The 72089-nt window shown below is 35.1% G+C and overlaps 7 protein-coding genes and 1 non-coding gene across 8 annotated transcripts in view; 5 read left to right on the forward strand and 3 right to left on the reverse strand.

Moving 5' to 3' along the window:
* The first annotated feature begins 8161 nt into the window (after positions 1–8161).
* On the forward strand, positions 8162–8268 carry LOC141682316 (small nucleolar RNA R71). The gene has a single exon (XR_012559717.1). It is a non-coding gene; the product is annotated as a small nucleolar RNA R71 (small nucleolar RNA).
* Positions 8269–24540: 16272 nt separating this feature from the next.
* On the reverse strand, positions 24541–25603 carry LOC141678595 (uncharacterized). Its single transcript, XM_074484935.1, has one exon. The coding sequence runs from the start codon at positions 25314–25316 to the stop codon at positions 24765–24767; it is 552 nt and encodes a 183-aa protein (XP_074341036.1). The 5' UTR covers positions 25317–25603; the 3' UTR covers positions 24541–24764.
* A 1323-nt stretch (positions 25604–26926) lies between these two features.
* LOC141676819 (WD-40 repeat-containing protein MSI4-like) lies at positions 26927–34187 on the reverse strand. The gene is made up of 15 exons (XM_074482540.1): positions 33806–34187; positions 32595–32658; positions 32359–32445; positions 32193–32255; positions 31945–32010; positions 31585–31659; positions 31191–31266; positions 30760–30919; positions 30398–30479; positions 29296–29369; positions 28741–28837; positions 28538–28612; positions 28271–28344; positions 27438–27537; positions 26927–27353 (listed from the first exon to the last, which is right to left on the reverse strand). The coding sequence occupies exons 1-15, from the start codon at positions 34054–34056 to the stop codon at positions 27243–27245; spliced, it is 1455 nt and encodes a 484-aa protein (XP_074338641.1). The 5' UTR covers positions 34057–34187; the 3' UTR covers positions 26927–27242.
* A 548-nt stretch (positions 34188–34735) lies between these two features.
* LOC141676820 (uncharacterized) lies at positions 34736–42541 on the reverse strand. The gene is made up of 4 exons (XM_074482541.1): positions 42410–42541; positions 42167–42267; positions 35108–35186; positions 34736–35031 (listed from the first exon to the last, which is right to left on the reverse strand). Exons 1-4 carry the CDS (start codon positions 42410–42412, stop codon positions 34984–34986), a joined length of 231 nt encoding a protein of 76 aa, XP_074338642.1. The 5' UTR covers positions 42413–42541; the 3' UTR covers positions 34736–34983.
* A 1085-nt stretch (positions 42542–43626) lies between these two features.
* Positions 43627–45426, forward strand: LOC141678089 (uncharacterized). The gene is made up of 3 exons (XM_074484318.1): positions 43627–44102; positions 44316–44545; positions 44816–45426. Exons 1-3 carry the CDS (start codon positions 43778–43780, stop codon positions 45092–45094), a joined length of 834 nt encoding a protein of 277 aa, XP_074340419.1. The 5' UTR covers positions 43627–43777; the 3' UTR covers positions 45095–45426.
* Positions 45427–50686: 5260 nt separating this feature from the next.
* Positions 50687–52118, forward strand: LOC141678090 (uncharacterized). Its single transcript, XM_074484319.1, has 3 exons — positions 50687–51085; positions 51302–51531; positions 51649–52118. The coding sequence occupies exons 1-3, from the start codon at positions 50761–50763 to the stop codon at positions 51925–51927; spliced, it is 834 nt and encodes a 277-aa protein (XP_074340420.1). The 5' UTR covers positions 50687–50760; the 3' UTR covers positions 51928–52118.
* A 6078-nt stretch (positions 52119–58196) lies between these two features.
* Positions 58197–64832, forward strand: LOC141678215 (translation machinery-associated protein 22). Its single transcript, XM_074484483.1, has 7 exons — positions 58197–58438; positions 58549–58620; positions 61164–61219; positions 62399–62480; positions 62572–62639; positions 62716–62799; positions 64531–64832. Exons 1-7 carry the CDS (start codon positions 58291–58293, stop codon positions 64585–64587), a joined length of 567 nt encoding a protein of 188 aa, XP_074340584.1. The 5' UTR covers positions 58197–58290; the 3' UTR covers positions 64588–64832.
* A 6958-nt stretch (positions 64833–71790) lies between these two features.
* LOC141678604 (cytokinin dehydrogenase 3-like) overlaps positions 71791–72089 on the forward strand; it is a 2556-nt gene continuing 2257 nt past the window's right edge. The window contains exon 1 of the mRNA XM_074484949.1: positions 71791–72089. This exon is cut by the window's right edge and continues 372 nt beyond it. Within this exon, the coding sequence (XP_074341050.1) occupies positions 71828–72089 (262 nt within the window). The 5' untranslated portion in view covers positions 71791–71827.

Below are 72089 nucleotides of genomic sequence, written 5' to 3' on the forward strand. Positions count from 1 at the left end.
AATCGATTTAATTTTTTGATGTTTCAGGAAGATAGACAATGGGTGATTTTTTTTGCTGGTGATATATTCTTCATTTTTGAATCTACTCAATAGAATGGGTAAGTTTTGTTTACATAATTATACAATTTACAATTTCAATTTTATGCACTCTAAGTGTTTGATATTTTATTTGACAATTTGTGCGGTTTCAATTTATCTTATTTAACAATGTGTTTAATATTTATTCTATGATACATGTATGATAATGATGGGAAAGTGTTATTGATATATGATTTCTAACTTCAAAACTGAAATATTTTATTTTCTATCTTATGACATTTCTAGCCTTATGTTCAACCAAATATTATTGTTATTTGTTTATTTAAAACTTTACCTGATATGTTTTGAATAATGTTGTCTGATAAATTTATATTTAGCCAAATACATATTCAAACAAATTACAAATTTGCAAAAATTACATATTTATATAATTTTTTAATATAATTTATTTAACATTTTACTAAACATATTGATTTTTTACTAAATTTCATGGCATGACATACTAACGCAGAAAAAAACAACATATATTATACTCCCTCAGTCCATTCCAATTGTTTACATTTCTGAGGAAGTGTCCGGCACGCATTTTAAGTTGCATAAAAAGTATAGTTATGTAACTTATTTTTACAATTTTCTTTTTCTGAATAAAAGTTGAATGTTTTAATTTTTATTCAGAAAAACAAAATTGTAAAAAAAATTGCAGAACTATACTTTATATGTACATTAAAATGCGTGTCAGACACTCTCTAAAAATTGTAAACAATTAAAAGGGATGGAGGGAGTATAAAATATGAGATGTCGCCGGGAGGCGATATCGAGTAAGATTGTCGGATACAATTATATAGAGTAAAATTCATGTGAAACAAATTACAAATTCGAGAAAATCATAATTTGAGTGAATGTTAACTATCATTTTATTTATAATATTATTAAACACCTCAGGCTTTGTGTATTGCGGAGTGCAGCTAATTTTTCGACTACAAGTACTGTGAAGAAGGTGAATTTTTCAGCAAACAACTAACAAATTTTTTATCTTATGACATTTCCAGCCTTTATGTGCAACCAAATATTATTGTTATTTGCTTATCTTAAACTGTACCTGATATATTTTGAATAATGATTTCTTCATACCATAATTCATCTGTTTTAATATTTCACAGTTCAATAACCTCCCATTTGCATTTTAGAAAAATTTAGAAAATAAAATGATCAACAATTTAGGATTTAGTGCTCAAAATCTTTGAGCTTCCAAGGAGTAGACATAATTCAACCTATAAGACTTAGTGAAATACAATTGTCTCTTGCATGCAAATCAACTCAATAAGACTTAACATCACTACACACGACATCACTACACTAGCATCAATATCACAAATCAATCGGAAAAATTATCTAAGGGATCATGTTATTATGCAAATGCATGAAACTATATGAACAAACTATCATAAAAAATTAATAATATAAAATAAAAAAACTACTACATGGCAAATATGCAACTATATGAACTAACTAGAAATATGCAACTATATGAACTAACTAGAATGAATATGCAAACTACATGCGACTCACACAAACACATAAATCCTTAACTACTACCCCCAAACTTAAAATATTCACTGTCCTCAGCGAAGGTAATAGCAAGGAATCAGGTATACCTAATCTGAACCAGGATAATAACCCTCAAGGGGTGGAGTGTTTGGAGTGTCTGGAGGCGGATACACCGAGTCCTCACCGAATACTGGCCATGGATGTCAACGCCTGTGGCTCTGAAAGCAGTCTCCAACGCCTAGGTGAGGTCATGTGCAAACCTGCTATGGATGTCATGCATCGCATCCATCCTCCTAGCTAGACGCTTATACCGCGTCGTACTCAAACTAGCACTGCCATGTGCTTCCTCCTGCTGTTACTGCTACTGCGAAGAACCAGCCTCCTCTCCCAACTGAGCTCTCCATGCTGCTCGACGAGCCTGCGAAGTCCCTCCAGCATAATTCTGATCCGCTGGCCTCCCACATGGCAGATGGTCATAAGAATATCCAAGCCCCTTAGGATCGGGCTTCCCACCATACCACTCTGTCATGCTCAACAGTGTCGAACTGTCAATCGGAGCACTCGGGAGCTGCTCATACGCGGGCCAACGAACACCAACCGCCACGCACAACTTCGTCACTATGGACGCATAGTGTATCTAACCCGTAGTACTCCCTCGCAAGAATCTCAGAATACCCTGATGGATCACCATCCTAAGATCCACATAATCCCCCTGCAGAATACCCCACAACAACCATGCACGCTCCACAGTAATCTCATGCACATGAGAAGATGGCATGATGTTAGCACAAATAAAAGAATTCCATGCACGTGCAAACCTGTTCATGCACGAAGCAGGAAAAGTGGTATACTCATTTGTGCCCTTCTTGAACTTCCAATGAGTCTCAGGCACGCACAGGGTAGCAACAATCAAATCCAAATTAAACTCCTCCGGAGTCTTCTCGTTCCAGTTCTCCTGCTCCTCCTTCCTCTCGGGCTGCTCAATCACCCTTCGAATCGCCTCAGCACTGTAATCCACCGTCATCCCCCTTACCACAGTAAAACCATTCTTCTCCACTTTAGCATTAGCATAAAACTCATGCACCACACTCATGAGCACAACAACGGGTGTTTCACAGAAAACAACCCAGCCCATCTACAAGATCATCTTCAACAACTTACCATCTTTCCCCGATGACAGAAAACCACGCTCCTTGTCTATAGCCTTCGAAAGTAGCCTCACATACTCCGTCTCATCCTCGAGAGTTGAAAACCTAGGCCTCACACCACCCGCACTCGAAGAATCGGTGGTGCTGCTGCTTACTTGAGTTTGCTGTCTTTTTGGTGCCATTGAGATCGAAAGAGATTGAGAGAATGAAGGTTTATAAGTGAGATTGTGTGTTTGAGAGTTTGAGAAGTGATGGAAAAGTTTGTGTATAAGTGTGTGTATATATAGGAGATCGGGAGAGAATTAGTTTTGGAAAAGGAGTGGGAATTGATTATGGGAATAATAGGAATAATGGGTTTGATTTGGAGAGGGAAATTTGGGATGTGAAAGAGTAAAAATCGGGCGGGAATTGATTTTCTATTAAAAACCCCGATTTTTTCTTCAAAGACCGACTTAAATTTTTTTCTGAATCAGGGACCCGGCACGGGCACGCCCAGCTTCTGGAGTTTCTGCGCGGGCGCGCCTAGTTTCTGGACAAACAGCGCGGCCGCCCCGCTTCTCAGCGCGGGCGCGCCGTGCTACTGAAGTTGGTCCTGATTTTTATTGTTTTTCTAATTTTTTTATGTTTTCTCTTTTCTTTTTGCTTCCTCTACCTACTAATGTACAACATACTTGGGTTGCCTCCCAAGAAGCGCATGGTTTACGTCGTTAGCTTGACGTAGAATCTCGAGATCATGTTGACAATAAAACGGCACTAACCACCTCACAGGTTGTCATATCTCCATAGTAGTGCTTCAATCTCTGACCATTTACCTTGAATGCTTGGCTTAGATCATTCTCAAAAATCTCCATGGCTCCATGCGGAAACACAGTTTTGATTATGAAAGGCCCGGACCATCTCGACTTCAATTTTCCAGGAAAAAGACGGAGACGAGAGTTAAATAACAGAACTTGTTGTCCCGACACAAATGACTTGAGCACTAGGCCCCTATCATGCCACCTCTTGACTTTCTCCTAATACAATTTGTTGTTTTCATACGCTTAAAGCCGAAATTCACCGAGTTCATTCAATTGAAGCATTCTCTTCTTACCAGCTGCATCCAAATCAAGGTTCAACTTCTTCAAAGCCCAATACGCTTTATGCTTGAGCTCCACAGGCAAATGACACCCCTTACCATAAACCAACTGAAACAGCGACATTCCCAACGGAGTCTTGTATGCTGTTCTATATGCCCAAACAACTTCATTTAGCTTCAAAGACCAATCCTTCCTTGATGGACACACAACTTTCTCTAGAATACGCTTGATCTCTCTGTTAAATACCTTTGCTTGACAATTAGTCTGAGGATGGTAAGTTGTTGCAAGGCGATGATTCACATTATACCTCTGCATTATGGCAGTGAACTTACGATTGCAGGAATGCGATCCCTCGTCACTTATTATGACTCTTGGAGTCCCAAATCGTGTGAATATCTGCTTGTGCAGAAAATTAAGGACTACTTTTGCATCATTTGTTGGCAAAGCCTTGATTTCCACCCATTTCGACATATAATCGACCGCCAACAAGATATACTGATTATTGCAAGCTGAGACAAACGGCCCCATGAAGTCGATTCCCCAAACATCGAAGACTTCAACCTCGAAAAGCACATTAAGAGGCATCTCACCCCTCTTGGACATATTACCCACACGCTGGCATCGATCACACATCAAAACAAAGTGATGTGCATACTTAAACAATGTAGGCCAGAAGAATCCCACTTGATGGACACGAGTTGCTGTCTTCTCTCCACCATAGTGGCCTCCATAAATAGTTGAATGACAATCTCGCAAGATTCCCCCCGTTTCGCTGTACGGAATACATCTCCTGATGATTTGATCAGCTCCTTGCCTAAACAAATATGGTTCATCCCACATATACCACTTCACCTTATGAAGAAACTTCTTCCTTTGAGCGTAAGACAAGTCTGGAGGCATAACATTACTCACAAGGTAGTTCACAATATCTGCAAACCACGGTTCTTCCTCTTGCACTCCAAACAACTGCTCATCGGGAAAAGACTCATTTATCAATATTTTATCCTGTGAAGTTGCACTTGGATCTTCCAAACGCGAGAGATGATCAGCGACTTGATTCTCAGCACCTTTTCTGTCCTTGATCTCTAATTCCAACTCCTGAGGCAAAAGTCCTTCTTCAAGACAAGATATCGAATTACAGCATGATCAGTGAAAACTGTCACCTTCGTCCCAAGCAGATAAGATCGAAACTTCTCAAAACCGTAGACAATAGCCAAAAGTTCTTTCTCAGTAGTAGTATAATTCAGTTGAGCACCATTTAGGGTCTTACTAGCATAGTAGACCACATGAAATATGTTGTTCCTTCTCTACCCAAGAACTGCTCCAACTGCATAGTCATTTGCATCGCACACCATCTCAAAAGGTTCATTCCAATCAGGTGCAGTTATGACAAGTGCCGTTATTAAACTCTTCTTCAAGAACTCAAAAGCAGCTAGGAACTCGTCATCAAACTTGAACGGGACATCCTTCTCCAGAAGATTGCACAAAGTTTTAGAAATTTTTGAGAAGTCCTTGATGAACCGCCTGTAGAAGCCCGCATGGCCAAGAAAACTGCGAACTCCCTTAACAGAAATTGGTGGAGGAAGATTTTCAATGACCTCTACCTTAACTTTGTCCACCTCAAGACCCTTACTAGAGACCTTGTGACCAAGAATAACGCCCTGACTCACCATGAAGTGACATTTCTCCCAGTTGAGAACCAAATTGGTCTCAACACATCTTTTAAGAATGTCGCCAAGATTCTGTAAGCACTCATCAAAAGAATCGCCAAACACAGAGAAGTCGTCCATAAACACCTCCATATTCTGACCAATCATGTCAGAGAAGATAGCCATCATACATCTCTGAAAGGTGGCAGGTGCCCCACATAAACCAAAAGAAACCCTTCTAAAGGAAAAGGTACCAAATGGACAAGTGAAAGTAGTCTTCTCCTGATCTTCCGGAGCAATGCAAATTTGATTAAATCCCGAATAGCCATCTAGAAGACAGTAGTACTCATACCCAGCCAATCTGTCAAACATCTGATCAATAAACGGCAGAGGGAAGTGATCTTTTCTAGTGGCCTTATTCAGCTTCCTGTAATCCATGCAAACTCTCCACCCCGTGACTGTTCGAGTAGGAATGAGCTCATTCTTCTCATTAGCAACAACGGTGATACCTCCTTTCTTTGGTACACACTAAACTGGACTCACCCAAGAACTGTCAGAAATGGGATAGCTGATCCCTGCATCCAACCACTTAAGAATTTCCTTCTTCACAACTTCTTTCATGATAGGATTTAGCCTCCTTTGTTGCTCAACAATTGGCTTGTTACCTTCCTCTAGCAGAATTTTATGCATGCAATAAAAATGGTTGATTCCCTTAATATTCGCTATCGTCCACCCAATTGCCGATTTGAACTCACTCAGAATTCTTAAGAGTTTTTCCTCATCACTACCTGAAAGGTCAGATGCAATAATAACAGGTAAAGTAGATGCATCACCTAAAAAAGCATACCTTAAGTGTTCAGGCAATGGTTTAAGCTCGAGTGTAGGAGCTTCCTCAATAGATGGCTTGAGGCGCTTAGGAGATTTATTCAGCTCCTCCATTCCAAGAGATTTAAAAAGCATATCTATCTTCCTCTTCCAGGGAGAATCATTCAGATATTGCAATTGCTCATCACCTTCATCATCTTCGCTATCAAAATTCCCCATTAAGTCCTTTTCTAAGGCATCAGACCTTAGCAATTGATCAAGTTCTGAGGAAACCACAGAATCGACCAACTCCACCTTTAAGCACTCCTCATTTTCCGGCGGAAACTTCATAGCATTGAACACATTAAAAGTTACCTCCTGATCCAGCACTCGCATGGTGAGCTCACCCTTCTGCACATCAATCAAGGTTCGGCCAGTAGCTAAGAAAGGTCTTCCCAAGATTATGAGATTCTTCTTATCCTCCTCGAAATCAAGAATTACAAAATTAGCATGAAAGATGAGTTTATCCACCTTGACCAAAGCATCCTCAACAATGCCTCGCAGATATGTAATAGAACGATCAGCCAACTGCAAAGTCATATAAGTAGGTTTTGGATCAGGTAAGTCCAACTTCTTGAATATTGACAAAGGCATCAGATTGATGCTAGCTCCCAAGTCACATAAACATTTGTCAAAGGACACTTTTCCAGTGGTGCAAGGAATAGTGAAGCTTCCAGGATCTTTAAGTTTCGGAGGCAACTTCTGTTGCAGCACATCACTGCATTCCTTCGTGAGAGCGACTGTCTCTAAATCATCGAGCTTCACCTTCCGAAAGAGTATACCTTTCATGAACTTCGCATAACTAGGCATCTTTTCAAGAGTTTCAGCGAAATGTATGTTGATGTGAAGTTTCTTGAACACCTCCAGAAACTTCTCAAACTGCTTATTCAGCTTTTTCTTCTGCAACCTCTTAGGAAAGGGAGGTGGAGGATAGATCTGTTTCTCCCCTGTATTACCCTCAGGAGGAGTGTGTTCAACAGTAGTCTTCCTTGGTTCCACTTCTGCTTCCTTTTGCACATCTTCTTCAGCTACAGCTTCTTCATCCGAAACTTGAGAGTGTTCGGGATTTGCAACCTTCACGGACCTCAATATAATTGCCTTTACCTGCTCTTTAGCTTCCTTCTTTCCTGGTACTTCAGTGTCACTAGGAAGTGTACCAGGTTGATGATTCAGCAAAGCATTTGCAATTTGTCCAATTTGATTTTCCAAGGTCTTGATAGAAATCGCTTGGCTCTTGCATATGAGCCCCAACTCTTCCGATTCAGATTTTTCATTAGACTGTTACAGCTGGAGTTGTTGCCTTGGTGTATATTGCGGTTGTTGAAAACCAGGGGGATTGTAATGCTTGGCTGGATACTGCTGATAAGGGTGCAGAACCACATTCTGAGTGTTGCTCTAGCTAAAGTTAGGATGATTGCGGTTGTTAGGATGATAGGTGGCTGGTACAGGTTGCTGCGACCTCTGAAAGTTGCTCACGAACTGAGCTGATTCACTAGAAATGGCACACTGATCAGTCTCATGGGCACCAGCACAAAGCTCACAAACACTAGTGATTTGATTAACTCTATAATTAGCCAAAGAATCCACCTTCATCGTCAAAGCCTTAAGTTGAGCAGTTATAGCAGTAGCTGCGTCCAGCTCCAGAATTCCTGCTACCTTACCATAAAATAGTCGCTGAGTAGGATTCTGGTATTCATTAGCAGCCATCAATTTAATTAATTCATAAGCTTCATCGTAGCTTTTAGCCCACAAGGCTCCTCCTGATGCTGCATCAAGCATGGATCTAGAAGTAGCACCCAAACCATTGTAGAAACAGTTAATGATCATTCAGTCAGGAATCCCATGATGAGGACACTTCCTAAGCATCTCCTTATATCGATCCCAAGCCTCACATAAAGATTCTCCAGATTGTTGAGCAAATTGAGTAAGTGCGTTTCTGATTGCAGCACTCTTCGCCATAGGAAAGAATTTAGTTAGAAACTTTTGAGCTAGATCCTCCCATTTGGTGATAGACCCTAGTGGTAGAGAATGTAACCAGCACTTAGCTTTATCCCGCAGAGAGAATGGGAAAAGCCTCAACTTAATAGCATCTTCAGAAACTCCATTGAACTTGAAAGTGTTGCAGATCTCGATGAAATCTCTGATGTGCATGTTGGGGTCTTCTGTCGGAGAATCCCCAAACTGAACTGAGTTCTGTATCATTTGAATCATGCTCGACTTGATCTCAAAGGTATTAGCCGCGACGACTGGTCGAACAATGCTAGACTGAATATCATTGATCTTTGGTTGAGAGTAGTCCATCAAAGCCTTTGGATTCGCTTCTAGTTCTCCCATTGAAACAAGAGCTTCTTCTTATTTCTCAACTAAGATCTCTTCTTCAACTTTCTCTTCGACTATAACTTCTTCCTCAGCTAGATCTAGTGTTCTCTTACGAGACCGAGAACGCGTATGCATACACGCTCGCGTAGATTACCTGAAACACGACAAGGAATTAATTAAGTAACAATGTCCGAGTCACTGAACTTTAACGACCAATGATGACAAACACATAAACTAAAAATTAACACCACAGTCCCCGGCAGCGGCGCCAAAAACTTGTTAGGACGTTAACACGCTCTAATAATACACGCAAGTATACACGATCGCAAGTAATATAGAATAGATTCTAGTTCGTTCCCACATGGACTGGTTTAGGTTAACTTCAATCAATGTATCTATGCAACACAAGTATGGTTATTATCCAATGCTAAGACGAATAACAAATTGAGATTTTTTATACTACACATAACTAAGAGATTATACTAAGAACATAAACTAAGAGATTAAAGAGAGTTGAATAATATATGACACAGACATGGGATTCTAACTTCATTAAATACTTCATTCAATAGCCTTTTTGTTCTTAACCTTAGCATGTAATGGTGATGACACTAATCAGATAACACGAAACTGATAAATGCCAACTTTCGTTGTACGAATACCATACTACCAGACATCCACAAAAGAGATATAAGCTGAATAGACACCAATTATATTGAGACCCTATATGTCTATAGAATTTGACAACATAACGGTTTAATGCACAAGTTATCTATCGTGATTACATAGGGAAAGTAAGATGGTTAAAATTACCTACGAATCATGCATATCACATACATGAACCTATGCTAGCATGGCAAGTTCTAAACCCTTAAATTCACTTTCGCTTCATTAAAGATTAACACACTATCTTATAAGTTCACGACGCTCACATGACGAATAAGCACAACCAAAACTAGGCTATCATACAATCACCACACACTAAGACATCGAAACAAATTAACTAAAGAAATCCATAAATAAATCCGTTAGAACCCCAGGATAATGACTAGCCCATGATCGGACTTGTTAGGAAAATATGTGCATTAGTTTGATGATATGTTTAACAAAACACTTAAGTAGAAGTCTAGTGTTTGTAGCCTCAACGGATAAGACCATTTTGGCTATCCGTTGATGGTGTAGCTTTACTTAGAAATAAGTCTAGTGTTGTAGCACATTTCAGTCTCTGAATTTAAGATATTATTCTTAGAGGTTGAGGGAAATTATAAGTCATGTTGACTACTAGAGGATATGCAGATAGGAAGGCCAATTGTAAATATTTCATGCCTTGTAAATTTGTATAAATGAAGTGGTGTCAACGGATAACTTAAAGACCTTCAACGGATGAGAAACAAAGCTTCAACGGATGTCTCTAAAGCTTCAACGGATAACATCCTTCAACGGATGAGTGCATCAACGGATAGAGCTTCAACTGCTAACACATCAACGGATAAAGCCATCAACGGATGAAGGCTTCAACGGATGTTCTGTTAAATAGCAGTTGATAAGTGGTAGTTGTAACTGCAGACAGAGGCACATGGGTGAACAGAGACAACTGAGATGTGGCAGCCTAATTTCAGGAACATCAGAAAAAGCAGCCGTTCTACTCTAGTACAAAGAAGCAATAGTCTACAAAGTACTGAAGTGATATGGAGAAGAAACAAGTGGAGAACTTATTTTATTATTGTATTTTATCTTTGTCTTCACTTGTAAACTTGGTGATATATAAACCAAGTAGCAGCTAGTAATTAGATAAGAATTTTTTCCAGAGCTGTTTAGAAAAATCTTGAGAGAAAAATTATCTAGTTTGTACTAGGATGCAGCTGTGATCAAATTCTTAGATCACAGAATTTCTGAAATACCATCTCTGGTGGAACAACAATCCACCAGAAAAGTTTTTAAGGTCTGTTGTGTTCTTTTCATTAGTGTTTGAATATATATCTGTCTGTATTAGCTTAAAGCAATTCACACACTTGTTTATCTTGAACACTTAGCCTTTAAAACTACTCAAAACTTGAAAAAGTTTTGAGATTTACATTCAACCCCCCTTCTGTAAATCTCATTGTTAGTCCACTAGGAATAACAATTGGTATCTGAGCAAGCTCTTGACAAACAAAGAGTTTAAAGATCTTGGAAACTAACAAAGATGAGTAAGAAGGATATTGGAGTAAAAATCCCAGTTCTTGACAAAGACAGTTATCACCACTGGAAGGTGAAAATGCACCTTCATCAACTCTCCCAAGATGAAGGTTATGTAAACTGTATTGAGAATGGTCCTCACATTCCCCACAAAGTAGCCACAGTTGCTACGGCCACAATTGCTGTTGGTCAATCCATTCCAAAACCTAGAGCAGAATGGACAATGGAAGACACAGAAGAAGTCCACAAGGATAAGAAGGCTATGAACATATTGTTTAATGGTCTTGACAAGGATATGTTTGATAATGTGATAAATTGCTCAACTGCCAAAGAGGTTTGGGACACAGTTCAGCTGCTGTGTGAAGGTACAGAACAAGTAAAAGAGAACAAGATGCAGCTTCTCATTCAACAGTATGAATATTTTCATTTTGAAGAAAATGAATCTTTAAATGACACATTCAACAGATTCCAAAAGCTGTTGAATGGACTGAAGCTGTATGGTAGAGTGTACCAGGTGAAGGATTCAAATCTTAAATTCTTAAGATCCTTGCCAAAGGAATGGAAACCCATGACTGTCTCCTTGAGAAACTCTCAGGATTATAAGGACTTCACTCTTGAAAGATTATATGGAATCTTGAAGACTTATGAACTAGAGCTGGAACAGGATGAGGTATTGGAGAAGGGGAGAAAGAAAGGAGGTTCAGTTGCATTGGTAGCTGAAAATGAGAGAGAATGCAGACAAGAAACTGAGAGATCTACATCAAACTCCAAAGATGGTATAAGAAATCTGGAATCAAGCAAGGGTAAAGAGCAAGTTGCTGAGAATGAAGACAACTCCAGTCAAGATGACTCTGATAGTATTGATGAGCATCTTGCATTTCTGTCCAGGAGATTTGCAAAGATGAAATTTAGGAAAAACACTAGAGCCACTAAACCTCATAAGAACATGGTGGACAAATCTAAGTTCAAGTGTTACAATTGTGGTACAAGTGGACACTTTGCAAGTGAGTGCAGAAAGCCAACTTCTGAAAAGAAAAAATTTGACCAAGTAGATTACAAAAAGAAATATTTTGATCTGCTCAAGCAAAAGGAGAGGGCTTTCATAACTCAAGAAAAAGACTGGGCAGCTGATGGAGAAGAAGAGGATGAAGATGTGGAATATGTCAACTTGACTCTCATGGCTGATTCTGAGGAGAATGAAGTTAGTTCATCAAGCAACCAGGTAATTACTACTGATGTAACACAGCTTACTAAAGAAGAGTGCAATGATGCTTTTAATGATATGTCTACTGAATTGTATCATTTGCGTGTGTCTCTTAAATCTCTTGCTAAAGAAAATAGTAGGATTAAAGAGAACAATCTGTTTTTAAGTAATAGAAATGCTGTGTTAGAAGATAAGTTGATTGACCTAAAGAAAACTAAGCTGCATTGTATATCTGTTGAAAATGAACTAGCTGAATCTATTAAGAAAGTAGAAATACTTTCTAGTCAATTAGAGAGAGAGCAAGAGGTGATTAAAGCCTGGAAGACATCTAGGGATGTTAGTGCTCAAATTGCCAAGGTTCAAGGAATTGAATCATTCTATGAGACTGCCTAGGATAAAAACAAAAAGAAACTGGAATTAATTGATGGGCTGTCAACGGATGTGGAATCAATGGATGATGAAAGTTATCCGTTGAAGGAAGAAAAGGAGCATCCGTTGAAGGATCCTCAATTAAAACAGGCAGATGTTTCTAAAAGTGAAAATCTAAAGAAACTCAACAAAAAGTTTGGTTCAACTTCCAAGAACTTTGTCAAAGAAGAAGCAAGCACATCCAAAGATGTCAGTAAGGAGAATATAGGGCACATGACCTTAGAACAGTTAAAGAATAGGCTCAAAGTGGTTGAGGATAAAAAGGAAACTAAAAGGAAATCTAATAGAAATGGGAAGGTAGGGGTTAACAAACATAACAATTACACACCTGACAAGTATGCTCCTAGAAAAGTCTGTGTGCATTGTAGTAGTGTTAATCATCTATCTGCTAATTGCAAGTCTATTAAGAAAACTCCCATGCCTGTACCCTCTTCCATGCCTAACATGTATGTATCACCTCTACATGCTATGCCTACTATGTCTCAACAGAATCCTTATGCACATTTTGCAAACATGCCATATTTTAACAATCCTTATCTTACTGCATTTAGTATGCCTCAAATGCCATACAATATGCCTATGTGGAATAACATGTTCGCACAATCCATGCCTTATCATATTCCAAATGTGCCAAATGATTCTGTGACTAACCCTACACCTCAACCAACTACATCTAAGACCAAGGTTGACTCAAAGTTACCTAAGTCTAAAGATGCAGGAGGAATGAAGTCTAGGAGAAAGGCTAACAAGAATGGACCCAAGGAAACTTGGGTACCAAAATAAACTTGATTGATTTGGTGGTGTGCAGGGAAAAAGAAGAAATCTATGATACTTGGACAGTGGCTGTTCAAGACACATGACAGGAGATTTCACCCTGCTCACAGAGTTTAAGGAGAGAGCTGGCCCTAGAATAACCTTTGGAGATGACAGCAAAGGGTTTACTATGTGATATGGCTTGATTTCAACAAGGAATGTCATCATTGATGAAGTTGCATTAGTTGATGGTCTCAAGCATAACTTACTGAGCATCAGTCAACTATGTGATAGAGGGAATACAGTTTCCTTCAATTCTGAAGCCTGTGTTGTCACCAGTAAGAAAGACAACAAAGTGGTTCTAACTGGAGTTAGAAAAGGAAATGTGTACTTAGCTGACTTCAACTCTACAGATGCAGAATCTATTACTTGTCTCTTCAGCAAGGCAAGTCCAGTTGAAAGTTGGCTATGGCACAAGAAGCTATCCCATTTGAATTTCAAGACAATGAATGATCTAGTCAAAAAGGACTTAGTAAGAGGAATTCCTCTTGTTGAATTCTCAAGGGATGGTCTGTGTGATGCTTGTCAGAAAGGCAAACAAAGGAAAACATCATTCAAAAAGAAGCTTGAAACAATAATTGATGAACCATTACAGCTACTACATATGGATTTGTTTGGACCAGTCAATGTATTGTCAATTGCAAGAAAAAGATATTGCTTAGTGATTGTAGATGATTTCTCAAAGTTTTCATGGGTCTATTTTCTTGGATCAAAGGATGAAGCAAGTGAAATCATTATCAATCACATCAGGCAAATCAATAATCATCCTGACTTGAAGGTTAGGAATATCAGGAGTGACAATGGAACTGAGTTCAAGAATTTATCAATGAGGCTGTTCTGTGAAGAAAATGGAATCATGCATGAGTTCTCAGCCCCAAGAACACCTCAGCAAAATGGGGTAGTTGAAAGAAAGAACAGATCTTTAATTGAGGCTGCCAGAACAATGCTTGAAGAATCAAAGTTACCAACATATTTCTGGGCTGAAGCTGTTAATTGTGCCTGTTTCACTCAGAATATTTCTTTGATCAATCAAGCTAAAGGCATGACTCCTTATCAGTTGTTCAAGAGAAGAAAACCAACTCTAAACTTTCTTCATGTCTTTGGATGTAAATGTTTTATACTGAGGAATCAATCTGACCATAAAGGGAAGTTTGATGCAAAGGCTGATGAAGGGATATTTGTTGGTTATTCAGCTGGAAAATCTTATAGGGTCTACAATCTAAGAACCAACATTGTTATGGAATCTGTGCATGTTGTGTTTGATGATAAAAAGATTGATGGACTAACAGATGAGGGACATCATGAGAGACTCAAATTTGACAACATTGAGATATATTGTGATGATAGTGAAGAGGAGACTGATGGAGATGACACTTCAAAAAGGGATTCAAAATATGCCCTTGGATAATGCACAAAATACTGCATCCGTTGAAAGTCAGAATTCTGCATCCGTTGATAGTGGCAATGCAGTATCCGTTGAAAGACATAGTGCATCATCCGTTGAAGTACTAAATGAAGCATCCGTTGATCATAGTTTATCAACGGATAATCGAATTACATCATCAGTTGATAGAACTCCAAGTTCCCTGCAAAGGACCAACAACTCAGGGGGAGTTTTAACTAATCAACACTATGTCTCACATCATGACAATACTGAGACCACCTCATCTAGAGCATATCTTCCATCTCAAAGGAAATGGACCAAGAATCATCCCTTTGAACTGATCATTGGTGATGTATCATCTAAAGTGCAAACAAGAAGAGCTACTCAAGATGAATGTCTATATAGTAGTTTTCTATCTCAGGAGGAACCTAAGAAAGTGGAAGAAGCCTTATTGGATCCAGATTGGATATTAGCTATGCAGGAAGAGCTGAACCAATTTGAGAGAAACCAAGTTTGGAAGCTGGTACCCAAACCAAAGAACAAGAGTCCTATTGACACAAAGTGGGTATTCAGAAACAAGATGGATGAAAATGGCATTATCATAAGGAATAAAGCCAGATTGGTTGCTAAAGGCTATTCTCAGCAAGAGGGAATAGATTTTGATGAGACATATGCTCCTGTTGCAAGACTTGAAGCCATCAGAATTTTTCTAGCCTATGCAGCCCATGCCAATTTCAAAGTCTATCAAATGGATGTCAAGAGTGCATTTCTAAATGGGAAATTAGAGGAAGAAGTCTATGTAAGTCAACCTCCAGGATTTGAAGATCCAAATTTTCCAGACTATGTGTATTATCTGTTGAAAGCACTCTATGGACTGAAGCAAGCACCTAGAGCCTGGTATGAAACCTTATCAAAATTTCTTTTGGAGAATCACTTCACTAGAGGTACTGTTGATAAAACTCTCTTCTTTAGGGATGTTAATGGCTCTAGTATACTTGTTCAAATTTATGTAGATGACATAATATTTGGTTCTAAAGATAATAAACTTTGTAAAAAGTTTGCTAAGCTAATGCAAAGTAATTATGAAATGAGCCTTATGGGAGAACTAACCTATTTTCTTGGTTTACAAGTTAAACAAGTTAGTGATGGAATTTTCATTAGTCAAACTAAATATATTCATAATCTTTTAAAGAAGTTTGACTTAATGGAATGTTCATCTGCAAAAACTCCCATGGCCACTGCCACCAAACTTGAATTAAATAAGACTGAAAGGTCTGTGGACATTACAAGTTATAGAGGCATGGTTGGTTCACTTTTATATTTAACTGCTAGCAGACCAGATATAATGTTTGCTACATGTCTGTGTGCTAGATTTCAAGCTGATCCTAGGGAGTCTCACTTAATTGCTATCAAAAGGATTTTCAGATATCTCAAGGGTACACCAAATTTAGGTAATTGGTATCCTAGAGAATCTGGCTTTGATCTAATTGGTTATTCAGATGCAGACTATGCAGGTTGCAAAATAGACAGGAAAAGTACAACAGGCTCCTGCCAATTCCTGGGAAACAAGCTTGTATCATGGTTTAGCAAAAAGCAAAATTCAGTCTCTACTTCAACAGCTGAGGCTGAATACATTGCTGCTGGAAGTTGCTGCTCTCAAGTGTTATGGATGAGGAATCAACTCCTTGACTATGGACTTCATGTTGATAGAATTCCTATCTTTTGTGACAACACAAGTGCCATAGCCATAACAGAGAATCCTGTACAACACTCAAGAACCAAGCACATTGATATCAAGTACCACTTCATTAGGGAGCATGTCATGAATGGTACAGTGGAACTACATTTTGTTCCAAGTGAACAACAAATTGCAGACATATTTACCAAGCCACTTGATGAATCAACATTCATAAGATTAGTAAGTGAGCTAGGTATGCTTAATTACTCTTAAAATTCATGTCCTTATTGCAATTTGAATTGAAGCCTGAAAGGTATTAGCTACTAGAACAAATTTGATTTTTAACACAGATTATTCCATCAACGGATATTTCCTATCCGTTGAAAGTCAAAATTGTTCTGTCAACGGATGTTCATTATCCGTTGAAAGACATATACTTTTCTGGAATTTTTATCCGTCAACGGATAAAGCTGAAGTGATCTTCAACGGATGATAGTTTACCTTATCCGTTGAAATGTCACATCAGTCGATTCAGGTGTTTCACAGCCGTTGATTCTATTTTCTTAACCGTTGATACTCATACATACAGCTGTATGTATTTGTTTTAAAGGTAGTTATTAGAATACTTACATTTTATTCTTAAACGGCTGAAATTTACTTACATATATTTATTGTTTAATCTTTTATTTATGCTTTTTAATTTGAGAAAGTATACAAACCCTTCTGATTTTTCATTTTTACTTTACGCTTTCTTGAAATTTCAAAGCTTTTACCATTTTCTCTCTGCAAAACCTTCAAGTTATTCTCTGCGATTTCTACTCACAACAATGACACAAGTAGTAAAGATTATGTCTCAATCTGGGTTCATCTATGAGAAGAACAATTTCATAGCTTTGGTAGAAAAGAATGAAGCCCACTCAGATTATCACAAAATGATGGACTTCATCAAAAACTGTAAACTTAGTTATGCAATGCTGGAAGCCCCAACGATTTACTGTGAAGTAGTTGAGGAGATTTGGACAACTGCTGAGTTCAACTCCATAGATATGACTATCTCCTTCACTCTCAAAGGTAAAAATCACTGTGTTAACTGTGATGATTTACAAGCATGTTTTAAATTACCTGAGAACAATGCCATGACACCACACACTGATAATGATGTATCCAGCATGTTAGATTCCATAGGTTATTCTCTTAACTCTGCTAGTTTAGGGAGTATTAAAAGAAAAGGCCTTAGGAAAGAATGGAGTTTTCTTGGAGATGCCTTTATCAAGGTTTTCTCTGGGAAGATTAGTAATTTTGATGCCATAACTTCATCTCTTGTTAATATGCTCTATATGCTTGTTTCTGATAGGTATTTTAATTTTAGCAACTATGTAATGCTAGAATTGGGTACTAGATTAGGTAACAAAGCTAATAGACCCAATAACATCTATTATGCTAGATTCTTTATGTTATTGGCTAACCATGTTGCTGAAGGTTTGGTCATAACAAATGAGAATAATAAACTCAAGTGCTGGGCACAAGAGAAAAGAGTTCTTGCAGATTTAGTGAGAATGGATCTCAACAGCAGTGTGCCATTGGTGTATCTACCAATCATGAATGCACCTCAGGTAAGTGAGGTAACTGCTTCTACAACTCCTACTTCTTCCAACCCCTCTATTTCTTTATCTTCTAGTGTGGCCATGGAATCTGTGACAATGCCCCAACAGATTCCTACCAAGGTCACCAAAACTAAACTTTCAAAATCAAAGACAAAGAAAACCACCTCTGTTGTTTCTCAAAAGACAATAGTTGCAACACCTACCATTAACCCTGAGGGGAGTGAACAGGGTGTGAGTGGTGAGGGGAGGGGTGAACATCAAAGAAACCCCCAGGATAAGGAAGGAGAGATAAGTGCTTCCCAAGCTAGCCAAGCCACAGTTTCTCAAAAAGCTGTGGTGGTTGAAAAGGTATCTAGCACATCCCTAGTTGCATCCTCCCAAAAGGATGTAACTATTGAAAATAGTTCCCAACCAGGAACACAGAACAAACGAGGGAGGGACACTGAAGCCAAACACTCACCAACAAAAGCTTTTATTAGAAGAAAGAGGGCTAGAACCCAATCTTCACACAGGGTGCACACACTGCACAGATACATCCATCTGTATCTATGCCTTCTCAAACTCAGTTTGATGTGGCTCCAGCAAATGTGGAGTCACAGCCCCATTCTCTCACAATAAATACACATCAATTACCACACACTTCATCACCATCTCTGGATGTGGATATGTTATTCCCATCAATTCCTGATTCTCCCTCTTTACAACTCAGGGAGGAGCCCCACTCAAATACAGGTTATCATCATCTTTTAGATGATTTGTTGGATCACCCGCAAATTCTTTCAGATGTAATTGAAGGATCTGTGTCACCTAATCTCAAATCAATCCACACAGATTCAACAGCTATATCACTTTCAATTTCTACTTCTTTTCCTTCTTCAACGGATATCACTCATCCGTTGACAAGTGGTTGTTCTTCAACGGATAAGCTTAACAGCAGTTATCCGTTGATACTATCAGTTTCACCTTCAACGGATACTCCATATCCGTTGATAGTCTCTACACACTCAACTGAAACAGTTCCAAGTGTAGAAGACATGATTACTGTACAATCACTTCTAGGAATGAGGGAAGGGAGTGATAATTTGAGTGAGATGCTGGGTTGCTCCCAGGCAAAAGGAGAGATTGAGAGCTCAAATATGCATGCTATTTCTTCCAGCATGGCAAAAGTAAGTGAGAGGAGTACCACCTTAGTAGGTGAAGGTGAGGGAGTGAGTTGTGTGAGCCAGGGGGAGCCCCTGATGCAAGAAAATAGAGAAAATGAGAGAAAGGCAGGTACAGCAGATATAAGGGTGGAACCGGCCATTGCAAGTGAGTCAATGATTGTGGATGATGCTGAAAAGGAAAGACAATTTCAGCAACATTACAAAGCTGTAATTGATAACATTTCCTTGGATGCTGACCCTTTTACTCATCCTGTGCCAGCCTATCAATTGTTGGCTGCTCAGGGCAATGAGGAGGCAGAAAATACACTACATCTAGTACATACAACAGAATCTCTTCAAAGAGATAAAGCTGCTATTAACAAGATGCCTTCTACAGCTGGTGAGTCATCTGAGGAATTTGGAGTAAATTCTGATGATGATGACTCTGTTTCTTCTGATGGAAGCATGAACTTAGGGGGAGATGAAGGCCCTAGTTCAATTCCAAATCTACCTGAATGGGCCTTGACAAAGGAGTCTACACCAGGGCAATTCAATGTCTCCTTAGTCAAACAAATCAGTACTATTCAACAGGCCATTCAGAAAACTTCTCATGCTGGTACCAAGGCTATCCTTACAGCTCACCTGGACTCACTGCATCTCATGAAGTTGCAGCAAGTAAGACAGAATCTGAGTGTGGATGAACTCAGAAAGGATATTGCTGACTTGAAATCCTACAATTCTGAAAAATTGGATTCAGTCATGCCCTATGGTACAATGCAGGACTTTGTGTTGAGATTGAAAAAGGAATCAGATACTGAAAAGAGACTGGCCAAGTTGGAAGACAGAGTTCAAGGTATTGAAGATTCTGTGGCCACCATTCTTCACAATCAACAATCTCAAACAAGTCTACTTATGCAGCTGGCAAAAGCACAGGGCTTGACCCCTCTCCTTGATGATAACAAAAAGGGGGAGAGTAAAAAGGAAGGGGAAGGAGAGCCATCTACAAAAATCCAAATATCTAAAGTGCTAGTTCCTGCCATCACTACTTCTCCAATCATTCAAATCAAAGGAAAGCCTGATGGAATTGATTTAATCCAGCTGGCAGCAGCTGAAATTCAAGTGAAAGAGCAAAGGAGGAGAATTGTTGAAAGGGTGCAACAGTTGTTTGGCTCTACACAAGATAAATCAATATCTGTGAAACATAGCACAAAGGTTGAACCAATCAATATGGAGCACAAGCCAGAAAGGAGAAATAAGGTTGGAGAGACTTCTTTCAAGAATTTAAAACCTATGGTTCTCAAGCCCAACACTAGATCCAGCAAGGACTCCACAAAGAACCCCCTAGACTTTGCTCAGATGAAAGAAGTGGACTTTCCTCTTCCAAAGCCTGATGAAGACAAAGTTCTGGGTGCTAGCATCATAAAGAAGAAGGAGACCAAGGACAAAGCTGAGAGAATGAACATGGCCTTTATCTATAAAGAGGGAAAGAGTATCTGTGTGATGCAAGGACATCCCAAATTTCCAAAGGCCAAGAGGGAAGAAACCAAAAGGTTGAAGAAAGAAGCTAAAAAACTCAAGGCTGACAAAAGAGAACAAGCAAAGCTTGAACAACAGCTAAAGTCAAGTCAAGTTGAAGAAAAGAAAGGAATTGAAGTCAGGGGTAAAGACAAGATTGCTAACTTAGATGAGGTTCTTGGGAGTATATTTGGTGAGAGTATGGAGGAAAGAGAGGAATGGCAGAAGGGAAACAAAAGAAAGGCCAAGGCACATAGAAGGAGTGAAGATAACACTGAAGAAACTAAATCAATATCTAAACCACTACCTTCCATACCTGAACCCTTTGTTGCTGATCCCACTATAAACATCCATGGTGAACCAATCATTCCAAAAGAGGAACCTATTGATTGGGACACCATCAAATTGCCTACCTTTTTAACCACTCTTCCACTACCAAAGAAACAGAAAAGAAAATCCAAATCTACACCTCCCCTAACCTCTAAGAAATTCACTCAAAAACAAAAACCTAACCCTAAGCCACCCATTTCTAAAGATTATTATGTTCACATCTGTGACATAAAAGAAATTTCAGACATTGATCTCTATCTGGATGAGCTGGAGGATGTAAGGGGAATAGCTGCCTACAGACAGCTACCAGAGAGATTGGTGTTCAGATACAAAGGAGCTGGGGAAAGAACATGGCCTCTCTACATGATTCTGAATGAAGGCTACTCTACCTTGATCAGAGTCTTTTCAGCCATACAAAAGGATTCTGGCTTTACCAGGACTGCCAAGACTGAAATTCTCAACAAGATTGCCAACATAAGGAAAACTTGGAGGGAGCCCAATGCTTTGCCCAGAACCTTACTCATTCAAGAAAGGGGAACTACAATTCACAAATCACCTCATTGGTTGATGGAATTTAGAGATGATAAAGCAGTCAGAAGATTTTTCAGACTTGAAGACCAACTTAAGATTGCCAGTAATGAAACTCTCAAGGAAATGCAATCTAAGTTGGATATCAGTGATGAAGATGAAGCTGAATTCTTCAGACAACTCCAACTCCAAATTGAGGAAAATGACAAAGGGCTAGGAAAGAAAACCAGGGAACAAAGAAGAAAAAGATGATTTGCTCAGGCTAGAGGAGCACCCTTGGAAATACTGTAAATCTTCAATTACCTCCTAGTACATACACTTTTGCAGCACTTTTAAATTTCTACTTAGTTTCATTTCATATATTTGTTAAGTGTTTTGTTATCATCAAGTTAACCCTGAATTTATGCCTACAATTCTTATAGACATAAATAGGGGGAGATTGTTAGGAAAATATGTGCATTAGTTTGATGATATGTTTAACAAAACACTTAAGTAGAAGTCTAGTGTTTGTAGCCTCAACGGATAAGACCATTTTGGCTATCCGTTGATGGTGTAGCTTTACTTAGAAATAAGTCTAGTGTTGTAGCACATTTCAGTCTCTGAATTTAAGATATTATTCTTAGAGGTTGAGGGAAATTATAAGTCATGTTGACTACTAGAGGATATGCAGATAGGAAGGCCAATTGTAAATATTTCATGCCTTGTAAATTTGTATAAATGAAGTGGTGTCAACGGATAACTTAAAGACCTTCAACGGATGAGAAGCAAAGCTTCAACGGATGTCTCTAAAGCTTCAACGGATAACATCCTTCAACGGATGAGTGCATCAACGGATAGAGCTTCAACTGCTAACACATCAACGGATAAAGCCATCAACGGATGAAGGCTTCAACGGATGTTCTGTTAAATAGCAGTTGATAAGTGGTAGTTGTAACTGCAGACAGAGGCACATGGGTGAACAGAGACAACTGAGATGTGGCAGCCTAATTTCAGGAACATCAGAAAAAGCAGCCGTTCTACTCTAGTACAAAGAAGCAATAGTCTACAAAGTACTAGAGTGATATGGAGAAGAAACAAGTGGAGAACTTATTTTATTATTGTATTTTATCTTTGTCTTCACTTGTAAACTTGGTGATATATAAACCAAGTAGCAGCTAGTAATTAGATAAGAATTTTTTCCAGAGCTGTTTAGAAAAATCTTGAGAGAAAAATTATCTAGTTTGTACTAGGATGCAGCTGTGATCAAATTCTTAGATCACAGAATTTCTGAAATACCATCTCTGGTGGAACAACAATCCACCAGAAAAGTTTTTAAGGTCTGTTGTGTTCTTTTCATCAGTGTTTGAATATATATCTGTCTGTATTAGCTTAAAGCAATTCACACACTTATTTATCTTGAACACTTAGCCTTTAAAACTGCTCAAAACTTGAAAAAGTTTTGAGATTTACATTCAACCCCCCTTCTGTAAATCTCATTGTTAGTCCACTAGGAATAACAGGACTCATCATCAACGTGGGTTCCGATGAAAGCATGGTATAATAAACGTAGTCTTAATACTTAATAAAATCAAGTACGAAACAAGAATAAAGATTCACGAATAAGAAACCTAGCATCCAAAGTTACAACTCAAAACAAAGAGCACAAGAATAAACTAGATCCTCTTCGCCTTGGTTGATTTGTGATCTACGGTCTTCTTACGCCTTCTCCTTAAGCTCTGGTACGTCTTATTATAAAAAACGAGCATAAGTTGTGTTTATATAGCAGCCCACGCAAAGTAGAAGTCTTCTGGATCAAAATTCCATGAGAAACGGGATTTTCTGAATTCGACCTGGCGCGGGCGCGCGCCTGCATCTCTGGACTTCTAGCGCGGTCGCGCGCCGTCTCTCTGGAAAAAATGCTGACTTCTTCTTTTCTTGTTGATTTGAGCTGGTCTTTTCACGAGCTTTTATTCTAGACACCATCCTAACACCATAATAGCACTTAAAACCATGCTAATTCACCTGGCTACCTGGTAAATGCCTGAAATGCAAAAACACTACAAAAACACGTTAAAAACACTAACAACTTGAGTGCAAAACATCAATCCAAAACTTTACGGAGCGTAATAAAGTGTCATAAATGTCACTCAACATACCCTCCCAAACATCGTACTCACATGATATTCGTTATTAAAGATAACAGTATGACTAACTGGACCCGACAATATGTTATCCATCCTGAAACAATAAACATACAATTCTGTCATTAGATACTTCGACTACACATCCAATCACGTATAAAACCGGAAAATATAACAAAATATAACAAACAATTATGCTTAAATAAGCAAACTTTTGTGACATTTCTACATTGCATAACTTTAAACCATTGCTGCTTAATCTGAGTTGACCACAAATAATTGGGGCAATCAACCATTACTACATTACAAATTGTCCGATTATAAACAAGGATTACAACTCAAAGAACTTTCACGTTCAATCACATAAATATGATTCATATATGAATCTAATTCAACTAAATATACATAATTTTAATTCGAAAGTGAAGGCATACATATTAAAAATGTATGTATGATTAACCAACTATCAACAAATCGAATACAAACAATCTCATGACGTATGTAATCGAACAAAGATTCGATTAAATACACAACGAAACGCCATTTGAACAATTTGCATCAAGAACCCTAACCTTAACCTTACAACCTCAAAAAACGCAGAACATTGATTATAATACGAACCTTAATGCAGTTGGAGTAGAGAAACCGAAATGGAAGTGATGAACAACAAGAATCAGTCCTAAATTGCCCTATAATCGCCTTCAAATCTCCCCAGGTTGAACTTTGCTTTTGATTTGTAAGAATAGTTGTTAAACGAGTCGCCTAACCCGTTTAATCCGTTCTCTAAATCATTCGTGCTTTTTTTTCCGCTAAAACAAATTGAGGGTAAAAAGATAATTACTCTTTCTGCAGATATTTTACGCGAAACGATTGAAACTTTTTTCCTTTTCACGAACATTAAGCGCAAATATTTTATTTTGTTTTCAGGAAGTCATGTATTCGTTAGATATTCCTAACACATAATGTCCTAAAGTCAATATATCCCGCTCGTTAACATAATCATATGACAAAAAGACGGTAACATAATCATATGACAAGAAGATAAGTTTGTACACAAAATATTTCGGATAAAATTACCATTATGACTACTAATCCGATATATTTAGCCCGATAATAATACTCCTCATTCGATATCATTACTTAAATAAACTTATCTATCTATTTTCTTCTTCTTTTACACATGGGATAAAACAACATTAATCTGGCCCCACAAAATCTTCACCCAAAAACCTTGCCCACATGTCATCATCAAAATCAAACCCACAATCTCCACCCTCCATTTGTCCACACCCCACATCACCACTCAACTTCTCACGCGCCACCTCCTCTTCACCCCACGCGCCACCCTCTTCCACCACTCCACACCTCCAAACATCAAAACTCAAACACCCCAAGTCAACACTCGCCATGACCGACGAGTCCGACTCAGAAAACGAGGACCCACATGACTCATCACTGTTACTATTTATAGTAATGTACGCCGCTGACGCCTGAAATATCTCCGGCGAGCTGTACGGTGTGCATGAGAACTTCACTTTGGATGCTGGTGAAGATACAAACTCGGTGTCTAATAGTTTTGAAAGCTCAATGGCTGTCTCATCATCCGTGTTTAACCATGCCAACATATCTCCTTCGTCTTCTTCTTGACTCGCCGGAGTTCTCGGCCGTTTTCCGGGGAAGTGTTGCTCTTCTTCGGTAAGCTCAGAAAATGAAAACCCACGTTTGTTTCTTGCTGTTTGCTCCATCATTTCAAACAAAATGAGAGAGATTGTTATAGAAAGAGAGTAGTGCAGAGATGGGAGAGATAGGTGGGAGAGATTACAGGGAGAGAGAGAGAGAGAGAGAGTCAGAGCAGAGAGGGAGGGAGGGAGAGAAAGATGGGAGAGAGGGAGAGAGGGAGAGAGAGATGGGAAAGATTGTTTATAGAGAGACGAGGAGAGAGTGCAGAGCACGGAGTACGGAATAATGGGTACTAGAAAGGACTGGAGAGTAGCCGTGTGTGTGTGTTGTTATGTGTGCTGCAGCTACCCCTATTTCATTTTTTGTGTGTGTTTTAGTGTGTGAAATGGACTTCTATTTATACAAAAAAATAAATATCTTGTAAAAGGGAATGAGAGGAGGTTTGATTCTTTGGATGTATTCAAGTAGGAAAATATATAATTATCTAAAAAAAGAGTAGGAAAATCTATATTTTTGTAATTGTGTTTTAGAAAAATCAGAATTAAAATGTTTCATTTAGGCAAATGATGAAAATATACGCGCATTCAGAAGTGAGTAATTTATCGTATTTGGAAGATTTTGAGTGCGGAAATGGGATATATGTAAATTTTTATTTTTCTAAATTGAATAAAACAATTGGCGTAGATACTAATTAACCGGGGAAAACTTGTAATTTATCATATTCGGAAGATTTGAGGGCAGAATAATGAAATAAAGGTGAATTTCATATTTTTCCTTATTGAAAATATATTTATGAAGTATAGTGGATTTATCCAAAAGATTTGAAGAGCAAAATATGTAATTTTGTTGAAAGATAAAAATTGACACGTGTAATGTTGAAGAAGAAAAATGATAAAAAAAAATATGGAAGATGAACAAAATCATCAAATATTATACTAAACTTTTGATAAATTGAAATATCTATTTCGAATAAAAGTACGCATGCTTCCGAATTTGACAAATAAATAAATTTTCCCGAAAATCAGGAGGTTTCATTTTGAACCATATTATGTGCAGCTGTGCAGGATTTAAAGGCGGTGGGATGGGAAAAAATAAGTGGTGGATTAATTTGTTTGGCATAGAATAGTAAAAAGAGTACAACCATTTATTACATTTACCATTAAACTTGCTTATTTCTAGAAAAGGATAGAGAAAAGTACTTGTGATTCCAGTAAAAGATAATATCACCAGTTCTTTATTTCTTGAAACATAAGAAAAGGTATAGATATAATTCAAAAGGTATCTTTGCTGACACTGTCATACTTGTCCTTATCCTCATCAGTAAATTGAGTTGTGTGATAACTATTCAAAATTAAAAGCATTGTATACTTGTGGCTCAAGTTCAAACAATTTGATTTTCAATTATAGATTTGATTATAATTTGATTAGATCAACATATATCCTACAAAATATATGTAGTTAACAATTATGGAGTGAATTTTATGTGACAACTACTAGAAAGTAGAAAACTCTTTTATCTCAGGACACTAGCTCTCCTCTCCTGCTGCTCAATAAGTTGATGATAAGATTAATGAAACTTTCACATATTTAACAATTCAAGATCATTTGCAATAATCAACTGCAAAATATCAATTACTAGCCAACTCAGGCCTCCAAACTCATCATTAGTAGGAGAGGATGATAACAAATTTAACTTTCTTGAGATATCAAGTATCTACCCTTTTGTTTCTCTGTTCTTCATTGTATCAATAAAAAGTGATAATTTGAGAAACGCCTTGTAAGAACCAGAACGATGGGAAAGGGGTCTCCCGAGGGTTCTTTCTGACGCAGGAATACAACGTAGCTAGTCATTCTAACAAGCAGTTGCCCTGTATCTTGACAACACAAAATAAATAACTATTCACTACACTCTAGTTCAAATTCTCCCCAGATAACAATGACCAATTAATTCATTCCTACATCTCCAAAAGCTAATGCAATCATAGTGCCTAAAGCTAAGTTTTAAAGGACTTAGAGGTACACTCCACCACGTGAGCTTTGTACTGCTCAAGCTCCGCCAGAACCTCCTCCTCTGGTCTGTATATCAGATCACTCATGCGCCATATCTGCGCTCATGCACATAAGAACACAAAATTACAACATACTGTAGAATAAGAGCGTCAATGCATTAGTGTGTTATTATTATATACCTGCAGTGTACCGCCTCCATTAGAGGTCTCAACATCGTCAGATACACTGACAACAGTCCATGGGTCTGATGCATTCCAATGGAAGTCAACAACTTTATCCCTAGATAAAACAAGCAGTTACATGAGCTCAACAGAAAATAAAAGAATCCTGCAAAGGGTTGTAACCCTCGCAACAAACTTGGTTCAGCAACTAATTTCTGAAAAACAAACATTATGTCAAGTATGAATAGTAAAGCCACAAGCTTCAGCAAAATATTCTGAATGGCAAAAACCTTATATTCTGAATGGCAAAAACCTTATATTGATTAAGGTACATATTTAAAGTAGCATAAACCTAACTGTGCACAATGAGAACTTGCATCTAACAAAAATGATAGCAACCTCAATTTCTACAATTCCTATAAATAAATTAAATTCCCTGCACTGAAAGTTTGATACAAGTTTGATACAGGGGGATACATATGTATGTGTGCCTACAAAGTTTTACATGAAGCAGGGAATATGATAATTGAAATCCACTTTAGTATAGCTAAGAAGTAGGTCATAATTAATCAGTGTCCCTTATCTATGGTTTCCAAGTTCAGGGAGCAAATATACTAGATGCCCATAATAGTATATTACCATATATTCAGAAGATAAAACATAATACATTATATATGTAGAATAGAATATAAATAAGATGACATCGATATTGAAATAGAAAAGAAGAAATTAATTTGATAAGAATACATAAGGTAACATCTTACACTGTAACAGACAAAAGAATAATTATACAATTGAAACGTCACAAACATGGGAACAAATATTTAAGGACAATTAGAGACATATCATACCTGTGTCCTGCATGTTTAAAGAACAACCCCGGAGGACAATTAGGAGATCTGGTCCTTCGTTCCTTTTTCCCAATCTAATGGCAAGAGAAGATGAATCACAAATAAATCAATATACTCTGTAAAATCTTTAATGGTGAGCGGTGAAACTTTAAAGAAGGTGCTTAAGAAATAGGTGAGAGAATGATAAATGCTCCACAAAATTTTAGTTAAATATCAAGCAACTGAACTCTCGCATGAAATAGTCTATCATCATAGAATTTTTCTTACCATCTCATAATCCCAGATGTTCAGGGATCCATCCTCTGCAGAGCTTCCAAAGACAGATGACTTGTCTGGGCACCACTGAACATTAATCAAGCATGTTCAGTCAACTTATTATCTATTTTAGTTAATTTTCATTAAAACAATATTTTTAACTATAGCTGATAAAATGCGGATAAAAATATGGTCAGAATCAATAACTTCACCACCTGAACACAGAGAACAGCTGCTTTATGGTCTTCAAATTTATGAACAGGAGAACCTAAATTTCGGCGGTCAAACATGCAAACAGAATGATCTGCAGACCTGAAATAATTCACCAAACACTTAATCTTGCATGAACATGTGCAAGTGACAGTGGCGATGACTAGCAGGAAAAAACATATACTCCCTCCGTCCCAACCAATTCTTTACGTTTGGTTTGGGCACGGAGGTTAAGAAATATGTATAAAGTAGTGAAAAAGGGAAAGAAATGTGGATGAAGTGGTGGGACCCATTGATTTTTAATGTATAAAAGGGAGATAGTGGAGTAAAAGTAGTGTGAAAAGGGAGAAAAAGTGAGAAAGTGGTGGGACCCATTGACTATTTTTGGTAAGTTTTGAAATGTAAAGAATTGGATGAGACATTCCAAAAAAGAAAATGTAAAGAAATGGTTGGGACGGAGGGAGTAACACAGATCACTGCCATAAGCCTATAAAAGCATACATTAATTTCAAAAGAGAAACCAATAGGGAACAGAATAACTAGGAAAGACGAGATTATACCCAGTCAATAAAAGGTTTATATCAAGAGGATTCCAATCAACACAGTGAACATCAGCATTGTGGGCCTTTTCAACCTAATCACCAAAAGCAGAGCAGTACCACTAAAATAAGGAAACAGTAACCAAAAAAACTGCAAGTGCATACAACGTAGTGTATTTTTCCCAAAAGTCATGTATTTATAACTTGGGCAGGACGAAGTATTTTTCCTATTATAGATTAGTGTGCCTTTGCTTTCTTAATGCATTTAAAGAAATTGTGTAGAAGCTGATAAGACTTCAAACTTAAGTTGCTAACAGGCCACTCCAAATTAAGGAGTATACTGAACTCAAGTGCAAACTAGTTAAACTTGATTGACAAAGAGATTGGGAATCAAGAGAAAGAAACCAACTATAGTCAGAACAAATTAAATATTGGGTGTACTGTTCAAAAGTGAAACTACGTTCACAGTAATTAACCACTCTAGTGAAATGAAATGCATGCTGCACAGACAAAGCTCAAGCTTCATCTCACTATAAAACAGAAGGCCAATTAAACAAAAAAATCCAAGGAAACCATGTCAACAAATAAATACTAAGAAGAAATATGAACACCAATATTTTTGCTAAATGATTTAGTAAATTCCAGTCACGTACAAGTAACGTTAGCAACATAATACAATAAGTTTTGAGCAACATAAATTTTTTTATTATAATATTGTTCATATTTTAAAACTTCTAGAGTGATTTCTGCTTATATTTACAAATTTCAAGCATGCTGAAAAGTTTAGAGTGTAGAAACTAATAGGAAGCATCGACTTGTACTCAAACAGTCATCATTCAAAGAAGTTAATGTCACAACTTTGTAGAACTACAAGGAAATTTAAGGTACATCTTATATGTTTTTCACAAGAGTGGCTGTTTATACTTCTCGGAACCCAACAAACAATACAGTGTCATTAAGGGGGTTTCATGTTAATTGCTTTAGACCACCATTCATAACAAGATACAAACCAAAGAAAAACCAAAGATGAAATCATTTCCAGCTCAAGTGCTGATTTATAACTCATACTCTTCCAGTTCGTTGAATTATAACAAACTACAATAAAGTTAATCACATTACAGACCTTGATGACAGGGTCGGAACCAGTTCGTGCATCCCATAATATCAGGCAAGAATCATCTCCGACGCTGCAAAATTCCTGTGCACTTCATCATTGATGAGATAATGTCAGAAACATGAGTTACTTAAATTATAAAATATGCTTGCAGCAAATTAATTAATGTGCAGATAGAATCTATAGGGATACACTCATATATTTTGTTCCTACGAAATGGTTGGAAAAATTTTAAATGCTACCAAGTCCCAGAAATCATGTTAAAGTTTAGAAACACTTTCCCAAAAGACATTCATTAACTTCTAGATAACATTTATTTGAAGACGAGTTCACTGTATGCTTCGAATGATAATCAAGTATAAGCAAGATACCTAGATGGGCAAAATTGCACATCTTCAACAGTATCCTCGTGACCTTTGAATATCCCACGAGGTGCGATAGAAGGGTTTTCAGCAGTTTTAATAATCGACCCACCAGAAGCTGCAGCTATATGATCTTGCAAACTCCACAAAATTACATTTTTGTCTTTTCCTGCCATGAGATAACATCTATTAGGGTGCAAGAAACAATGCAACCTGATCTCATCAGTGAATAGTGAACAATGACTAGGCAATTTTTAAGCAAGGGGACTTTGTTTTAGAGGTGGAATCTCACCCTAGAGATAAAAAGAAACTTAGCATTCATACACAGCTTGTTAAACATGGCATGAAAATGATGAAGATTGAGAAAAATTGTTGGTATTTGGTAGTTACACAAAATTTAAGCTGCGATGTTTTTAAATGATAAAACAATAACTTCTAACCTCCAGAGAGCACATATGGCTCAGTTGGGGACATCGCAAGGGCATACTCTGCATTATCCTCGTGCCCCGTCAGTATCTACAAAAATACACAGCAAAAGAATTACATATCTGTGCACCCAGGAGAGTTTTAAGTTAACAATAGCTTTACATACGGTACCAAGAATGCCTGAAATAATTTTATAGAATACAAAGAAGCAGTGATCAACCAGGTTAGCCTAAACACTGTACAGTCTACTGAGATATGGGAGATTAACCTATATTTTCATTAATTACACAAGGCATTGACAACACAATTCATACTAGCATGGCATATAATATATTAAGTGACACCACACATGATAAGTGTGAATAATAAGACGAGATTAGATATCCAGTTTGGCTAAAGGGAACGTACCAGATCTGGGCGAGATTCAGCAGCTCCAAAAACCGCATGGCGGTTCGGTTGAGCCTCAATATCCCATATGAGGACCTGATTCAATCACCATAAAAAGAGTACATTGAAAATGTACGAAAGAAATGTTACTTTCTTAACTATATAGGAAGAAAATGAGAATGGAACAAACCATCGTTTATATAATTATAAGGGTTATACAAAGGGAAATTTACTCTCTCATTGACAAATATAACTTTCACTACCCTTTGTGAGATTACAGTATATAGGGATCATAAAGATGGTAAACCTTGAATGCAATAATACAATCTGGTTCCTCATAGACACGTCTACTTGATTTTTTCGATAAATTCGAGTAGTTACCTCAGGACAGTCGGTATGTGTTGCTACAATGCTATTGTACTGGGGAAACTCCCTAATTCTGTTCACCTGCAACATAGTTTTAGTAATTAAGGAAAAAATAAAAATCAACTGCTTACCACAGGCACAATTCCTCCAATGGAACAAAATACAGATATAAACATAAGAAATGGAAATTTGACAAGACCACAGGCACACTCCCATACAAATATAAGATACATCTCCTTAAAAGAACATTTGTTGATACATACCTCTCCAGGATGTATTATAGTTTTGTACTTCTTCACAAACGGTGATCGCGATTCCTCGTTGAACTGAAAGATTCAAGTAAATAGGTAGAAGACACAAGAAGGTATGGAGAGAAACAAAATATATGGCAGTGGTAAAGAAAAGGTACAAAAAGCATTAAAGTATTACATGCGCAATGTGGTCCCCTGCTGCAACCCTTTTTTTAACTACATCACAATTTGCAATAACCAAAGTATTTGGTACACTTCCATCAGTCTACAAAACAACAGATAATAAGCAAGTAAAGAGCATGAACATATTACGATATGCAACAAAGAGTTCATACAAAAGATGAGAGGCATTGTGGATCGACATCCTTACATTTCACTTATAAATGAATCACCAGAGGCATGATGAAAATTTACCTGTTCAGAAAGGTATAGACGTTGGCGATTCTTATGATTTCCTTCCTCAAGAAGAGGACCCCACCTACACACAAGCATAAAAGACAAGTACAATTTATGATTCTTACTCTAAAATTTAAACTACCTCCAGCAAAACTTTCAAGAAGACTCAAGTTATTTATCAAATTAGAGACAATAAAAAGCTTAATAAGCTCTGCGTGAATAAATATCCCATCTTTCACTTCTATAAATTTCTTGCAACAGAAATAGAAATAAAGCTAGTAGGATTTTAGGCTTAAATAAGTTAGAACCCGTCCCTGTATCCCCACATACATAGATGAAAAAATTGAATAGATACTCCACTTAAAAAACAAAATAATTAAATACATGAATCTGAAAGCTAATATTTCAGCACAAATAAATTTCCTTATCAGCACCCTTTCACCCCCAAAATGAATCAAAAGCCGCAAAAAACAACTATTTAACAAAATAGCCATCACAAATATCAAATAAAATACGCCACTTAAAAAAACATACAAGATTCAAACTAAATAAAAAAATATATATCTTAAACACAAAAATGAAAAACTCAATTTGACATACCCTAACCACACTCCTGCCTGAAAACAAACCTACAAAGCGAATAATTGAGCATAAAGACGTGCTTAATTACATAACTACATTACCATATTTTTTTAACCTAAAAATTCCAGCTCACTGAATTCTAAGACTCATTCCCAAAAAAAACAAAGAAACACAATCATAAGCCCTAGATAAACAAATACATGAAAAGGAGATGGGTACACAGCCATAAACCCTAAAAACACACATTATGCATATACAATATACATACATCTCAACATAATTAGACAATTATAAACCCTGGATACAACATAATATACACACATGTATAAAGGGGGAGAGAGAGAGAGAAGGGGAGAGGGGAGATTGTAGAGAGAGGGAAAGAGGGAGAGAGAGAGAGAGAGGGAGAGGGGGAGGGAGAGAGAGGGAAAGAGGGGGAGGGAGGGGGAGAGAGGGGGAGGGAGAGAGAGAAAGAGGGGAAAGAGAGACCGGAGGGAGAGAGAGGGAGAGAGAGAGAGAGAGAGAGAGGGGAAAGGAGAGGGAGGATAGAGGGGAGAGAGAGAGAAGGGGGAGAGACTGGAGAGAGAGAGAGGGAAAGGAGGAGGGAGGGAGGGAGAGGGGGAGAGGGAGAGGGAGAGAGAGATGAATACCGGCAAGAAAGAGAAGGCCAGAGGAGATTGTGATTAGCAAACCAGTCATAAAGAACAGGAACAAGACTCTTCCATTGAGTGTACTTCTCATCTACACCACCACCTACTACTTTCTTCTCTACAGAACCTCTCATTTTCACAACTGAACTACTTTTAACAGAGGGCAAAGGTGTCTCTCTCTCCTCCTTGATTTTCGAGCCCTTTGGTCTCCCTCTCTTCTTCGGCTGCTGCTGTGTTGGTGTTGTCTCCATTGAAGCTCTTTCTCAGCTAAACCCTCCTCCTCTCTCTCTCTCTCGTTCTCTCTCTGTTTCTCTCACACAGAGGACCTGCCCAGACAGTCTCTCGGTAACTTTTAATTGCAACCTCGCTACGTTACAACTTACAACAACGGTTGGTCTTATTTTCAATTTCATTTCGGTTGATTTTAATTACAATTAAATTTTTTGAAACTTTATAAATATTTTTTTTAGTTATATTTTTTTTCAAAATTTTAATTTATACATTCGGTAGTTCATTTTGAAAAACAATATTGACATATTAAAAATAATAGAGTTTGAATTACTTTTTCAAAGAAATTAATAATATATGGTGGCAGAATATAATTACAGCTCTTATACGTTCCTTTAACAATTCCTTTTTTGTATTTTTTTTTATAGAAAATTTAAATTTAAAATTCATATGGAGAACAAGGAACATAAGATTACTTCTATAAATCTTAACATTACGGTGGAAGCTAAAAAACAAAAGCAATAACGAGTTCGGTGTAGTTAAAATCATTATAGTATTTCATAAATTAAACTGATGAAAAAAAGTTTACATTAAAACCCTTTTTTTGTACTTCAAACTATTTATAAAATTTGATAAAAAGAACTTGTATTTAACAATATATGTCACCCAACTTTCGATTAAATTACCTTAAAAAAGGCAACATATGAAATATTGATTAATGGATTATCAGGACTGTGATAGAGCATATAAAAAGTTTGAAATAATAAGAGCAGTCTAAGAAATTCGTTCTCTTGTTCGAGGTAAAACATTTCAATCACTTGCTGAAGCTGCTACTTTCAAACAAAGTTCTTAACAGCGAAAGAAGCTACATCACTTGAGCAAAACTCTTTCATATAAACGCCTGTCTTAAAGATTAGGGGAAGTAAAATGCGCATGGTCAAGTGCACAAGTTAAACATAAACACCTGAAGCAAGAAGCAAGAACAATGATCCAAAACCCTGCACGAATTGTCAATGAAAGTTAATATCACCGAATCGACATCCAACATAACAAATGAAGTTTGTGACATCGTACCAGGAATACTGATGCTACTGCTCCTGTTGTGAGCTCCTTGGCTAGACTGCGGTTTCTCTTAGAAGATGTAGCTTCATATCTGCAACAGATACATAATAATTGTGGAAGTTATGACTGTTTTGTAAATAGAAGTTTCATTTGAGGGTAGTTTAGTCTTTTCTATCTTTTACATTCAGTTGGTTTTAGCGGGAAAATCAGTTAGAACTTTTTTGTATATATATCTTCAGCTCATTGTTTTTAGTTTGGGGTTTTACAGACTTTTGGCTTGTTTAGTACAATAGAGTTTCTGAAATGAATGAAAAGTTGGTTACAGAAGTTTCATTCTCACATGGTATCAGAGCAGGTTCTATGCTCCATCTTCATTTTCTCGTATTCTCCATTTCCGCCATTGAACTCGTTTTTTTTCTGGTTTGAAGCTTCTTCTTCATCTTCTTCTTGTTGTTGTTTCTGATTCATTTTAAGATTGTTGTTTACTTCTTGATTTTCAATTGTTATTGTAAAATCGTAATTGAATCTGCATCAATATCAGATTCTACGGTTGTTTTGTTATCTGTTTTGTTTGATTACAACTCTACTTCTTTCAAGCATTTCATCAAACACTTATGGCTCAAAGTCAATCCACATCTTCTCTAAACATAACAAATGTTTCCAACTCTGCAATTAGCTATAATGATCCATATTTCTTATCTTCGAATGATAATTCGAATTCACAGCTAGGTCATATTGTGTTTTCTGGTAATAACTATGTGAATTGGAGTCGTAGTGTTGTTCTGGCTTTAGGAGCTAAGAACAAATTAGGATTTACTGATGGAACTCTGTTACGGCCTGCTGATGATTCTGAAGAGTTACAGAAATGGATTCGTAATGACTATATGGTCACAGGATGGATATTAAACTCTATTGATAAAACAATTGCTGAGAGTTTCATTTTCACTCCTTCTGCAAGAGATTTATGGCTTGAGATCAAAGAACGTTATGGACACTCTAATGCTCCACAGTTATATGATTTTCATAAAACCTTGATGTCTACTTGTCAAAATGATGACTCAATAGTGGAATATTATAACAAGTTGAAGAAGGTTTGGGATCAGTTACAAGTTCTGGAACCAATTCCTGATTGTTCATGTGGAGCTTTACTCAAATGTTCTTGTGGTTTCTTGAAGAAGATCATTGAAGCTGATCAGTTGAAGAAGTTAATTCAGTTTGTTGCAGGTTTGAATAAGACTTATGATCAGGCTAAGATCAATATTCTTAGCATGGATCCTCTTCCAACTGTTAATCGAGTATATCATATGCTTCAGCAAATAGAGAGACAGAATTCTATTGTGAATGCTCAGCCAATAGAGATGAGTGCTTTGCTAACAGTCAAGAATTCTGTTAATGCAGTTGCTTCAAGATTTCCTCAGAATCCAAGAAGAGAAGTTAGAGACTTCAGGAAACCTAAACCTGACAGGTTTTGTGATTTTTGTAAACAGAAAGGGCACTTGAAGGATCAATGTTTTAAATTGGTAGGATATCCTGAATGGTACAAAGGCAAGACTGGTTCTAATTTTGTTTCTGGTAGAGGTCCTCCTGCTAAGTTTGCAGCTCATGTTCAAGAGTCTCCTTTGGATCCTCAGTTGCAGGATGCTTCTTTTCCAATTGAAGACAACAATGTGGTTCTATACAGAGAATTCTTGAAGTTTATGCAGTCTGCTTCTAATCCTTCTCATGGTCCTTCTGATTCTACAACCAGTTTTGCAGGTACATTGTCTGTTTTCAATGCGTCTTGCTCTTCATCATTGCCTTTTGATAAGCATGTTTGGATTGTTGATACTGGTGCCAGTGATCATATGGCAATTTCCTTAGAGATTTTTTCCAGTACTCAACAGTTGTCACAGCCTCTTAACATTGCTTTGCCAGATGGTAGTCTCAAACAGGTGTTTACTACTGGAACAGTGGTTCTTAATTTTGAGATTATTCTTTCAAATGTCTTTTATATCCCAGAATTTAAACATAATTTGCTTTCTGTTGCAAGACTTTTGGATCAAAATAGTTTGATTGCAAATTTTCATTCCTCTTCCTGTTCTTTTCATGATTCTACAACAAATATAATCAAGGCTGTTGGTATAAAGCATGAGGGATTATATAAATTTCTATCTAATAAGATTTCTCAACCACATTTTGCTTCTTCAGCCTGTTCAGTTCTTGATAATACATCAAGTGGTTCTTCTATCAAATCTGATAAGTCTCTTTCTATTCTTCATGCTAGACTTGGTCATATGCCTCTTTCTAAGTTCAAACATTTATCTGGTTTTACTAATACTTCACTTCCTGCTATTGATTGTGAGGCCTGTATGATGGCTAAGCATCACAAACTTCCTTTTTCTGATTCAACTTCTTTGGCATCTGCTTGTTTTGATTTACTTCACATTGATTTGTGGGGTCCTTATAAGACACCTTCCTTATCTGGTGCTTCTTATTTCCTTACTATTCTGGATGATCATTCCAGATTTACCTGGACGTCCATGATTCATTCTAAGACACAGGTTCCTCACATCATTTCAGCTTTTTTATCATATGTTTTAAAACAATTTCAAGTCTCTGTTAAAACAATCAGAAGTGATAATGGGACAGAGATTGTTCAAGAATTTTGTACTAGTCTTTTTTCCTCTCTTGGAATTATTCATCAGAGATCTGTTGCTGGTAACCCTCAGCAAAATGGCCGTGTGGAAAGGAAACACAGGCATTTGCTTGATACTGCTAGGGCCATCAGAATTCATGCCAATTTACCTATCAAGTTTTGGGGTGATTGCATTTTAGCTTCTACACATCTGATTAATCTCATGCCTTCTTCTGTGCTTCACTGGAAGGTTCCTTATAAGATTTTAATGAAAACTGAGCCAGATTATTCAAGATTAAGGATACTTGGTTGTTTGTGTTATGCTGCTTGCAAGACTTCTGACAAATTTGGTGCTAGGGCTTTAAAGTGTGTTTTTCTGGGATATCCATATGCTCACAAGGCTTACAAACTATTTGATTTGGATAATCAGAAGGTGGTTTACAGCAGGGATGTCAGCTTTAAGGAACATATATTTCCTTATAAACATTCCGTTTCTTCCTTGCCTGATGCAGATACAGGTTCCACTCCTATGTCTTTTGAAACTTCAGATTTTACTGATAGTTTTACTCCAATAGCTGATTCTGATACATCTTCTGTTCCTAGTATTGATTTGCTTTCTTCTTCTGAAAATCATGACAATCATGTCATTGGTTCTTTACCTGATCATGTTTCTTCTATCAATACTGATTCTTCTGAACATACCTTGATGCTTCCTGTTAGAAGGTCCACAAGAACTTCTATCATTCCTAAAAGGTTTGATGAGTTTATTGTTACACCTTCTGTAAAATTTTCTACTTCTGCTCACAATGTTTCTCAAGCATTTTCTGTATTCACTGATTCTCAATTGACTACTTTTAGTACTGCTTATCTCACCACTTTAGATAAGGTTCTTTCAATTCATGAGCCTAGTTGTTATTCTCAAGCTAAGAATGATCCAAACTGGGTTCTTGCTAGGGAATCTGAGATTAAGGCTTTAGAACAAAATCAGACTTGGGATTTGGTCCCTCTGCCAAAATACAAATCAGCTATAGGATGCAAATGGGTTTATAAGGCCAAGTTTAATCCTGATGGTACCTTAAACAAGTGTAAAGCTAGATTGGTAGCTAGAGGGGATAAACAAATTAAAGGAAAAGATTTTAAATATACTTTTAGTCCAGTTGCCAGGTTTACTACTGTCAGAGTTCTCATTGCCTTGGCTGCTGCAAATGACTGGCCTTTACATCAATTGGACATAAATAATGCCTTCTTACATGGTTATGTCGAAGAAGAGATCTATATGCAACCTCCTCCTGGTTATATAGTAGCTCCTGGCTTGGTTTGTCGGTTAAGAAGATCCTTATATGGCTTGAGACAAGCAGCCAGACAGTGGAATGTGGAATTGAGTAAGCATTTAATTGATCTGGGTTTTATTCAATCCAAGCAGGATTATTCCTTGTTTGTTAAATCTGATTCAAATGGTCAATTCACTGCTGTGGTTGCTTATGTGGATGATTTGCTTCTCACTGGTAATCTTTTATCCAATATTCAGTTGGTCAAGACTTCCTTGCATAGTGCTTTTACAATTAAAGATCTTGGTTCTTTATCTTACTTCCTGGGTATTGAGGTATCTAGAACAAGTTCTGGTATCTTGTTGAATCAAAGGAAATATATTTTGGATTTACTTAAGGATACTGAAATGGAAGGATGCAAAGTGGTTTCTACTCCTTTTCCAACTGGATTACATCTTAGCGTCAAGGATGGGCCTTTATTACCAGATCCTGAGAATTATAGAAGGATTGTTGGGAAGTTGTTGTATTTGAACATGTCTCGACCTGATATCTCATATGCTGTCCAACAACTAAGTCAATTCTTAAACTCTCCTGCTACTTCTCATTTCCAGGCTGCTATGCATGTTCTTCAGTATCTGAAAGGTACTATTAACATGGGTTTGTTTTATTCTTCACAGAATAATTTTCTGCTTCAAGGTTATTGTGATGCAGATTGGGGATCTTGTACTTTTTCTGCAAAGTCCTTATCTGGTTATGCTATGTTTCTTGGTAATTCTCTGATTTCATGGAAAACTAAAAAGCAGAAAACCACTTCCAAAAGTACCTGTGAGGCTGAATATCGTAGCATGAGTTATGCTACTAGTGAGTTGATTTGGTTACATGGTTTGCTGGAAGATCTTGGTGTTCATATACCCTTACCTGTCCAGTTGTTTTGTGACAATACTGCTGCACAATACATTGCTGAGAATCAAGTGTTTCAGGAACGCACAAAGCATCTCAGGGTTGACTGTCATTTCATTCGGGATTACATTGAAGCTAAATTTCTTGTTCTGTTTCATGTTCAATCTTCTCTGCAACTTGCAGATCTTCTTACTAAGTCTCTTGGTGCTGCTCAGCTCAGATTTATGGTTTCCAAGCTTGGTCTTGTCTGTCATCATCCAAGTCCGGCTTGAGGGGAGGCTGTGGAAGTTATGACTGTTTTGTAAATAGAAGTTTCATTTGAGGGTAGTTTAGTCTTTTCTATCTTTTACATTCAGTTGGTTTTAGCGGGAAAATCAGTTAGAACTTTTTTGTATATATATCTTCAGCTCATTGTTTTTAGTTTGGGGTTTTACGGACTTTTGGCTTGTTTAGTACAATAGAGTTTCTGAAATGAATGAAAAGTTGGTTACAGAAGTTTCATTCTCACATGTATGATTAATAGGTATATTAAGTGATACTAGGATAGTTTATTTCTCCTATACTTGCAGTTCCACACTTCGTCCTTGGGTAAATTCACAATTTATAAAGACAGCAATATTTCTTGGGTTAGTAAATGTTATAAGAACTAGAGATACTCATGACTCCATAACAAATGAAAGATAACACATGAACTTTACAGGAATAGTGACAACTAAAGATTCGGCAAAGCAATTATTGCTCTTTGAGTCTTCGGTAGTGGACTGCTGGTTAGAGTAAAAGAGCAAATACCCTTGCTTGACACAATGCACTCTCAAGTGAAGTACTACATGATACCACTAGAATAGTCACAATATGGATCAGGCAGGTCAATGAAATGCACAAATTTTGTTCTCTTCCTTGTTAGAATAGAGAGCTATGGAACTATAAAACTATAAAACTGGAAACTATAAAACGTGTAGTAAGCATGCTCTTTTGAGATACTTTATGAAAAAAATAGACAGCTTAGACGTTCATGCAAAACTGCAAGCAGGTAATGATATAGTTATTTTTGAAAGACCCTGATATTGGTTTGCACCATTTGAGTGCATAACTTCTCATTCACTATAGGAATCTTATGGGACCAAAAAAAAACACAACATAGATTGCCAGGGACTGTTTTTATAACATATGGTTTTTGGGTCGTTTGGGGTTTTATAAAAAAAATCCTACGTGCCCCGGAACTATAAAACGTGTAGTAAGCATACTCTTCTGAGAGCATGATTGTGTACTTTATTTACAAAAAATAGACAGCTTCATGTTCATGCAAAACTGCAAGCAGGTGATGAGATAGTTATTTACAAAGATGCAGCTATACAAGTATAAACCCGAGCCCGCGTTCTTTGGGTAGGGACCAAAATTAAAAATGATTGATTTAAAAGAACCTGATATTGGTTTGTTCATTGTTGCACCATCTGAGTGCATAACTTCTCATTCACAATAGAAATTTTATTGGACCCAAAAAACAGTATAGATTGCCAGGGACTGTTTTTATAACATATGGTTTCTGGGCTGTTTGGGGTTTAAAAAAAATTCCAACGTACCTCGGAAACTTTTCACAGTACATAGTAATTACCAAAGTATCACTGACCCATACCACGGAAACTTTCCACAGTACGGGATAATTACCGAAATGCCCCTAAAGTACTACTGTTGGATACATTAGAGATTCATTGTAAACACAAGGGAAACACAGACCTCTTTATTTTTTGTAAATATCCAATAATCTTCTTCTTGCTCGGCCATCTTTCATTTTCATTTCTCTTTTTGTCTCTCTTTTATCTCAAGATTTTCTTAGGGGCTGTAGACAGTGTTTCTTTAAAATCCTCTGCAGACCCCTTTTTATTATATTATGAGGCATTGATAAATGAATTTGTCATACTAAGTTTATTTGATTTATCACGTAATTATTGTTAATATATACATACGCTTATCATTTCTCCGGTAACTCACCTAATAAATTAATCACAAAAAAAATTTCATAATCTCTCACTAAGCTATCAATACTAGCAAGTATTTACACAATTCTCATAAGCTAATATAATAAAACTCGATCTCCTCCTAAACACATCACAGTACCAAACATGAAATTTTAAAACCACACACATAAATGTAAACTATTAGCTTCGCCATTTCGTAACCGTAAATCAAACCTAGGATTGCACAACTATTAAGTAAAAAAACAAGTTTAATTAGAAAATACTAAGAATCAATGAAATGTATTGTTATTTCGATCTCGACGAGAGGACTTACATGAAGAAAGAAGCGGTAACAATCAAACCGATGGCGAGCATAAAAACAGCTAAGGTCGGGTACCAAACCACTGGCACTGGACTTGAGATTGGCTTCAAAGACTGAAAAAACACACAGATCACACACAATTCGAATAGATTAGACACTAATTACACAATTAGAACCACAAAATTAAAGCAATTATAACATAAATTCACATATATTAAGAGCCCTAAAACATTATATACATATATAAACACGCACCATTTTAGATCGGGGAAATAGTAAGGAGTTTTTGCTGCGAGTTGAATGCTTTAATCAAAGTCTCCTCTGCAACAACTTTTTGAAAGATGTTACAAAATGGGTTTCGGGCCTGTTGGGTTATTTAGATTTGTGGGCTGAAAGTCCATTAGTGAAGTAGATGTTTAGAAGCCCAAATTTACAAATTTTTTTCCCCTAATTTATTTTCTTAAGAAACATGTTGATAAAAAACTTCAAATCCTGAAGAGTCTTATATATAAATGTAGGTAAAGTTTTAGACAAAATCTTCAAATTTTATAAATTTTTACAAATTTCAAAAAAAATAAATATATATATATAAGAGGAAAGTTCTATGGAGACCACTTTTTCATATGAGACCTTAGAGACCACATATGTTCAGTAATCAAAACAGTTTAAAATATATTATTTTATGAAGTATGTTTTACAAGTATCACTAATTCATTAAAATTGTTGAAGATCATTTAAGTTTAATAGGTAAAATTTGTATGTTCTGCAAGCTAAACAAATGTTCTGCAAACTTAACATGTTTTACAGAATAAAATATTTTTGTAATGTTTTACATGTGGTACTTATATGATATTCAAGATTTTGAATAAAATAAGGATATTTGTAAAACATGATTCGCAAAATAATATGTTTTGCAATGTTTTTGTGCAATATTTTGCTTACAGAAAATAAGTGATCCCAAGGTATCCAAAAATAAGTGGTCTCCATAGAATTTAACTCATATATATAAATACTATAAAATTCATAAAATTCACAATTTTATATATATGATTAAATTTCATCAATTTTGAATAAAATAATACTTTAAAGTATTAAAAAATCTAACTTTTATCAAATAAAATTTGAAAAGTATAATAAAAATATTAATCGAATATCCCAAAACTTAAAGAAACTTTTTAAATATGAATGTCCAAAACTTAAAGAAAGTTTTTAAATATTACCACTAGATTTTAAGAAAAAATTATAAATTAAAATTGAAACCATTAAAAAATTTATAATCTAAAATTAATATTGACTAAATCCGATCTAATATACCAAAGAAAACAGTAGATATCCAAAAATTGTACCAAAATAGTTAGATAATACTACTTAATAGTAGATAATAGTTATAAAATGACACATGTAGGTGAAATTTAATTAGTGGAAGAAAATGTATGCAAACATATTATCATCAGAAAAGTTATCTCGTTTATAATAGCGGGGCCAGCAAAACAAAATAAAGCAGCAGCACCACATTCTTCTTCTTTTCCCTGCTTGTGTGCAGTGTGCATATGTAATTTGCACTCTCACTATTCGATTCGGTCTTATAATATATATATATACACTAATTTGTGAACTACATTAATGGCCGGCCGAGAGAAAAAATATATGGAGCCATGGAATGATTTGAGTGATAAAGTAGTGATGGTGACTGGCGCTTCCTCTGGACTTGGTCGAGAGTGTTGTCTCGACTTAGCTAAAACTGGCTGCAAAATTATTGCTGCTGCTCGTAGAATCGATAGACTCGTGTCACTCTGCAATGAAATCAATGGACAACTTTCCGATGTTCAAGCTGTGGCTATTGAACTTGATGTGAGTGCTAATAGTAGTGCTATTGAAGTGTCGGTTAAAAAGGCATGGGACGCGTTTGGAAGGATTGATGCTTTGATCAACAATGCTGGTGTTAGAGGTGCTACCATGCTAGTACTCATTCATTCCATTTGTTTTAATATATACTTTTTCTCTCTTGTTTCATCTTTGATTCATTTCTAGTACAGAAGATAATTGCGTTCTTGTTTAGTTATTGTTTATCATGTTTTTCAATGATCCTCTGAGATTCTTGCAACATAAAATTAAGATCCAATTACATTTTTTTGTACTAAGTGTCATTTCGGACCTTTAGGCACTATACACAGTCCATTGGCTTTGACAGAGGAAGAATGGGATGATACACATACTACAAACGTGAAGGGAGCCTGGCTGGTGTCCAAGCATGTCTGCATCCTCATGCGCGACTCAAACCAGGGGGGATCAGTCATCAATATATCGTCTATTGCTGGTCTTAATTGCGGACAACTACCTGGAAGTCTTGCCTATTCTTCTTCAAAGACGGCCCTTAACGCTATCACAAAGGTACAGTTTAGGAGATTTCAAGCGATTTATAAAGATCTAAGTTAAGTGTTTATCTTGGTTAACAGTGTTCTATATGCATTCTTAGTCTTTCGAAACCCTTTAAACATACGCTTAAAAAATAGTCTCCATATTGTCTGGAATCTTTTTCTTTTGTTATAAGTTACTTCCGGTTTTGTGTAAAGCTATACCTTGTATGAAGATTGATTACTGAATTACATTTAGCATGTTTGCAAGTTTTCTTCTGTTACTTATTCATCGTAATGTGGACAGGTATTCGCTCTTGAACTTGGGATTTATAATATCAGAGTAAACTCAATTAATCCAGGAATCTTCGAATCTGAGATCACCCATAATTTGATGAAGAAAGACTGGCTCAACAATGTGACTCTAAGAACAGTTCCTTTGAAAAAAATGAACATGTCAGATCCAGCACTGACATCGCTGATACGGTTCTTAGTACATGATTCGTCTGACTACGTATCCGGTAATAATTTTATTGTTGATGCAGGGGCTACATTGCCAGGTGTTCCCTTATTTTCGTCCCTATGAATTAAGCGTTGCAGAGTCAGGCTTCACGAGGATGGAATTCTAATAAAGTCTGCAGGACGGTTAAGAGTACTAGTTATATTCATTTTCGTTTAAGTTATTATTAATGTTGTCAAAAATAATGGAGCGTGGAATTTTAGAAGCGAATTCTATGAAATTTATAGTTTCATCTGGTACTGGAATTTGTGGTTCTGACTTCAGTGGATGCCTTTGCATCACATAATAATACACATCAGAGGAATAATCCCTGTTTTTTTTATGAGAATCGCAAAAAGTCGTATCTAGCATGCGCAAACTGCAAAGTTTATAGTCATAATTTAAGACACACTTTTATACTGGAGTTTTGTGAATATGATCAGGATAGAATTTTCTGCATGTTTATTGTGATGAAGTATGAGGTGAATCTATTTAGTTTCGAGTTCAAATTTCAATCTCAATCTTAAGATAATGTTAGGAACCCCGTTTCCCGTCACTGTGTATATAAACTTTAAAAAAATAATCAGACAAAATACTAAAAATAATTAAGATAGATGAACATCAAGATTTATACGTGGAAGATTCGCATTAAGAGGATATCAAAAGCATCTAACTAGTTCAAAAGCTGCAATTGCCTTGGCAAGAGGTGCATCTAAATCCTTATTCCTTAAGCTGAAATGTGAGAAGCAGTGACCTGAAGTTAGGCAACAGTATTGATACTGATACATGTAACTCTACTTGAGTAGATAACACTGAGAATCTGTCTGGGAATCTCCCAAAAGATGCAACCTCCTAATGTCAATCATACCATCATCTAGAAAAGTGGAACGTAACCAAGCACCGGTGTCCTAATTGGTTTAGAATGTGGTTTTAAGAGGTTACCATCCCAATGTCACAAGTTCGAATCTATCAGAAGGGACACGAAAGTAAGTGTATTGTCATGCTTCGTGGGTTAGTTGAGGTGGAAGATACGGAAGTAAGTAGATTGTCATACTCAGTGGAAGTAATACTCAGTGGAAGTAAGTAGATTGTCATACTCAGTACGTACTAGTGTGCTAGCAGTTCTCCGAATTAGTTGAGATGTAGAAAGTTGACCCAGACACCAATTAACAAAAAAAATTGGAACGTACCAGTACACATGTAACTGGTTTTTTATATGTTAAAGATGATTCTTAGGTTTAAATATTAGAAAAGTTCAAATAATTTTCGTTTAGAACATGATCCAAGAATTTTTTTTAAGTAAAATTTGGTTAGTTAAAAATACTTCATAGCTGACTTTGGTCATGAGACATGTAAATCATGGAGTATATGATTTACTTAAAACTTAAAAATAGTTCATAAATTTTACTTGGTTGAAATATAAATATTAACTAGCGTAAAAGCCTCGCACGGGCCTGTATCTATATCGAAATATTATCTCGAACGAATTTATTTTTATAAAAAAATTAATTTTTAAATACAGGAAATGATTATTTTAACTCTATTTTATATTCATACATCAATTATGTAATAATGAATGACATATTTTATAAATTTAATTACATTTCATAAAAATTTAAATAAATAAATATGCAATGAAAATGAGATGACATAAAGGTCATCACTGTATTCTCTTATTTTTTTTCCTTTTCGAACATATAGATAACTTAAGTGGCGAAAACTATTTTTGTCGTAAAGTTCGAGCTCTTAAAGAATTGAGTTATTAACGAGCTCGGCTCGAACTGTTCTTCAAAAGCTCGATTCATTTACAACTCTAGTTACCGTCATTCCAAGCCTAGAAAATATTTAAAAAAAGTGTTAGAATTTTGAATAAATTTGGAGTTTAAAGCTTTAAAACTGCACTCTCACACATGTATTATTTCATTTGTTTCTAATATATATACTTTTTCTCTCTTGTTTCATCAGTGAAACAACGAAGGTTTTCCAACTAACTTCATTATTACCTAGGCATTCATTGAAGCAGTGACATGATCACAACAAGTGTATTTAACATTATCAGAATAATACATAATTATTAGCAGCCGACTGACTTTTAATTTCATCGGTCAAGTGGCTAACTCCCAACAGGCCAATTGAATTTGGCTCATCCATTTGACAACATGGTTTGCTTACTTACTATCAGCATTAAGATAAATCATTAATAAAGAACCTATGAACTAGAAAGCAAGAACATAAAGAAAATTAATTATAAACTTCTTGTTATATTGTCAGGCTATTTCATGACTAATAATATTGCAAAGTCTTTTGTAGTCACTAACTCAAACAATGGTGCCACAAACTTCATCAGGCTTTCATGCAGGGCAACTCTGTATCATGTCTTATGTTCCAGTATTACGTAATCTCTTATGATATGCATAAGATATTCTGAAACTTCTAGGTGAATATACCTTGTTTGAAACAAATAAATACTTGAATCATAAAAAAGGTCCAGCTTATGCCTCAAATGTCTCAATCCGTATTGTCTTTGTCTTTAATATCAAGCTTCATGATATTTTGAGTGAGCTCTTCCAACGGATAATTATGATGAACTGCAAACCAAGAAACACGATAATATTATCATTTTTCAGCTTTAAAGAATGTCCAAAATAAAGCCTTAGCCCAATTAGTTTATCACCTTCTGGCACATTGAATTTCCAATCACGAGTACAAATTAGACTCTCCACAATATTGTGTGCCAAACAACTGTGATATTGATCCAAGATCCTTCCTCCAATACTAAAAGCGGACTCCGACGCGACGGTTGAAATCGAAATTGTCAACACGTCTCGAGCCATAAGTGTCAGGCTAGGGAATCTGAACTGATTTATACTCCAATAATCCAGGAAATCAATTTCAAGGGCTCTATTTAAGCGTTTCTCTTCCAAACACCTATCCAATTCATTTTTTTCTAAGGCAGTCCCATGATCACTGTCCAAGGCATCAAATTCCTTAAACAAAAACTGAATATAAGTTAGTAAACTTGGGCGCTACAAAAATTTATAATCCTGGGCATATTATTTAAATTGAGCAGAAAATGTAAATTTATAAAACATGGCAGAATTAAAAACTGAGCAGAAAAGAAATAAGACGGCACCTTCATCACATCAATTCCATGATTCTGAATAGAAGTTCATGGCTAACTTCCAAACACAACAGTGTACGTAGTTATGGTGTCCTTGTATAAATCAAATAAAGTATACGAGGTATCATAAATTTTTGAAATCTGATCACAATCATCCTCATATAGCCTTTTATAAAAGAACTCCACGAACTGTGTTTTATATCGAGGATCGAACACAACAGCAATGACAAGTATCATGTTATAATCTGACCAATACTTGTCAAACTTTGATTGCATTTTTATAGCCATAGATCTTGCAATATAATTCATGTCTTGGACATCCGTGCTTAATGTATGTTGCACTAGAAAGATATTTGGAAAATACAAATTGATCGTGAGATATTTTATACCCGGAAATAACCGAGTGACATTGTAAAAAACACCAAGATATGCACAAATCCCATCTACTTTATCCCATTCATCATCACCGAGAGCATGCTTATAATTAGAGTCACTTAATTGCAAATGAACAAAGGCACTACGATAATAAAGTGCGCTATCAAGCATAAGATAAGTTGAATTCCATCTTGTCGGCACATCTTGGCGTAATCCTTTTCTTTTTTCTAAGCCACGTGTTCTATACGTTCCTTAAACTTTTCCTTCCTACCTTGAAACCCTTTAATATACTTGATCGACTCTCTAACCTTAATAACGGAAGCATCCATATCTTTTAGATCCTCTTGCACAATCAAAATAAGGATGTGCGCACAACATCTAATATGAAAGAACTATCCTTTATTAAGCAAAGCTTTCCTCAAATTTAGTTATGTTTTCAAAATACCAACAAATACATCATTACTAGACGCATTATCCAAAGTGATACTAAATAACTTATACTCAAGGTTCCATTCACATAATAACTTATATATTTTATCAGAAATTATGATACCCGTGTGTGGCGATGGCATGTACGAAAAGTTCAACTTTTTATCCAAGACCCAATCATCGGTGATAAAGTGAGCGGTAAGTGTGACATATCCATCGGTTGCTACGGAGGTCCACAATTCTGAAGTTAAACATATTCTACCACTAACATTTTTTAATATGTTCAACAAATTTCTTTTTCAGATCTATAACCAAGCAATATATCACTTCTTAATGTGTTCCTACGCACTAAAATAGCTTTTGGATTTGCATATTTAAATGCTTTTAATGCCCTCAAAATCAACAAATTGAAGAGGTAAATTGTGTCTTACCACTACATCCGTGATCATGTCTCTGAAAATTAAAGGATCGAATTTTGAATTTTGCATCGTCATAAAACCTTAGCCGCTGGAAATAATCATCTAACGAATTAAGACATTAGCAATGATATTAAATTAAGATAAACGTTGAATTAAAAAAATAATATTTTTCTTAAAAAATAAACTTATATTAATTGTAATGTAAATTCTACTTTGTTGAATATTACGATTGCAGGTTTTGACCACTTTAATTATGCATTATTAATCCTTTTAAATTAAGCAAGATAATTGTAAATTAGTAATGACTTTAGTAATAAAATATCTCATTACTCCGGGTTTATTTGACCAAAACTCAAAAAATTTACTCGACTCTGTCATATACATATATGTTAATTTTAAGTTTTTTTTTATAAACATATTGACAATATTTGATGGATTAACTACAATCTTTTTCTTTTACACGTACCGACCCTGCTTGTATTTATTTAGTAAATACAAATTACACGACACAAATAAGAAAATATGCGTTATGATTAATGAGATATATTAAAATTGTTATGAACGTTATTAATGTTTTACATGAAAATCATACACATTGATAGATACTCAACTTGTATCGATATATTTTAGACGTTATACAATATTTATCAATAAGAAAATGATCAAGAATTTTACTATTATAATTGTATGTTGTTCAAAAAAAATCTAGAAAATGACCCGTGTCTCGCACGGGTTATTATGCTAGTAAACATCTAAAATTATAAAACCTCATCCTGTAATTTGAACAATTGAAGTATTTTGAATATTACGAAAAAATTATAAATCATGAAATATGTGTATTTTTAGCTCTTAGCGAGCCGATCTCGAGGAATAGATTTTAAGTCAATCTCGAATCGCAAATACTTAAATTCAGCTCAAGCTCATTTTACTCCATAAACACTTTTTTGTATTTGAGATCGAGCTCTTAAAGAATTGAGTCATTAACGAGCTCGGCTCGAACTGTTCTTCAAAAGCTCGATTCATTTACAACTCTAGTTACCGTCATTCTAGCCTAGAAAATATTTAAAAAAAGTGTTAGAATTTTGAATCAATTTGGAGTTTAAAGCTTTAAAGCTTTAAAGCATATCTTACTTTAATATCAAATATTTTTTTTAAAGCACATTAAAATATTAATCTAAAAAAATAATGATAAAATCGGGATCTAATATAACAAGAATATACATGCAAATCGTAGTAACTTTTCCCAACAAATATTAAAAAGCAAAACAAAACAGCACCACATTCTTGTTCTTTTCTTCTGCCTGTGTGTATAAAACTGCACTCTCACACATGTACACCTAAACAAATCATCAATTACCATTTGAATTCGGTCTATATATTATCTATACTCTAATGTGTGGACTGCGTTAATGGCAAGTCAAGAGTACAATTATATGGAGCCATGGAATGATTTGAGTGACAAAGTAGTGATGGTAACTGGCGCTTCCTCTGGACTTGGTCGAGAGTGTTGTCTCGACTTAGCTAAAACTGGCTGCAAAATTATTGCTGCTGCTCGTAGAATCGATAGACTCGTGTCACTCTGCAATGAAATCAATGGACAACTTTCCGATGTTCAAGCTGTGGCTATTGAACTTGATGTGAGTGCTAATAGTAGTGCTATTGAAGCGTCAGTTAAGAAGGCATGGAACGCGTTTGGAAGGATTGATGCTTTGATCAACAATGCTGGTGTTAGAGGTGCTACCATGCTAGTACTCATTCATTCCATTTGTTTTAATATATACTTTTTCTCTCTTGTTTCATCTTTGATTCATTTCTAGTACAAAAGATAATTGCGTTTTTGTTTAGTTATTGTTTATCATGTTTTTCAATGATCCTTTGAGATTCTTGCAACATAAAATTAAGATCCAATTACATTTTTTTGTACTAATGTGTCATCATTCGGACCTTTAGGCACTATACATAGTCCATTGGCTTTGACAGAGGAAGAATGGGATGATACACATACTACAAATGTGAAGGGAGCCTGGTTGGTGTCCAAGCATGTCTGCATCCTCATGCGCGACTCAAACCAGGGGGGATCAGTCATCAATATATCGTCTATTGCTGGTCTTAATCGCGGACATGTACCTGGAAGTCTTGCCTATTCTTCTTCAAAGATGGCCCTTAACGCTATCACAAAGGTACAGTTCAAAAGATTTCAAAAGATTTATGGAGATCTAAGTTAAGTGATTGAACTGAATTACATTTAGCATGTTTGCAAGTTTTCTTCTGTTACTTATTCATCGTAATGTGGACAGGTATTCGCTCTTGAACTGGGGATGTATAAAATAAGAGTGAACTCAATTAATCCGGGACTCTTCGAATCTGAGATCACCCAGAATTTGATGCAGAAAGACTGGCTCAACAAAGTAGCTCTGAGAACAGTTCCTTTGAAACAATGGAACTTGTCAGATCCAGCTCTGACATCGCTTATACGGTTCCTAGTACATGATTCATCTAATTACGTATCTGGCAATAATTTTATTGTTGATGCAGGGGCTACATTGCCAGGTGTTCCCTTATTTTCTTCCCTATGAATTAAGCGTTGCAGAACCAGGTTTCACGAGGATGGAATTCTAATAAAGTTTGCGGGATGGTTAAGATTGTTAAAAATTTTCTTGTTATAATATTTTCCTATATTATTGTGTATCTGTTGATTATATAAAGCATACTTTTCTTGTAACCGATAACAAGTCATATTATAATAAAATTCTACGTTTCTCTCTTCTCTTCTTTCTATAATTTATCATATCAAGAGATATGATTCGATCTGAGATAGGTTGATGATGAGTTATATCGGTTTAGTTTTCACATGTTAGGTTTAAAACACGCGTTATAATTATTGTTTTTTCTCGTCTTCTTCTTATTCACATCGTTAATTTTTTTTCTTGAATGATTTAAAATTTTAATCATGATTATTGTTTTATTTTCTTTAATTTGCTTGAATTTCTCATGGGATTGATTTATGTTGAATTTTTTTTCTACTGGTTTTGGACCTTTGGTTGGTACTCCCATATAACTTTTTCTATTGTTTTTGGTTGTAACTCTCATACAATTTTTTTGCTAATTTTTAGTTGGGACTCTAATACATATTATCGGTCTCTCTTTGATAAATTGGCTCCTCGATAATATTGTTTTTTCTTTCTTTTCCTTTTATCTTCCTTTCATTTTCTCGTGTCGATATTGCTTTTATTATTGGACTCTAATACATAACTTTAATACCCTAGGCACATTTGTACACTTCTCCACCTTTTATTTTATTTTATCCGGTGTTGTAGGCACATTGGCCATACGAAGGCTTTTTTAGTTTATTTAGTTCTTTAGGCACATTGGCCCTTTGAGTGATTGATTAGTGTATTTGGTACTCTAGGCACATTGGTCATTTGAGATATTGGTTTAGTTTATTTGGTACTCTAAGCATATTGGCCATTTGCAAAGATTGGTTTAGTTCAGTACTCTAGGCACATTGGCCCTTCGAGGGATTGGTTAACTTATTTGGTGTTATGGGCATATTGGTTTAGTTTATCTGGTCCTCTAGGCACACTGACCCTCCACGAGATTTGATTAAATTTAGATACAATTTAAATTGAGATACATTTTTTATTTGGTTGAGGATCAGATACTGTTTGTTAACTTGGATTCAGTTATTTAGAGTTTGTTTGAATTGGTTATTTGGTTGGATTTTATATTTGGATTTAGTTTTGATGTTGCGGATTTGTTTTAGTAATAAAGTTATTTTGTTTATTAGATAATGTAGACGATTCTTCTCTTAATAATTGGAGTTTTTGTTAACTCTGATTTTGGGTTGGATACATTTGAATTGCTCTGTTTTCTCTTGTATTACCGTGTCTTTGGGCGTTTTCTCTTGCATGTTGCTATTTCTTCGAATATACGATTATGTTTTCTCTTGTATTCCTGTGTATTTGGACGATTTCTCTTATGTTGCTACACTTTGGGTTTTATACAAGTATTTTGATTGTTTTGGATTTGTGATTGTGTTTGGATTCGTTTGGATACTCTCGTTTTCTTAGTTGTAACTTTGAATTGTTTGATTATGTGGCTCCGTTTCTTGTTGGCAAACTCTGGATTCGCCAAGTTTGAGGGGGGATGCTAACTTATATATTATTATTATTATTATTATTATTATTATTATTATTATTATTATTATTATTATCATTATTATTGTTATTATTATTATTATTGCTGGATAATTTCATTATTGTACTAATTTCCTTATTATAATATTTTTCTTTATTATTGTGTACATGTTGACTATATAAATCCTTAACAAATCATATTATAATAAAACCCTACTTTTCTCTCTTGTAATTAATGAGTATAAATTATGTTCAGGTCTTTCTTTACCATCGTAAGATTTTGGATGAACTGATTATTTAACATGGTATTAGAACTCGGTTTAGGGAGGGACTCGGTTCGAATCCTCCCACACCCATTAATTTAATTTAAATATTTATTATTGATATTGGTATTGGTATTTTTTGTATTTGCTGTTGTCAATCGTAACAAAATGTGTCGTGCAATTAAGGAGGAGTCTTAAAGAGTCTATCACATTAAAGTTTTAGTGCAACATTATTTAACAAAGACTACTGCTTATATTCATTTTCGTTTAAGTTATTATTAATGTTGTCAAAAATTGTGGAGCGTGGAATTTAGAAGCGAATTCTATGAAATTTCAAGTTTCATTTGGTACCGGAATTCGTGGTTCTGACTTCGGTGGATTCTTTTGTATCACATATGAGGATATAGTCCTTCCTTTTTTGATACACATCAGAGGAATAATTCCCGCTTTTTTAATGAGAATCACAAAAAGTCGTATCTAGCATGCGCAAACTGCAAAATATATACAATAGAACCTCGATAAATGAATACCTTTGGGACCAAAAAAAAATATTCATTTGGCGAGATTATTTATTTATCGATTAATGAATATAATATTTATTTATCGATAAATGAATAATAATTCATTTAGATGATATTTTTAGACTTTTTTTGTAATTATATCATTTTGTATATATTAAGTTTAAATGTACCTGGTAGTTATAACTTTTATGCAAACTTTAATTACATTCATATTTTTAGAATTCTAGATTAGTTGTATATGCATGCATGATGAGGCAAATGATCATGCATGATGAGGCAAATGATCCCGAACCCGATGATAGCATCACTATACCACAAGTATCCTCAAGAGAAGATTTTCAAGCTATTGTCACTATAAAAAACTACATGGCTGCAACATGATCAAAATATTCCAGAAGTGGTGCATGCTTTACACAAAATCAAGGATCATATGCATTTTCGGGGAGGAAAGAAACAATCAACTTTGGAGGCATTTTTCGAAAAAATATGACTTATTAATGTGTTTGAAAATTAGTCATTGAATGAAATGTATTCATGAAATATTATATAAATAAAAATATATTATTTGAAATATAATGATTATTCATTTATATTTACATAGGGCTTGTAAAGACTTCATTTGTATTTATTCGTTAATGCATTAAGCGAAATTATTCGTTAAGCCCATTGGACCAAGTTGGGACCGAAGAAATTTATTCATTAGACGAGGTTCTACTGTAGTCATAATTTAAGACACACTTTTATACTGGAGTTTGGTGAATTTGATCAGGATAGAATTTTCTACATGTTTATTGTGATGAAGTATATTATGGAATTTGTGGTTCTGACTTCAGTGAATTACTTTGCATCACATCAGAAAAAAAAGTCTCTGCTTTTTTGATACACATCATTGGAATAATTCCTGCTTTTTTAATGAATCACAAAAAGTCGTATCTAGCATGCGTAAACTACAAAATATAATCATAATTTTAAGACACACTTTTATAATGGAGTTTTGTGAATATGATTAGGATATAATTTTCTACATGTTTATTGTGATGAAGTATATTTTGGAATTTATGGTCCTGACTTCAGTGAATTCCTTTGCATCACATCAGAGGATATAGTCTCTGCTTTTTTGATACACATCATAGTAATAATTCCTGCTTTTTTAATGAGAATCACAAAAAGTCGTATATAGCATGCGTAAACTGCAAAATATATAGTCATAATTTAAGACACACTTTTATACTGGAGTTTTGTGAATATGATCAGGATATAATTTTCTACATGTTTATTGTGATGAAGTATATTATGGAATTTGTGGTTCTGACTTCAGTGAATTCATTTGCATCATATCAGATGATATATTCTCTACTTTTTTGATACACATCATAGGAATAATTCCTGCTTTTTTAATGAGAATCACAAAAAGTCATATCTAGCATGCGTAAACTACAAAATATATAGTCATAATTTAAGACACTTTTATACTGGAGTTTTGTGAATATGATCAGGATATAATTTTCTACATGTTTATTGTGATGAAGTATATTCTGGAATTTGTGGTCCTGACTTCAGTGAATTCCTTTGTATCACATCAGAGGATAGAGTCTCTGCTTTTCTGATACACATCATAGGAATAATTCCTGCTTTTTTAATGAGAATCACAAAAAGTCGTATATAGCATGCGTAAACTGCAAAATATATAGTCATAATTTAAGACACACTTTTATACCAGAGTTTTGTGAATATGATCAGGATAGAATTTTCTACATGTTTATTGTGATGAAGTATATTCTGGAATTTGTGGTCCTGACTTCAGTGAATTCCTTTGCATCACATCAGAGGATATAGTCTCTGCTTTTTTGATACACATCATAGGAATAATTCCTGCTTTTTTAATGAGAATCACAAAAAGTCGTATATAACATGCGTAAACTGCAAAATATATAGTCATAATTTAAGACACACTTTTATACCGGAGTTTTGTGAATATGATCAGGATAGAATTTTCTACATGTTTATTGTGATGAAGTATATTATGGAATTTGTGGTTCTGACTTCAGTGAATTCCTTTGCATCATATCAGAGGATATAGTCTCTACTTTTTTGATACACATTATAGGAATAATTCCTGCTTTTTTAATGAGAATCACAAAAAGTCATATCTAGCATGTGTAAACTACAAAATATATAGTCATAATTTAAGACACACTTTTATACTGGAGTTTTGTGAATATGATCAGGATATAATTTTCTACATGTTTATTGTGATGATGTATATTCTGGAATTTGTGGTCCTGACTTCAGTGAATTCCTTTGCATCACATCAGAGGATATAGTCTCTGCTTTTTTGATACACATCATAGGAATAATTCCTGTTTTTTTAATGAGAATCACAAAAAGTCGTATATAGCATGCGTAAACTGCAAAATATATAGTCATAATTCAAGACACATTTTTATACTTGAGTTTTGTGAATATGATCAGGATATAATTTTCTACATGTTTATTGTGATGAAGTATATTATGGAATTTGTGGTTCTGACTTTAGTGAAATCCTTTGCATCACATTAGAGGATATAGTCCCTATTTTTTAATACACATTAGAGGAATAATTCCTACTTTTTTTATGAGAATCGCAAAAGGTCATATTTAGCATGCGCAAACTGTAAAATATATAATCATAATTTAAGACACACTTTTATACCAGAGTTTTGTGAACATGATTATGATAGAATTTTCTGCATGTTTATTGTGATGAAGTATATTCTGGAATTCGTATTTGGCATATGTGGCTAATAATGAGGACAAAATAGTAATATTAATTAAGATAATAATAATTAATATAGATGAATATCAAGATTCATACGTGGAAGATTCGCGTCAAGAGGACATCAACTGCATCTAACCAGTTCAAAAGCTGCAATTGCCTTGGCAAGAGGTGATTCTAAATCCTGATTCCTTAAGCTGAAATGGGAGAAGCAGTGACCTGAAGTTAGGCTGCAGCATTGATACTGATACATGTAACTCTACTTGAGCAGAGAATCTGAATCTCCCAAAAAATGCAACCTCCTAATGTCAATCATACACATGGAACTTGTTTTTTACATGTTAAAGATGAGTCTTAGGTTTAAATATTATAAAAGGTATAATAATTTTCGTTTAGAACATGAAACAAGACATTTTTTTTAAGTGAAATTTGGTTAGTTAAAAATACTTTCATAACTGACTTTGGTCATAAGACATGTGAATCATGGAGTATATGATTACTTAAAACTTAAAAAAATAGTTCATAAATTTTACTTGGTTGAAATATAAGTATTGACAAATTCTATAAATTTATAAATATACTAGAAATCAAATATTTAAGTTCAGAATCATTATAAACATCATAATTTTATTACTTTTGTACCGGATATATACCTTACCATTGGTGCTGCCCTGAGGCTTATGAAATACTAGATTTGTAATTTAAAGATCAAGATTGAAGTTCTTTTCACGTTTCCCAGTAATTTTTCAAGAATCTATCCTTTTTCTTTCCGCTTTTAAAAATTACCAATTTTATTGATTAATTATCCGATTTATCGTTTTAATATATTCTGCCGATTCGATTTTATAATCTGATTAATCACTACACTAATTTTTTAAATTAATATACTTAATATAATAAATTAATTATTTTTATATTTTATTAAAAACATCCGATTAATGCTCCAATTAATCACCAAAATATTGCTCTACCAAACAATGCCGATTTCCGCTCCGCAGAAAACTTTCGATCCGTTTTAAATTTTTACGAATCGGTAAATAATTGTTTTTCAATATATACCCTTATAATATAAATACTACGGGTTTGATACATGGTATTTCCACCAGACCAAAAATGGTTAAAGTTGGACATTGGGCTTAGAATTTTACTTTTTTTGCTCAAACCCCAAAAGCCCAAACTCAAAACAACCCTCAAAAAGCCCAACCACCCATCCCCTTCTCTCCCCTCACATCCCAAAAATCAAGAGAACTCGAATAACACAAAAATGGCAGAAAAGCCCCAACCTGTAAAAGTACTCTACTGTGGCGTGTGTGGATTACCAGCAGAGTACTGTGAATTCGGACCCGATTTCGAAAAGTGCAAGCCGTGGTTGATCCGAAACGCACCCGATATTTACCCGGATCTCATCAAAGGTATCAAAAATAAAATAAAATAAAATAACCCATCTTTGTTTTCATATATTTTTACTGACATATGTTTTTTTTTGTGTTTTTTTAAAAATTACCGATGTTTGTTATTACAGATGTTAAGGATGCTGAGAGTGTAACTGAACAACTTCAGGGGGCTTCTATTTCAGACAAGGCTTCTGTTCCTGGTATTTTTGTTAAGGCCCTGTTTGGATTGCTTTTAAAATATTAAGTTGGTTTATTTTTGTTGGAAAATGTTGCGTAGTTTTTAAGTTCAGACAAGCTTCTGTTCCTCGTATTTTTGTTCAAGGGCCTGTTTGGATTGTTTTTTTTTATTTGGAAAATGTTGAGGAGTTTTTAAGTGGGATTAGTTTTTTTTATGTTTTTATTTGATTGGGTGGTTTTAGTTGAAAATGACGAAAGAGGACAATAATGGAAGTAGTATTAAGTGGAACTTTTGAAGGAAAATGATAAGGTGCATTATTTTTACGGAAATTTTAAGGAATTTTTTTAGTGGAGTTAGTTCTGTGTATGTTTATTTGATTGGATGGTTTAGTGGATAAGGATGTTGAAACTTGACGAAAGATGACAATGCTAGAAGTGTTAAGTGTGTTGGTAAGTTTTGACGACTTGAAAATTGGCAGGAAGAGTTCCAGCCTTTGTTGCCTCTCATTAGAGTGAGTCTACTTAGGGAACTGGCAGTAAGCATATAAGAAGTCAATTATTTTTTAAGGTATATAAGTTGGGATTTGTGAATTAGAATGACTGAGTTGATTTGGAGTTGTGAGTTACTTTGAGCTTATGAGGAAAAGGTTTGATAAACGTGGATATAATTTTGTTTAAGTACAAAATTTATGCATTTTCCCTTTGGTGTGTATTCTTTTAGTTAGATTGCGGGTGTGTTTTTCTGTGAGCGCGTCAACTTCGTTAAGTTTGACCGTTTATGTATCTACAAATGTAGGGGTTGGGGGATTCTGTAACAACTTTTTCGTTGTTTGTGGAAATTTGACACAAAATGATTCTGTAAATTGGTTTGATTTTATCGGATATCCTCTTACAACAAGAGGTCAAGAATGGCAGTATGAGGTGGAGGCTTAGGTTTTACTAAAGGCATGTGTGACTGTCTAAATTTATATATTAGTTTTCTAAAAGAAATTAACTAAAAGAATGAGGAGTTACGTTTTCTTGTTCAGTGAAGACTTTCTTTCCTTGAACATTAATCGTTTATTGAGATTCATTTAAGTTGTTTGGTAGAACATTCTTTTCATCTTAGGACTTGCAATTCCGATGCGAAAAAAAATCAGGTGCCATACTGCCAGTGGTTTCTGATATGCAGTATCAGGTGCTCCTTTTTTCACGGCGTCATGCATTTTTGCATATGGTTAAATAACCATTATTGAGTAGAAAGATTTAAAACCGGCTGGTTCGTCGAAATCTGACATGAACTTTGAGGACTCGTAATTCTAGGTTTGTAGAAATGCATCATGAGTTGTATTATTGTAAAATGAACCTGAACTTAATTTTTTTCCCGGGATAAAAGAGATAGAAAGTGTAAAATTTTGGCTAAGAATTGCTAGGTACACTGATATTTTCTTCGAACACAGTAAACCTTTTAGTAGAAACAAATACAGAAGTATGGAATTTGGAAACTTCTGATAGCCTTTTAAACAAGTCTGGGTTGTTGCCTACCCCTGTCACTTCCGGTAGCTTTGTTGTCCACATAATTCCTTGGTGAAGGTGATCGGGCAAGACCATATGGAGCCACAGTTGTGTTCTGGCTATCATTTTCCTCTAGTATTCTCTGTCTTGCCTTATTAGAGATTGAGTGTTTTTAGTGCTGAGTTATACAGATGTCTTTTAGCTTTATGTTCGTTTGATTATATAACATTTATTGAAGTTATATTAGTGCTGAGTTCCTAGTCTATTAACTGATAGAATGAGGTCTCGAAGAACAGAACAAAGATGATAGAACGCATATGCTCATACAACTAAGCCGCCATCAGACCTCTATTGCCCAATACTTTTAAAGTTATATGTTCATGAGTTCGGATGATGAAATAACTTGGAATTCTAGTTGCTGATGATGAAATAACTTGGAATTCTAGTTGCTGATGCAGACTATATAAAATGAGTATGGTATATATGCATCTTTACTCATTAGTTGATGCAGAAGATAAAAGTGAAATTGCTATATTTTAGAAAGTACTTCATTCAGACCTTTGGTGTTAAGTGGGACCAAATAAGGTCGTAGGAGTAAATCTGGAACATCAATTACACTCTCTCCCTAATTGCAATTTGTGTGAAACTGTACTTAAATCACATTCAGTGGGATTCAGTATTTGCAAGTATCTAACAGTTTGGCTTAGAGATCTGTAATTTGTGTTATATAGTCAATACTATAGTAGTAATTTTTCCGGCATGCTTCTATCCTTCAGAAACATTGGAAAAAACATATATAGCTTCCTCTTTGAAACGATGTAATGCATATTTTCTCTAATAATCTTGTTGTCCATTTTGCAGTTCCTAAATATCATTGATTGCATCTTACACTCTTTTCATTATTTGTTTCTTCCCTACTGACATTTCTATGTAATACGTCTTGGTTTCAAAAAGGGGATGCATTTCTATATATACTTTACATTAAAATGTTTCGTAGTTTTTCCTAAGTAGAAAATCAGGATAAGGAATCATAATTAAGCTACATCACCTAAACTAACAATGGTTGCAACAGGTTCTTCGAAGCCAGAAGAAGTGAAACGTCTTCCCGGAGGAAAGATAAAAAAGAAAGTAAGGGCTTCAAGTGAATTTAACAAATTTAGTGTGTTTTGAAAAATTTGAGATAACAAATGTCCATCTTTATCTACCTCACTATGCAGTGTCTATCTCTGTGTATAATAGTATCATTTTTAACTGTTGGACGAAAGAAAGACTAATAATTACTCTTTACATCTCATAGTGCCATCTTTCCCTTACATTTTCTTCTCATATTGCAGTTTTTAATCCAATTTACTTCTCATATTCGTGCTATTGATATTATTTTCATAAATTTGTTTTACATTAGTATTTACTGTGCGTAATTGCTATTCTGCCAACTATACTTTCTTTATGATTAAAATTGGTGAACAAAGCTTCTACTAGAAGCTCTACCTGCCCCTAAGCCCTAGACAAGGGGTCTGGCTGACTTGAAAGTCATATAAATTGTCTAGGTTTTGCCACTTTACTTCTGGTGTCTCTAACATGCATGTAGCAGCAGAAATACCTTATTTGCGGAAGAAATTGTTGTTATTGGTCCCAAAAAGATGTAAAAAGGTTCAATAAAAATGTGTCTTTAGAGGATGATAACTTTTTTGTACTTTCTTGGTCTCCAAAAAGATTTCTAAATGTCATTTTCCCCCTTAAAAATGCCTTTATTGTTATGATGCCAGCATATATCTTCTTAAAACTAGAAAAAATATAGAACATGAATTGGTTTTTGTTATTTGTGTTAATAATATTTAGAAGACATATTGTCGAGGCTGAAGTATAACACTGGTATGACGTAAGGGTAGGACTTGATTGCTTAGTTTTTAATTTTTAACGAAGAGAGAGGATCAGATCTCCTGTTTTTAGAACTAGAAGCCCTAGAGCTTCTGTTTTAATATGGAACACAGATTTGAATAGATGTTATACGACAAGTACTCTTTAGGTTTTGTAGATTTGTATGATATATGTTTTATCTTATGCCCGATATGACAATATTCGGTGTTCCATTATTTTCATAAAATAAACATGCATGTATGGTTTCTAGTGACTTGCGAATACATACCTGTGCTTTGCATGAAAGGAATATTGGGACAGTGAGTTAACTGCACAGTTTTAAACCTTGTGATTGTATATTAGATTCTTCATTTTTCAACTTGAGCAATTAGTAGTTATAGGCAGATATACGTACGACTGATGTTGGTCTGGACTCCACATTTTTTACAGGAAAAACCAGAGGTTATTATCGAAAAGGTTACACGCAATAGGAGGAAAAGCATTACAACCGTTAAAGGGCTGGAACTTTTTGGTAAGAAATTTGAGTTGGCTTTGACATACATATATATGAGCATTTGCAATTTGCATCAATGCAATGACCAAGTTGTGCCATTACATTTCAGGTGTTAAGCTTAGCGATGCTTCTAAAAAGCTTGGTAAAAAATTTGCAACTGGGGCTTCCGTTGTTAAGGTAATATTGGCAGTATGACATTTCTTTTTGAGTTTTGACAGTATGATAATTGATCATATGGTCTGTATGATTTCAGGGGCCAACTGAAAAGGAGCAAATTGATGTTCAGGGTGACATATCTTTTGACGTTGTGGACTTCATCACAGAGACCTGGCCAGATGTAATATAGATCAAAATTAATTTTTAATTTTCTAAAGCTATAAGACTGAGTTTTACAATCCACAACAACTTACCTCATATCTCACTTTCATATGCTAATCGCTGTCTGAACTCTAGACGTTCTACTTCTACACTAGGAATATCTACAGAAGTCCGGTTTTTGTTTTTGTTTTTATATGGATACTTTTGTGGTACCCCGAAATGCTTTCCTAATTTACTTGATACCAGAAATGAAATTCTTATTTCCCTACTCAATACTTAATAGTACTGCCACTTTGGGCGAATTTTCAAGTAGATTCCACCAGATTATACAATTTCCAGCAAGAGTCTATGATGGCAAGAAAAATAGTGGGATTCTAGGGAGAGGCAGCTAATCTTTTCTGCAAAGTAGATTGCATAGAATAATATAGGGGAAATGAGAAACTGAATTCTTTTAGGAGAAAATTAAGTGTCTCTAGGGGGAGTAGGTGTTCTGTTATAGTGGTTACCAGGTTCAAGTGTCGAAGTACTTGAATGTATTGCTACTTGTTGGAAGTAGTTGGAAATAGAAAATTAGTTCAATTTGTCAGCATGTTATATATTTATAAAACTTTGATGCTTGATGTCGTATTAATGTCTATAATATATACCTTGTTCACTTCAATTTTGGTGTGGGTTTTGAAAATGTATATTGATTATGGCACCCTTTTAAATTTTTTTTTTGGGAAGTGTTAACTTTTAAATTAGTGATTTTATATAGGTAGTTGATATTTAGGTTTGAATTTCTATATGTTTACCATTATTTATTTTTGTTTGAGGTTGTTATCTGAATTTGATTCCATTTCATGTTTCAGAACTTTATATATAATTTGTAGATTGTGTCTGTTCCTTCTGAAATTGTGTTAAGTAGTTTCCTCACGCATGAAGGCGTGCATGTTCACACACACTTGCACTCATGTACACTACCTCTGAATTACATCATATGGTATTAAAAATACAGTCCTAAGTGCGTCTTTGACATGTCTTAGATTCTGAGGTGAGCGCTAATAGTATGTTGCAAAATTTTATGGCTGGGAGGAGTATATTTTGGTTGTCATGGGCCTGAATCCCCCCCTCTGAGGCTGTTTACGTGTGCAATGCTTTTTCCAATGAATACGTATAAATTATGCTTTTACTGACAATCTTCGTCATAAAACTCATGCTTGTGTTGATGTGAGCCTGTCGATTATTCCTTAAAGCATCCTTTCTAATTTAGCCCACCAAATTTAAGGAAAACTCTAGTATCACGATTGTTGACAAGCTACGTTGTCATCTTGTTGCTGAAAATGTATCTGAATGTAGATTGTACTAGATTATAGTCTTAGTTTATGGTTTACTGTTGTGAACAGATGATATGGTTGTATACCATATTGTCATGTTAGTCTTTGTATAGCCGTGGTAAAATTTTTCCAATTGTGTGTTATGCGAGTTTTCAAAAACTCACTTAATCTATATGTGATTCTTCGCTGGCTCATAGGATTACTCTGGTTTATTCCCTTGTCCATTATACGTTTATGCGGTATAACACGAATTCAAACATTTTCGTCGTTAGTAAAGGTGCACCTATAGTAATCTCGTCTTTGTCACAATACGTTGGTGCATGCACTCTCCGCATGATTATACGGTATAATCATGTGAAAACAGCAGAATACAAAGGTTTATTTTCATTAGCGTTGGTAGTTAAATATCTTACTCTATATGGTTTGGTTTGCAGGTGCCAGAAACTGCAATTTACTTCATTGAAGATGGAAAGAAGGTTGCAGCCGCATAGCCTTAACATTTTGTTGTCTGATTACACTGAATCTTATGCTGATTTGAAAGGCTACCTGATCTGAAGTCCCAAGCAAATTTTCAAAGTGTTCTAAATATATTTTTGTGTATTTTACAGAATACAAGATTTTTTAGTCGAGTTATGTTTGTATTTCGAATATAAATGCAAGGGTGTGTTAATGCATTCTCTGTACTCGCCTCTGAAGTTCTAATTAAAAGCTTATGATTTGATAGAAGTTTTATATATGTTTGTTTCGTTGTCTATGTTGCTCCTGCATATTTAAAGTTCTTGCATGCGATGGGATGATTCATATTCATGGATATGTTATTTCATAAAACTAGTGCATTGTATTGGTCATGTTATTGCAACTATGTTCCACCCCCTAAGCACCCACAGCTTTGTACTTCACAGTATTTCAATAGGCCAATTCAAGACTCGGATCGAAGTCAACTTTGTTGAATCCTGAGGAGCACCCACGTGTAAGGCTAGCTTTAATTTTCATAATTATTTTTCCTCCATTAACATAGTACAACCATCACTTTAGTGTTCAGACCCACCATTCCTCATGACATGTTCTGGGTCCTTTTTCAAAATAATTAAAATTTGAGATGTCTTATTGTCTTGTTATTTTGTTATGTTTGTTCCAAAAACTTGTCCTTGGTATATCGTACTATTAATTCATTGCTTTGGAGCTTTTTCATTGATGTGTATATAACTTACAGCAGATAAAAGATGAAAATAAAGTAAAAGAACTTTTAGATGATTATGAGTTTCAAATTTTAATATGGTGAGAAACAAGAATGCATAATTTTGGTGGTTAATATGCCACTCTTATACTTCAGATCAGATTAGTTAGCTAATCGTGTTTACGTGTCATATACCAAAATTGTTAACTCTATTTTAAGGAATACGAATACCAAAATTGTCAGCTCTACTTTTAAGGAATGCTGAATACCAAAATGTATCGATCATTCAAATATTGCTCTTAAATCCTTTGAAAACTGAAAATGTTAATCGGATTTCTTCAAATACTACAATTCAGATGAAAGAATAGGTTTGTGAGGAGACATTGGATTCTAAACTCTAGCAGATCTTTGTTGGACAATGGAAAAATCAAAATACCTAGTACAATGAGAACACAATATTGTAAGGAGATCCACCGTACTGCCCTCCTTTGTATGAGAAAAGAAACTTATAATTAAAAGAGGACGATGAAGCAGAAAAGAAAAAAGAATCGTCTTGTACAATCATGGCGACCATTTTCATTTGTTTCTTTACAGATTGATGACTAAGAAACTCCAATTCAAATGCCAAGAACTAAATTCTACAAAACAATCTGTTAGAATTTAACGCTGCCCTTCACTCGAAAGTCTATTTATGGGTCAAATGATGAAACTCAGACATCCATATCTCGGCATTAATTTCCTTTCATGTGCACTATAAATTGTGAGAATGTTAGATATGTGGCTGAGAATCATGTCACTCTAAGCTCTAATAAGGGCAACTCCAAGAGTGGCCGGGTTTTTTAGCCTAAATCTCAGCCTAAATTTGGACTGAGACAACACCCATTCCAACGGTTCGGTCTAAATTTGGTCCAAATTTACATATTAATATTTTATTTTTTCAATTATTAATATATTGTTATTTTAATGCATTGAATAGTAATTTACATACCTATTAATTCAATTGAACGCGAAAAGAATAATATCATATTAATTTCAAACTTAATATATTTATTAAACTAGAAAAACATTACACTTAAACAAGAAAAATGAAAAAAAAAGAAAAAAAATGTGTTTAACCCCTAGGGTTTACCAGTGCGCATCCGAATGGCAGTGGATGCGGGTTACCTACGATTAAAAAAGATGAAAAAAAGGGTTAATAGATTTTTATTAACGATTATATATATAACTTAAAATTAAAAAATATATTTAAAAACTATTTAATAATATAAAGATTTAGGCCGTTAATAGTGACGGCTTAAATAATTTAGGCCGACACTATATTCACTACCTAAATTTGAAAAGGGCAACAGACCATTGTTAGGTAGATTTGGACCGAAATCAGTTCAAATTTAGGTCAATAGGCCACTCTCGGAGATGACCTAAGACCCAATAATGATCATCCATAAAACCCATCTAGCTACGTTGTTTTGTAACTTAAAATTCATATCGTTGGAGGTTGTTCAACATTGTTCGTTTGATGATAGATTACTAGTTTAAAAGCAAATATTGAAGTTTGCTAGAATAAAGTTCTTGGTACGTGCTAAAAACAAATTCTACTAAAATAGTTTGTAATCACTATGTAATTCTTATAAACATTGTTGGTTTGTTTCCCGGTAATCAGATAACACATGAGGGCAACATAGTGTGGGTGTGTGTGTATCTGTAGGGTAGTGAAAAGAAATATGAAGGACTGGTTGATTACCAGGAAGACAAACTTGAAGCTGATGATGATTTGATGTAAGGGCCACCACTTGGAAACCAAATTAAAATAAAATGTGAAATCGAAAACAAAAAAAAGTGGAAGTGATGGTACATGTTGGAAGAAGAATACTAGGAGTACAAGGTACACGTAATATAAGATAGAGAGAGATCTATCCATCAATTGAAACATCGGATTTTGGTGGGACCTGCAGGATCTTTTCATCCACCTTTCGTCACTGTCGCTGTTTTACGTGGAATATACATGGACATCCTGGCTGTGGAGTTTTTGTAATCGTTAATATTTTTTTTGATAACAGACGTGGATGACAACAGGTCGGGTTCGGATTGGATATTGTAAAATCCAAATTTAAATCCAAATATTTTCAGATTATCCAAATTCAAATCTGTCGGGTTTCGGATTGGATCGGATATTTTTCGGGTATCTAAAATTATGAATAATTTAGTCAAATTTTATATTAGTTATATCTAAGATATGTTGATAACATAATATTTAGTATTTTACCACAAATTAATTTTTTTATAAATATATACAAAGTGCATCTTACATAATAAAAGCTGATTTTGAAATAAGAAGTTAAAATTTACTAAATAAGTGTTGACAAACTTGATAATAATCTACTACTACTCAAATAATACAAGAAAAATATGTAAATTATATGTATTACATCTAAAATATTACAAATAATATATAATAAATGTTTCAGGTTTTAATCGGGTTTCGGGTTTGGATTGAATTTCGGATTTCGGATCGGGTATCGGTTCGGTATAGTTGAAATCCAAATCCAAATCCAAAATTTCAGGTTCGGTATATCCAAAATTTCGGGTTTCGGATCGTATATCCGTCGGATCGGATTAATTTAACATCCCTAATAACAGAACACATATTCGTCAAGAATCAAACTCTAATACAATCCTTATTAAAATCAAGACATTAATTGATAATACATATTAATTTAGGCCCAATAAAATGAGCCAGGGCCCAAATAACAAATAGAAGAAGGGCATGTGACAATATCCTCATCGTCCAGGTTGCCCGTATATGAAATATTTCAACGGTCCGAATCCAGGGACACGTTGGTCCTATCACAGGCGTCCACGTGTTCCCCAATCCAGAACACGCCAAATATCCAGATTCAAGATACAAACCCCCAAACCCTAATGGAAAACCTATAAAAAACTGACCAAAAGGTGTGTTGCAGGTTACTGATTTCTATTCACCGACACATCTATACACACACCACCCTTACATGTATAATTTCCATCTTATCCTTCTTCTCTAAAATTCTATCTCATTCTTGTACCAGAGGTGTTGCGAGAACATCACCCCCTCAAATTATGTTTTACAGGGCCTATCCACATGTTCCCACTTTCCTGTATATAATGGAGGTTGAGTCCGGATAGAAATAGAGGAGAGCCCGGGATAAAGATTGGAGTTATCATTAATCACTGCATCAATCCATTATCGGTATCATTAGTACATTCTGTTAATCATTCAAACATATAGATATGGCCTTTAAATTTACGAAACCTTAGTTATAAAAGTTTACGAATTCTTAACGTATATATAGCCACATTTTATAAGAGAGTTATTCCACGTCAAACGATTGTCAGCAAATCACCTATCCCTAAAACCTAAACAACAAGCGCGTATAGAGTGATACGATATCTTGATTCATATCAATGTACGTGAAAATTTTTCACGGAGAGATATGATTACGATTAACAATTGTTTATCAGGGATCATAACCCATTTTATAATACAAATATAGAATTTATATTGTAAGTTTTATCCCAGAGAGAACATTGAATAAGTTGAAAACAAGAAGATTTTGGAATCAATAAAAATATAGCTAGCATCTGCGGATACAAAACCTAATTAGCAGCGTATCTGGTTGCATGAAACATGCATGCTTCGTTTTATTTGTTAAATCTGCAATGTGCAGCAGGTGCTGCCTGTCTTCATTCTTTGAGAATCAGAAATTCCTGCTTATTGCCAAATTCTGCATACAAATACTTTGTTATTTTAACTTATAATAATATCCTTTTTTCCCGGGAATCTGGTTGCGTACGCAAGCATTTTTAAATTATCTAAGGGTTTTAGTTAGCCTAATTTCATCCAATTATTGAGATTCAAAAACTCAATCAAGAATTAATTTTTTTTTAGATTCTCTCTCATGTAACATGCACGTATGGACGTCTTAATTACACGGAAAACACGGATACTGATCGGTCTTCTGGACCCTGATGTCTATATCAAATTATATACAGTTGTTCATGAATAATGTAATGTAATCGATTGAGTAATAATTATAGTGTCTAGTATATAATAATCTCATGCATGAAATTTTTTCTTAATTAAATTGTTTTCCGACCTCAAATATTCTGAGCAAATCTAGCTAGGGACCTAGGGTTTTAATAAAATTGTGCATGCCCACGGGAGGAGAATTTATAATTATAACTCCTGAGCCTGTCGTTTAAATGCGGTTTATCTTGTTTCACGTGATTTGCAGGCTATTACGTGAATCCGTAGGATTTACCCAGTACGCATCCAAAGATAGTGGCTGCAGGTTATCTACGATATATATATATATATATATATATATATATTAATTAGCTGAATTAGGTTGACCCATGATTTACCGATCGATAAACATTTTTGTTACAAGTATTATTAATCTAGTCACTATATTTTAGAGTATTATATGACCTCTAAAAGTTCACTAAGCTACAACTATATTTTGACTATTTTTTCGGTAATGGCTATAATACGGGATTGTTGGGCGTGAAAAATAATCTGAGAAAATTTATATGAGAAAGTAAGAGTATTTTTGTGAATGCAAGCTTGATGTTTATATTTACACGTTTATCATTAAAATTTTATATTGAAAAACAATTTAATCTCAGGCACCCTAGGCCCAGTTTTTTATCCTTACATTCTATGCATAATTAATCTAGCTAGCTAGGGTTTCCAGCTTTGAACATGGTTCAATGGTGTAAACATCTGTTTGACCATATGGGCATTTGGGTCTTCTTACCCTTAGTCTATCAATAGATTCAAGATTGTTTTTTGGCTCCCCTTCCTCTGTGTCGTACAATGATACAACAAAGGTTTGATTCTTGTGATTTAACAAAATCCAAATGGCAGAATCATGCATGCAGCAGTATTATTTTGTAAAACAAAGAAGATTGCAGAGATCAATTTGTTTGTACGTACTTATACCTTTTCTTTCTCAAACCTTATCATTTTATGCACGTATACAAACAGAGCCCCGGCCCCCTGGAAAACAGATGACTGGAGAGCTTTACTGGCATGTCTTTGAAAGTCATGACGTTTGAAACAAAAGGAAAAAAATAATCATGCTTTTGTCCTTCCAAATCTCGGAAGCTTATTCACTACTTTGACGCCACCAAGATTTTTTCTTCTGCCACCCAAGATTTCATGCAACTTCTTTGTATGTATACTATGCGTTACATACATATATAAATACGCATGCAATTTACATACTACACCACGTAATCACTAAAAAACCTAAACATGTACAAGTGTGTACGTGGAATTTGTGCATGACGTCAGTGACTGGAATCAAACTATTACCAAAGTTTTATATAGCAAGCATGGTTATATAATTTTTCAAAAATCGCCGATAAATCAGTGAAAATTTTTTGATCGATTTGATAAATTAATCATCGATAAATTATCGATAAAGTATTCAAATTTTGAAAAATCGTCAATGAATCACAAATCGATAATTCAATCGATTGGTTCTGATTTCAGAAACATGTAATACCGAGAACAACTAGTGGACTATTGGACTAAGGGCAAATCCAACGGTGATCCAAAAATCAAAATTTGGGATAGATTACCCCAAATTCTCCTGCAACAGTGATCCAAATGGTGATCCAAATTTGGATCACTTGGTTTAATATAAAATAATAATTTTGTTATTTGTAATTTATGAGATTTTAAATTATTTTTTGATTTTTTAATTATATAATTAAAAACATAATATAATTAATAGTTAACAAAATTTATCTTTAAACTAAAACTTAAAATAATGAGAAAACATAATTTTATTAAAATTTAAATAGAAGTACGTTGAAGAGTCAGAAGTGCTAGACTTCTGAGACTATTCCGATCAATGAAAATACTCGATTCCAAGAATTCCGGGACCGCTTTAGAAAAATAAAAAATAAAGAGACACATATTGCACTTAAGGATGCATTAATTGAGCATTTGTGGAAGAATATACTAATTCGTAAAATTAGTGTGTATCAATAATATTTTGTATGTTAATTATTGCAAATATGTGTTTTTCGTGAATTAAGTGCACAATTTTAATATTTTTATGTGTATTAATTTTTTTTTATTTAACTAATTTATGAAATGTTATATAATTGTTAATAATGATTAAACGATAAATTTAAGATAAAATTGCTTAATATAATATTTATATATTATTATACGTAAAAAGTAATTTGGATAATATATTTGGGTCACACTGTTGGTGTTGGTCAGTAATTTGGATTAGTTGGCGATCCAAATTTGGATTTTTGGATCCCAACAGTTGAGATGACCTAATGCTCCAAACATTTTATACTGATTTGTAACTAAAAGTTTAGTGTCTAATAATTTTCGAAGGTCAAGCATGGTGGAGCCTAAGCTAGCTAGCACCCTTGATTCAGCCACTAGTAGTGTATATAAATAGGACTACGCAACACTTTTCTTCCTTGCATTAGTACACAAGCATAATAGCTAATTACCTTCATCACCATCTTCATCTTTCTCTTCTTTTATGGCAAAGTCTTATTTCAAACATGCTTATTTCATTCTCTCATTCATTATAAGCCGTTCCATTTGGATGGTGAGTAAGCTAAAGCCGTGGAAAACAAATCACTCTACTTCACTTCCATATGAACTATTTTCACTAGACATTGCCGCTAAGCTTCATGTAGATTCCAATGCCATAAAAATGTCATCTTCTGATTTCGGCAATATGGTTAAAAGAATTCCATCTGCAGTTGTTCTTCCCACACACATTACCGACATAATCGATC

This window comes from Apium graveolens, chromosome 8 (genome assembly GCF_009905375.1).
Source record: "Apium graveolens cultivar Ventura chromosome 8, ASM990537v1, whole genome shotgun sequence".
Lineage (NCBI taxonomy): Eukaryota > Viridiplantae > Streptophyta > Magnoliopsida > Apiales > Apiaceae > Apium > Apium graveolens.

Excerpts from the sequence above, each read along its gene's own strand:
- LOC141678595 (XM_074484935.1), bottom strand. The coding sequence starts at position 25,316 with ATGATGGAGCAAACAGCAAGAAACAAACGTGGGTTTTCATTTTCTGAG.
- LOC141676819 (XM_074482540.1), bottom strand. The coding sequence starts at position 34,056 with ATGGAGACAACACCAACACAGCAGCAGCCGAAGAAGAGAGGGAGACCA. Across the intron at positions 31,267-31,584 it reads CTGAATCTCGCCCAGATCTG|ATACTGACGGGGCACGAGGA; the intron begins GTACGTTCCCTT and ends GTATTTTTGTAG. Across the intron at positions 28,613-28,740 it reads CAGCTGTTCTCTGTGTTCAG|TGGTGCCCAGACAAGTCATC; the intron begins GTGGTGAAGTTA and ends ATTAATGTTCAG.
- LOC141676820 (XM_074482541.1), bottom strand. Across the intron at positions 35,187-42,166 it reads GTTACCGCTTCTTTCTTCAT|ATATGAAGCTACATCTTCTA; the intron begins GTAAGTCCTCTC and ends TATCTGTTGCAG. Across the intron at positions 35,032-35,107 it reads CAGTAGCATCAGTATTCCTG|GGTTTTGGATCATTGTTCTT; the intron begins GTACGATGTCAC and ends CAATTCGTGCAG.
- LOC141678089 (XM_074484318.1), top strand. The coding sequence starts at position 43,778 with ATGGCCGGCCGAGAGAAAAAATATATGGAGCCATGGAATGATTTGAGT. Across the intron at positions 44,103-44,315 it reads CAACAATGCTGGTGTTAGAG|GCACTATACACAGTCCATTG; the intron begins GTGCTACCATGC and ends TCGGACCTTTAG. Across the intron at positions 44,546-44,815 it reads CCCTTAACGCTATCACAAAG|GTATTCGCTCTTGAACTTGG; the intron begins GTACAGTTTAGG and ends TAATGTGGACAG.
- LOC141678090 (XM_074484319.1), top strand. The coding sequence starts at position 50,761 with ATGGCAAGTCAAGAGTACAATTATATGGAGCCATGGAATGATTTGAGT. Across the intron at positions 51,086-51,301 it reads CAACAATGCTGGTGTTAGAG|GCACTATACATAGTCCATTG; the intron begins GTGCTACCATGC and ends TCGGACCTTTAG. Across the intron at positions 51,532-51,648 it reads CCCTTAACGCTATCACAAAG|GTATTCGCTCTTGAACTGGG; the intron begins GTACAGTTCAAA and ends TAATGTGGACAG.
- LOC141678215 (XM_074484483.1), top strand. The coding sequence starts at position 58,291 with ATGGCAGAAAAGCCCCAACCTGTAAAAGTACTCTACTGTGGCGTGTGT. Across the intron at positions 58,621-61,163 it reads AGACAAGGCTTCTGTTCCTG|GTTCTTCGAAGCCAGAAGAA; the intron begins GTATTTTTGTTA and ends TGGTTGCAACAG. Across the intron at positions 62,800-64,530 it reads TCACAGAGACCTGGCCAGAT|GTGCCAGAAACTGCAATTTA; the intron begins GTAATATAGATC and ends TTTGGTTTGCAG.